We start from the raw sequence: 72,089 nt of genomic DNA on the forward strand, positions 1-72,089 counted from the left end.
TATTGATTATTAATATAAAGTTAACAACATTCTGCCTTCAAGGACCTCGGAAGATAATATTGTATATGGCTGAAAATGTCTTTATAGATAAACGGGAATGTCATAATGATAAAATTTATGACAAAATTCAATTTTTGTAATTTATATATATTTGCAAATTGTATAATTTTCCCAATACGAATTTAATTTAACTTTAATTTATTTTAAACGTGGTCTGAACCGATCTCAGCTTTTTTTCCCCTAGATTGTAAATATTTTAAATAAAACCCTCATTCCCATACAGCACGGCAAACCCAGCTTCAACTTTTACAGAACGCGTTTTTGCATAATAAAATTAGTTTTAAGATACCAAACTTTCTTGCATATCAAATAAATTTTGAAAAACAATATAAAATTAAGAGAAATTTATAAATTATTATTTATAAAGAATGTTGATTTCAAATAAAAAATGGAAATTTTAAAAGCTAACTTTTAAGGTTGGGGTGCGCTTTGTCTTATTTTGCCCATTAGTCCTTCTAATATAAATTAAATTGAACTTACATTATAACATATAATATTCTAAAGTATTTTTAAATATCTTTTCCCTCTACTTCCAATTTTTCTGTCATTAGTTTTTATGCAAAATTTGCAATTAATTTTATTGCTTAATTGAAAACAAAAAGGATTGTTTTGATTTTATTAAATTTTATTAGTTATTATTAACATGACTCCTTCTTTTATACATTACTTTCCAAAACGTTTACTCAAAATTTTAACCAGAAAATTCTAACGCAAGTCTGAAGATTTTGCTCAAGGATGTTACGAAGTTTGGACAATCAAATTTCTAAATCTCGAGGCTTATAATTTTCTGGCTAAAGTATTGATTCACCCGTTTCTATAAATCGGTCAAATCTAGCCATAATAACACTAAAAAAATATTGGATAGCCTCTTAATTCATCTTCATACACAAAATGTAATATGTTTAGCGCATTGGCTTAGTCAGTGAGTGCATATATCACTTACGCTGGGTTCGAATACAACGACACCGGGGATAATATATTTAAAACCTAAATAATTAGATTCAAAATTTAATAATAACATAGACTCAGAGAAACTATAATAACCTAATACTTAATGGCAATTTTTTGGCTAACACCAGATTAGAACCCGGGATAATCCGTATCAAAGGTTTTTGTGGTTGAATTTCTAGACATAATGTAATTATGCATAAAAATTTTATATCAAAATTTGCTCTACTCTTCGCACAATTTTAAACTATTATTATTTATCTCAAAAGCATTTAATGCGAAAATATAATATTATTAAATCTTTTCATATAGATATTTATAAATTTTTAAAATATACCCGGGCCGGGCTGGGCCGGGCCTGAAAATTTTTTTTTAAAAATACCTGGGCAGGGTCGGGCCGTATTTTTTTAAAAAATTTATACAACATGAATTATTATATTCGTCAATTAGATATGGTTATAATGATTATATATAGTTACGATTAATATAATGTTTTGTGAAAGTTAACACTAGCTAACACTCATAGTATCTATTAAATAATAAAATTATAGTTTTCCTGCCATGGAATAAATACGCAAAGGATTAAATACATTATTATATAATATATAATATATAAGTTATATTTTTTATTAAAAATATCATTTTTATTTTTTTTATAAATACATAGTATTTGTAATATACTAAATATCTGTTTAAAATAATAAAAAAAAAATATTTAGTGTTGTTATACGGCTCGTTGCCGATTTTTAAAAACGGCTAACTAAGTTTTTTATCCAGAAGAATATTATGCAAGCCTGAAAATTCTGCTCATAGAAGGAGCAAAGGTCTAGACATATAGTATCGAAATTTCGAGGCTTAGTCAATATATTTCTGGCAAAAATATTGAGTTAGCCGTTTTAAAAAATCGGCTCAAAACGAGCCGTTTAACAACATTAGCTAATATACTTGCTTATTGAATGATAATACTCGCCGAGAAATATGATAAAATACGAAATAATGAATTATTTGAATATACCAGGTCGAATATAATTTTTAAAAATTCCGAGCCGGGCCTAAAAAAAATTTTTTTTTAATCGAGGCCGGGCCGGGCCCCAAAATTTTTTTTTAATATTCGGGCCTGGCCGGGCCTTAAATTTTTAAACCCGGGCCGGGCAGTAAAAAATTTTTGGAAAAAAAATCCGGGTCGGGCCGAAAATTTTTGGAAAATCCGGGCCGGGCCGAAAATTTTTCAATCTGGGCCGGGCCGTACAAATGGTACCTCTGCAGGTCTCTGATTTAAATTAAGAGTTTTTCAATTCAACTATTTTAACCACAGTTAATTTTGTTCAGCAATATGGAAAGCTGGATAGAGTAAACATTTTTCAACCTCAAAGAATTATTTTTAAAAAATATCTTTGTAAAAATATGATAGCCCCTTATGTGCTGCCGGTGGAAAGTAAAGTACATATTTATTACTTATATGTAAATCTTATAAAATAAAACATTTTTTTTATTAAAATAAAATATGTTAAGAGTATATATTTAGTACATTCAAATATGCAGCAGGGGCGTCACTAGCCTTTACATTCTCAAGGGGCTCAAATAAAACAATTTTTATGGGATGCGTTTTGCGGGACTTCGGCCCGTTTTTACCCGGTGCTTTCAAATAATGAAAGTAAAACAATGCAAGACATTTCTAAGGATAATATTTTTTTTTCTAAATATTTATCCATTTATTACAAAATACTTATCCATTTATTACAATATTAAATATTTTCGATTGCATACATAATTTTGAGTCTAAAGATTTGCAAGTGATAAAAAAGTTTAATTAATTTTTACATTGCCTCATTGATATAGGTTTTTAAAACACCCAATGCAATATAGTTCTTAGAATCCTACATTGACAAAAGGTCAGACCAGGGTTGGCAAGTCGGTTCTAAAAAATTTAAAGGAAAAATAAATTAAAAATATGTTTAAAAAAGGGAAAAAAGATGTAAATACATGTGATCACAATGTTTGCTTATTTTTCGGGTCCACAATATCAAGAGGAAAACTCACTGGTAGTGAAATTAATGAAGTATGTGATATAATTCAAGAATTAGCTATTTTACAAGGTAGTGATGACCAAAATATTTTAAGTGATATAATTAATTTCAGAAGCAAAAACAGCATGTTTAATATAGCAAAATATGTGGAAAGTAGTAATTTCCAGAAACAATCAATTCCGACCTCAAGTTAATAGATTAAACTTTGTCTACCCTGCCCATTAAGAGACTAACAATTCCTAGTTCTACTTCTTCTTTATAAAGAAATAGGTCGATTTGGGTTAATATTCTTATGAAAATAGAAATCGATTTAAGATCTAAGATATCAGGAAAATTGTTTAAAAAATATTAAAGAAAATGATAATATTGAATATGAATCAGAACCAAGACTCTGATACAGATAGCTACACGTTAGTTATTGAATGAATTTAAAAAATTAATATTACAGATTCATTTTACTATTATATTCAAAATAAAGTTAATATTAACTTAAAAAAAATATATTTGAATTTGACCACATTTGACCATATTTGGCCTGTCAAATATCGGTCAATTGACCAAAACGTATTTGACCGGTCAAATGCACAACCCTGGGTCAGACTAATATAACATGTAGTTACCATTTTAGACAATGTTTTATAGAATGGATTAATAAGGAAAGATTTGTATTCTTAACTAAATCAATAATTCTTGAAGCAGAAAATATAAACGACTAGTCCAAATCATAAACCTATATGGTGGATTGAGCTTCGAAAGTTGATCATTATTGCTCATCTAAAATCAAATGCTCTCAGCAGCAGGAGTAGTAATCTTAAATTACATAGACATAAATAAAAGATGCTGGTTAATTTGCAGTCAGAGCCATGACACTCACGATTAAACTCATATCCGAATTTATTATGTTAGATAAATTGATAAAACAAAAACACTAAAAATATTTAGAAGAAATATTACAAATATATTGAAGCTTTGTTATATATATGGTAAGGATGCCATATTAGAAATGAATCATTTAGTAATAGAAAATAAAGAGAAGAGTGATATGATGAAAGCAATTAAGATTATTATTGTCGCACCATCTCTAGTTGGTATATTATGTAATAAAATAATAGTAGTTTGTAATATTATCAAAAATATACTCGTAATGAAAATTTAACTCAAAACTGTAAAAAATATGCTAAAAACACATAAAAAGAAAAGGAAAAAAAGAAATCTAACGAGGATTACATTCATGGTTGGATGAAAAATATGATGAATAATTTTTAATAATATTTTTTATTCAAAATAAATTATAAAATAATTTAAATAATAAAAATCAATTAAGCCTCAACTGTCAATGTTAAATTTATATTTCAATATTATGAGTGTTGTTGATATTCCATTTTTAAAGCAGAATTTGATTGCAAGCTGACATAGTGAAAATATAATTTTTATATATTAATCTAATCTAATAATTAAATATGTACTCATTTAATAAAAATTTAAATAGTCTTAATTTTTAAATAATAAAATCACAAATATATATATATTACTTAATAGAATTATAAAAGAAATCGTTCAGGGGGCTATCAAAAAAATATACTTTTAGTTCAGAGGGGTTATTAGGAAGCCATTTTAAAAAAATATATCTTGCTTCAGGGGGCTATTTAAATTTTTAAGGGGTCTCAAGCCCCGGTGTACCTTCCACTAGTGACGCTAATGCTATGCAGTTGTTTATTTGGTTGTGTAGATAAATGATTGAAATAAACATGTTTAACATGTAAATTTAAGATATTAATATATCATTTTTTGTTGCATACATTATATGAAATTTTGCTCATTAATTGTTATTGTATTTATTTATCATAATATTTTATAAAAATAATATATAATGTATATAAGATTTGACATAATAAGTCAAAATTGATTATAGTGAAAAAATAATTTTTGTTAAAAACAAGACAATAATTCAACATTTGTTAAAAAATGTATAACATTTAAATATAATTTATATATTTTTTTTATTATAAACTATGTTTATATATTAAAAAAATAGTATATATAACTATATTTGTAGGATTTTTTACTAAATTAATAATTAGCATTTTATTTTGTAATTATAAATAAAACGAGTGAATATATATATATATAATTATCTCTATATCCAAATGTAACTTTAAACGTTATATATCAAGAAAATTAATTATATATATCAAATATATCCCCTGAACAGTAAAATAAACATCTATATAACATAGCTAATCTTCTTTAATAGGTATATATAACTTTTGTTGTTAATTAAATAAACATAAATAACATGTAAAAAAATTAGACAAAACATAATATGAGAGATGGGGGAGCACAAAGATGCTCTCATTGAGATCCTAGGAAACTAAAATAATTGCATAAGATCACTATGATTATGGTTGATTATAACATTTTAAAAGAGGATTATCACCATTATTTTGAATATTTTTTTTACATAATATCTTAAAATAATGATAGCCTATGTATCAACTTATTAAATAGTGAAAATCAAAAATGTAATGGTACTTTCTAATTTTTGTCCTAAGTATATTTAGTTAAATAACTTTATATGAGTTTTGTTATATAACGATAACTATGGATTTGGTACAAAAAATTCATTATATTAATAAAATGTATTTTTTATTATATTATCTAACTAATAAAAAACTAACTAACAATGAGGTATATATATATGTTACAAAAACAATTTAAACAAAAACAAGGTTACAGGCTATATAATCATAACATATTAAATAGATTATGTTCAAATAATACCAATTAAAGTTATGTAAAATATCAATACAATTTTAAATATATATTAAAAAAAATCAATCTCAATTAACAAGTTTATATTAGTGAATGGTTAAAATTTTAATTTTAAAAGATATTTTTTAAGATATCTTTGTATACCTTTAGTTTTTCGATGACCAGGGTTCTGTAATTGGAATTGAATAAAAAGTTTGAATAAAAGGTGCAGCCAACTTAAATATATTTTAACGCTATACAGATGATATAAATATTAGCTAGAACTTTCCTAGAATATTTCGTGACTAAAATATCTACTACCATTTGAACGATTGATATTGGCAACCAAAGAAAAATAAATTGAAATGTTAAAATGGTTAAAGTTTTTATGTTTTGCTTATTTTCGGATAATTTTTTGGAGTGCCATCTTAGCAATAAATTTCAATTAATCTCTATTTTTAAAGCATTTCTTACAATTGATCAAATTTGTTTTGGATTTTTGATGAAAAAATATCTAAGGTATTTTTCGCCTTGAATAAAGTTTCACAATTAGAAAATGTATTTAGTGATATATTATTACGATATTTGTGTTCATTTGCCCGCCAGTAAGTACAAAGATTTAATTGTCAGGTTAATGTAAATATTGATGATATAATTTGTGATAGTGAGGAATCTAATAAACATTAATTGATAGATAATAGTAACCCCAACCTAGTAATCAATGCTTTATATGCATCCATGATATTCCTCGATGCTACGATATGTACACAACAGAGTTGGGTATGTTACATAATAAAAATTTATCGTTATGAAATGTAACATATAAACCATCATCACTTCAAAAAAAAGCTAACTGTTATGTTATCTTAATTTAGAAACATGTAACAATTATAAAAAAAAAATGTTAGCTACATAATTAATAATAAGAATAAATGAAAATAGACAAATGTGATAAAGAATTCTTCCAATTCATTTTTCTCTAAAGTCTAAAATAAGAAGCAGCATAATAAAAAAACGTAAACTAATTTAATAATATTTAATTGTCTAACTTAATTAAAACCGAAGTTTATCAATTTATACGTATTCATTCAAAAAAGGACTAATTTTTCAAATAAAATCATTTTTGCCTCCTGTTTGGTATTTCAAATTTGCAATTCAAAATAAGCACTGTGCGGGATTGGGTAATAAATAAATATTTATATTATTGGATATTTATGCTGAATATTTATTTGAAATGATAGATTAAGATATAGGTTTCTTTCAATTAATCTTTGTACTACAAACTATAGAAATTAAAAAAAATAAATCATTTCTATCAGTTCTGTCTTGTAAATTAATAGAATTTATCATTAAAAAGTGTTATTTTTAAAACTAATATAATTTATATTAAATTTTCCATATATTTTTTCTATAAATTATAAATGATTAAAAGGTTTATAGCAAAATTGTCTACGATTCATAAGATAGGTATTCCAAACATGATAGAATATATTTTCCGGTAAAATCAGATTTATAAATTTTTAAAAACGCGCTCAATGATTTAAAGTTGCAAAAATAACACATTGCCGTAAAAACACATTGACGCTGACATACAAAATTCGTAATTACAAAAATACTATCATCGTTTTTCTACACTAAAATAATCATTTTATGTCATTATTTAAGAAAATAAAAAACGATATATAACTAAATCTCATAATGAAAAGATTCGAAATTTAGAAAAATTCTATTCGCAGTTCTATCGGATTCTCTTTTCTGTAAACCTATACAATCAGACATTCTTTTTTAGCGTCGAATATATTTTTATATAAAAAAAATCGTAAAAAATAATTTTAAAGTAACGTTAATTTTAAGTTAAATAAACAAATATAATGGTTACAGAACATCTTTGTTATATTTTTAAAATGGAAGATATGTTATGTAACTTAACTCTATTACAGTTTTCTGCCCACCTCTGCACACAATTGCATACATTAATCTATTTTTTGCCAACATAATAGTAAATTATGAAAGAACATCTAGTAAATGAATTAAAATAATATGCTGAGGACAAAATATATTTTTATATGTGCAATTATTAAAATAAAATATTTGATTATCATTTCATATGAGTCTTTTTTTTAATATAAATTTGATATCTGTAATATTATGTGTAACCCATATCTTTAGACATTTTCGTCCAAAAATATAAGAAATAATAAAAACATGTATAATATGAACAAGCCATAAAAAATCAGAGAAAACATTTGCCCACGAGGCCACAAAATCTCCAGTCCTCTCCTGTAGACCATAATCAATAAAATGTGATACCTTTATATACATTTAGAGCAAACTTAATATACTCTTAGAACTTTTAAGCTTTAAGCTTATTTTCTTTGAATTCACATTAAATTTAGTTAACCCTATGACATTAAACTTGTACTATTTCTGATGTTATATCTAACAATGCTTGGTATAAAATAATTTTTCCTTTCACGTAATTTTTTAAATATCACTTTAGATTTTTTTTTTAAAATCATTTTTGTTTAAAATATAATAAATGTTTACTTTTCATTCCATAACCTTATATAAATATGGTAGGTCTTATATTTTTATTAAAGATTGTTCAAAAACTAGATATGACCAAATATAAAGTAATATATATTTTAAAAAAATTTTTAAAGATATTAAATTTTTATTTTCTCACTTAAAAAATGTTATTGCTCATACCCCCTATTCACAGTTAACACAAATTCATGAAGGAGTATACAAAATTTATCAGGAAGCAAAATACACAATATTTTGTATATTTCGCCTCGAATTTTTACTAACTAATGCATAGTTAGGCAACTTCCTACTAATGATTACATATAAAACCGGTACTGTATCGAATAGATAAATCGATTGTAGGTCACATATTCCTTTCTAACAACCATCCGCTTTCCCTAGATTAAAAATATTGACAAAGACACAAACCTACTCTAAATTCTAATCACCCTGGTAGCAAGTAGGTCTTCTTAGTAACAGCAAGAGAACAGATGGTATCCACTAAGAAAGCAGAACCTAATTATATAAGCAAAATAAAACTATAATGTCCCATATTACGCTAGAGATTTGCTAAGCATTTGGAGGCGTTTATCAAGAAAACTAATAATAATGTTATTGGAGATTGGTATTAGCAAAGTAAAAATAAAAATTATTAAAATGTGAATCTTGTAAGAAGGGGAAAAATATAGTAGCTAGTTTCGTTAGTATACATACACTTATTAATACACCTCTCACAGCCGGAGAGTATAAAGCAAAATATAAAATAAATGAAATGAATATGAAAGATAAAAAAGATAAAATATTTTTAAAAAAAATTTTTTTTAATAAATACCTCCTGGGAAGAGGAGTGTATCTGTAATTGAAGTAATTTAAAAAGTAAGTGCATCTATAATTTAATGACGCATTTGCGCCCCACCCCTGTTGTACTTAATCAAATTTAGAAATTTTTTCTACTTATAAAAATCAGTTTAATTTTATAATAAATCAAAACTAAATGCGTTTTTCTTAGGCTACCTGTTTAAATTTGTTGAACTTCAGAGAGAGAAAAAAATGATCAACGAGACTCGATAACTTACTAAACTAAAATATTGGGCAAGTAAAATATTTTACAAATTATTATTTTTTAAAAAATAAGAAACGATTTTATTATAAATAACATATTTATAATATACTTATACTCAGAATACAAAACAAATAATTTTAGAAATATAAATAATTTTTAAAAAGACTGCATTTTAGTTTAAAAAAACTGCGCAATTTGATCTATTCATGGGATTATGAATTTTATTATCAATATTTTTAAACAAAATTATATATTTTTATATTAGAGAATAAACGTATTATATTATAAATAAATTATATCTAGGAAAGAAATATAAAGTAAATTTTAATATTTCTGAATTTCATTAATGGAGGGGAGGGGGAGATAATTATATTTTTTTAAATAATTATTATACGACTTAGTTAAGAACAACATAAGTTTCAGAAATTTATTTGGTCGAGTGACTCCAAAACATTGCCAATTTATAATACACAAATTCAAATAATTCATATTGCGCCCTTAGGAATCTCATTCGTGGCTTACCCTAAAATCGGTATTGGCTAAGAAATGAATCGATTGTAGCCTACATATTTCTTTCTACTGACTATCATGTGCTACGCTACCCAGGAAATAAAAAAAAGCTTTAAACCTACTCTAAATCTTTTAATAATGGGAAATGCAACTTCTTAACTACGATGGATATAGTACTCCTTAGTTAGGAACAGGAGGTATTCACCCTATGAAAACCCAAATTAAATAAGCCAATTAAACAAAAAGTCACAAAGTGCGAGATTGCCAAACATTTCATAGCATTAATTCCGAATACATATAACTATGTTATAGAAAATGAAGAGATGAGCAAAAAAATAAATGATTTTAAATATCTGACAGATAAATAAAAAAGGGTAGTTCATTGTAAATAAAATAAATCTCAGTAATATAAACATAGCTTTCTACCTTGCATATTCCATTGCCATTATTGTTTGGATTAAATACGATTAAAACTATCAGGCATACATAATATAGTCATATATATACTTGATAAAATAAATAGATCATAATATATTAAATTGACACCTCAAAATGGAAATATTTAAGTATGTAAAGTCAAATAAAATAAATTGAACAAAATATAATATGAAAATTAACGCCTTAACATATATCAGTTGAAAATAACATAACATGCATCAATTAAAATAAAAAATAATTCCTAAAAAATTTTTTTAACATCCACTACCATTCATCTATATAACATATGAAAGTGGTAAAATAATTTATAATGGGAATGTAACTGAAAATTATGGTTAAATAAATAAATGTATTAGGGGAGGGAGATAATATAATTAGAGAGAAAATAAATGCATCTTTAAAATATTGTAGTTTCCTTATTTTGAAATCTAACTAATAATTGGATTACAATGGAGATAGGACTAAATAAAAATTTGCATTCTTCTATTGGATGCTAGCTGCCCTTTCACCATATCGATGATTAAAGCCTTCCACCACTATATATATCCCTCAGAACATCAGCTTTTCTATCCTCACTCACCAAATTTATTTTATCTCTTGCCGAATTTATTAATATCGAAATGTCCACAGCAGTTCTTATCCTATTCCTACAAAAAAAGATTGGAATTTGCTTATGATACGATATTCCGTCAAATATTTATACTAAGCTGTTTGAAATCTCCATTTCTTTTCTGCACTTTAATTTAACCCTTATTCAGCAGAATGGTAACAATAGCACCCATCTACCAAGCCAAATAATTATACTCTCATCTAGATGCTACCCAGTTTATGAATGGTTAGAATGCCTAGTTCTAATCTAGGTTTCCAACAAAAAGCTTAGAATCGCTATTGGTATTTGATTAGGCTCGAATTTAACACCAACGACTTGTGCACATATAAAACCATATAGGTAGCCTAGGCCACCATTCTCGATATTTTCACATTTAAAAAGGGATGTAGACACTATGCCATCAATTGATCATAAATAATACGTTGAGAGGTATAAACATTTCTTTTTCACTGGAGCCCTCTGGCTCCAGCCCCGACAACAAACCAGATCTGATGGGATAACCTAATTTATTCGAACCAACGACCCGTTTCTTGAAGTTATACTATAATATCCATTAAAACAACTTAGTATTTAGTTCAATGATTTGAAGCATCTGTGGTTCATTCAGCCCCAAACCTTAAAATAATAGGAGAAAAACAACGTGTATTTGCAGGCAATCGTAAGGAATGTATTTAATTTTTTTTATAGAGTATATATATTTTTTAGAAGGTATATATATTAATTATTAATGTTATTATATAAATTTGAAAATAGATAAATAAAATCATAAAATTAATATTAGGAAATTTAGCCTTTTACTTACAAACAGTGCAAATAATTTAAAGGGTTGTTAAAAAAATAACTTAAAAATAGACTGTGTCAAATAAATAAAAGTGCAATTCGTTTGTTTCGAAATAAAATTGATGGGGCTTTGTAATTATTAATATTTTAAAACAAAACATATATTATATTAAAAATTTTTATATTTAGTTGATATTATAACAAAAAATTTTTAAAAAATTTGAAAATTTAAAATTAATTAATTAACGGATAAATATGTTAAAACTACGTAAATTGAATTATTTATAAATAAAAATATTTATCTTATATTTTTCCATTTTAATTCGAAATTTATGGTGGGCATATTGTAAATAATCAATATACGTCAAATCCTATTTTGTTCACATTTATTGGGAGAACTGCAACTTTGTACTAAATATTCCTCACTAATAATTCTTGACAATTACAAAATAAACTGGTTTAACAAAATTTCTTGTATATTTATTTTGATTTTGGGTGTCATCGGAAATCTATTTGGCGTGATTTTGACATATGACCCATCCGCAATCATTAATTTCTCTGCTAATCTAAAGGTTTTCATTAAATGTATGAAGAGTTTGTTAATAAAAATTATAACCTTGAATTCATAGTGGCGCGATTGCGATCGCGATTTAACAGCTGATTGATTTTTAAAATCTGTTTATGAGATCATACATTCTTTATTAAAATCATTATTTCTTAGATTATTATTAAAATTTGAATTAAAGATAAAATTAATATTAATAAATAAAAATTGATCTCATAAACAGATTTTAAAAATCAATCGGCTGCCAATAAATACAAGGTGTGAAAATAATATTTCGTTCTCCTACAACAGAATAAAGCGCAAGGTAAATGTTAATCAATATTTGTTAAAGTGGTTTTTCTTAGTAAATAACATGAATGTTTTAAGCTTGATCATTTCACCCGTGCTCAAAATATACGGGCGTGAACATCATGAAAACTCATTTTGGAGGTCTAAAGGTTGGATATCATATTTGGTACATTATCATTATCCCATATCCAAATCTAAATTTTGGTTTCTTATTTGTTCTTTTTCGCTAATCAACTGACTGCAGTTGTAATCCCATTCAGGTACAAATTGTTAGTTGATATTAAAAGAGTCAGAATTGCTATGCTCTTTAGTCTCACAGACTCCATATGGTATTTTCCTATGTACAAATGGTTTACAATACATAAGACAAAATTATGTACAATGCCAGTAAACGGGGAAAATAAATCATACACAGAGGATTATACCTATTATTATCAACTCTGAAATTTTTATCCCCAGGACAATAGTTCTTGGTATCTTTGGATTACTTATCAAATTTGTAGAGAAGTTTTTACTGTTTTAATACCCTTTTCTCTGATGATTATATGCAAAATTATACTTATCCAAAGGGGAATAAAGTTGGTGATAATATTTATAGATCATTCAATAGTAAGCATGTTATAGGCGTATCTGACAATGAAACTAAGGAAGTTTGTCATGGTAATAAAAGCAGTTTTGTCAATTTTAAAAAACCTAATTTCCATTTTATTGATTCAATAGAAAATAAATCCAAACTTACTCAAAATTATAATTTAGGGAATAGATTGAACTTAACTGAATCTCTCAATAAAATAGTTAACAATGAATCTTATAACATTTCTTCCTCTAATAAATGGAGCTCAAAAAAGTTATCCGGAAATAAGCAACACATAAAAACTTTAATCATCTAACATTTCAATTTATATTTCTTTTAAATAAAATTCTAATTTATTAATATAATAAAAATTTCATGCACATTATAAACGAATATTTTCAATAAGGTATTACATAATTGTATAGGAATAAAGTAAAATAACACAAATAACAATGGCGAATAACAATGAATAAATTTACAAAATAATATATTATATAGAAAATATAATGGTAAAAAAGATTCGCTTTAATTATAGGGTTCATGTTGAAGTTTATCGAAATATCGGATAGCCATCCGCTAGCTCCTGGAGAAAATTAACGACGGTGTTGTTGGTTTTGGGAATAGCGGTTGATTCAGCGCTTTGGTTTAGAAGGGTTAGTGAGACATCAAAGAAAATTATTGGATGACATAGGATTGTCCTGGTTCATAAAAAGTAGGTCATGTTATGGTCTATCACATATCCTAGAGGGCCCATCGGCTGAATTATCTTTTGTTGGGACCTAGGGAATAGAAATAAATCGCGGAAAAGTTATAAACCCTTTATTACAACCATGACCAACCCGATATAATAGGTTAAACAGTTCAAACCGGTTTAACCCAAGTAATATAAATAATTTTAGATTTTTTTCCTTGTGATATTACATATATATCCGTGTCGTTTTAAGATATCAATCTGTTTTATAATTATTAAATTATCAAAATATTTGTTTAATATCCATGAAGTATGAATTAATTTTTTTCACTATGACTTATTGATTCACAATCTTATAACTGCCTCTTATAGTATTAGAGCGATATTCCTATTTTGATATGCAAAATATCTGATTTCTATTAAAAGGGCTTTTTCGGAGTTAAAATTTGTGTTATCATTCTAACAAACAAATATAAATTCACTTATCTTAGAAAATATATTGCTTATACGTTCAAATAATATGTTTAAAAATGAGATACGATACTTATGTATTTGTTATATATTATTCATAGATACTTATAATAAAAATAAATTTATTTTATCTATATTTTATAAATGTAAACAATATAATAAATAAATAATAATTATGATTATATACGTTGGTGTTGCTTCAAATTTAACATTTATAATAACAGCAATGAACCTTTATAAACCTTTACAATTAGTTGAACCAAACCTGTATAAAATTTTTCTTAAGAACCATAACCAAACGTAACCATTATGAATCCTTATATATTGAATCGAAACCAAACTCAACCGTTATAAATAAAGGTTCGGGTCTATGTGGCACAATGATCTGTGCAATAGCGATGAAGCTGGTAAAGCCGATGGTCACAATGAGTTATTTTTTTTTGATGGAGGGTGATCTAGATCTATCCTCTTTAACGACATAATAGACGATGGTAGTGTTAAAAAATGTTCAGAGGCACCCTTTTCTTGGACATAACCATTATTTCGCCAACTCAAACGGCAAAATTTTTCTTGACATTGAGTTTTATGGCAATGCATGTTCTGGTATTGAAAATAAAAGCGTTGCTTCTTTTCACGAAGTAAAATATACTAAAAATTCCAGAAAGATATCCAATGTGAGTGCCTTATTCGTTATTGTAGCTGACATATTTAGGTACTCATAAGAGGTGGCAAAGATTTCTCAATTAATCGATCATAGCCTTTGCTCTAAATACTTGATGGGTAACGACTGAAGCCAACGAAGTGCCCTACATGGTTATCTAATATGGCGAGAATAACGTAGATATTACGGTTATCCTATAGGTTAAAGGATACATCACTTTATTATTCTGGCTACTAAGATTTGTCTATTCTTTGATCTAGGTACGAGTGAGATCTAATAGTTTTTAATTACACATTTGGACAGTGGATTCTGTCAGATGGGATTGTTTTTAAGCTCTAATCTATGGGTACCCCTAAGTATTAATGCAAGAAGTCGATTTTCAGAAAAATTTATGCCATGAGATCTGGTTTTCCCATTCTTGGCTTCACAATTTCAAGCGCTTCGTTTAAATGTATTCAAAAAATACAATAAATGGTTACGTACATAAATTGACCGAAGGGTTGTGAATTTTATCATCGTCAGTCTTAACATAAAAAATAAACCACATAAAAATCCCATGTTTTATGTTTTTTTAATGCTATTTCCGGCCATGATAATCATATAATTTTGATATCATCAATTAATATAAGATACATATTATTAGTGATGTGGAATAGGTCCATTTGAGCTAATTTACAAAAAACGCAAACTTAACATTTTAGCCCGAAAAATATTAAGCAACCCTGAAGATTTTGTCTATAGATGATACAAAGGTTTGAACATCTATTCGCGAAATCTCGAAGCTTATGTAATATTCGCCTGAATAAAGTATCGAGTTAGCTCTTTTCAAAAATCGGCTCAAATAGAGTGATTTTGCATCTCTACGCATTTTATTTAAAGATTTTCCTTTTTTAAAAACCGCCTTTTTATCATATATAATACCTCTATCTCATTCGGTTCTCGCGCTGAAAGGTTATTTTAACGAAGGATGCTTTTGTGGGAAATAGAATGTTCTTTGCTCGAAAAGCCTTTGAGAATCTAATCAATTTATTTAAGTTTAATATTTTATTTTGAGTTGAATTGATATTTTAAATTTGAATAAAACATTTCCTTAACGATTATTTAAAAAATATATATATATAATAGTGATTGAAATATTTTATCAGCTCTTAAGAAAATAAATATTTCGGCATTATTTTTAAAATACTGGATGCTAAAAAGTATAAAGTTATTAGGATAAATTAAGAATAAGAATCAGAAACGTCTATATTAAGAAACTCCGAAATAAGAACTGTTTTAATATACTTAATTTAATAAATTTATATCTTCTAGATGGCCTTAGGGATTTAAATTTATAGAAATATTATTTCATATAAATTAGATTAAAAATAAGCATGTTTCGAAATAATTTTTATTATATACAATACATGTTAAAAGGTTATAAATATTTTCTTTTATGTTTGGTTTCTTAGACGTTATTCCCTAAGTGAAAGGAAAATTTAAAAAAAAGGTATATTGCTAGTTTTCTTCTAAATTTCTTTTGAGAATATATTTTATAGGAAATACCAATTGTAGAATTGATTACTAGGAAATATGAAATATTTCATATTTGACTCGTCAACTAACAGAAAAATAAGGAGAGGGAATTATAAAAAAAAAATCTTACAATATAATTAATGATAGATTCGGATCCTAGAACAGAAAAAAAATACTCACATCTGATGTTAGATAACGAAAATTATTATGGGGTAGATTACTTGAGAGTTTTTCTTCTAAAATTCTTTTTCTTCAAGTCTTAAATTGATGCCCTAGATGAATTAAAAAAATAGGAATATTAATATTTGATCTGTCAGTGAATTCACTCCCTTAAAAATTCGAAGAGGCAGATTGATAAAGTTTCATATTTTTAGATTTAATTGTGGTATTCGAGCTTTTAGTATTTAAATTTGTATCCAGATGTTTAATGGCAACTTGAAATCAGGAATATTTTTATTTAAATTTGTAATCAATTTTATAGCTTTATTTCGAATGGAGGTGAGTGTTATAAAAGATGGAAGAGTTGGTACCAAGTTGATAAATCTTCAATTTTTTAGTTTAAAGATATAATTAGAGCTGCCCCATTGTTTGTTTCGAAAAAATCAAAGCCGATTTAACCTTTTAAATTTGCTCAGATTCTAATATATACCCCAAATCCTTGAACTTCCATTTTAAAATTTCCTGATTTACAAAATCATTCTAAATTTCCCTAAAATATCAATCAGAAATATCAAATCTCCGATTTTATCCTTACTCCATGTAAACTTTGTAGCATCGATATAGATAACCTCTAATTATCAGTAGGTTTATCGCCTCCCAATCTTACATTCGCACGCTTTCCTATTTCACTGACCTCTTGTTAGTTAAGGCCTATATAATATGACATAATTTCAGTCCCAAAACTAAACAACATTTCTCATATTCTTGGGGGATAGAATTCTCTATCCAATGAAGGCTCGGTCTCATAGTTAAAATCGGGTCTTATGAGGGCGACCTTACCGTTTTTTCAGGAAAAAGTGCAAAATTGTCTTGTCCTTGCCTTACTAATGAAAACACTGAAGAACCAGTGTTGACAAAGGCATCTTTTACTGCCGAAAGCGTTTGCCATGGCGTACCAAATATGAAGACTTAATTTGCGAGCACTTAAATAGGTGGGCATGGTCTTGAAACCATTTAACAACTTTAGGACCGAAATTCCATGGTGGAGAGTACAGTTTTTATTTTTGTAATTCATCTGGCATAAATGCCCCCTGCAACCAAAACGTTGACGCCCTCGCACTTGCCGAATTTCAAAAAATAACTAAATATAGTCCCATCGATCTTTCTTAACATTCATACCCATTGCTTGCTCTACTCTTCAACCTCTTTTAATAGCCAAGCTCCATTTTTTTAGAGAATTAAGTAGACTATTAGCAAAAAGCCCAAAGAACTAAAATAATCTCTCTTATTGCAACAAAAGCTCGCTACAGCAATCGTTTGACTCTAACCACCTAAGCTTTGTATCTTCTATCAAATAATCTCCTATACTTTTTCTAATATTATCATATTCACTTCCCTAGATTATCTTTGTTAAAATTCCTTGATATCTTCTTAAACTTCTGCTATTTATTTTTTCCCCCCTTAAGCATATAAATAATTAAGGTCATGTTTATATATTAAAAAATAGTAAATAATATATTCACCTAAATAAATAAATAAAAAATGTCGGGGGAAAAAAATACTGGTCATCAAGAACAAAATACTTTTTTTTATATCTATATTATAATTCTCCGATGTCATCGCTATGTCACATATCATCGTGACTGTAAATAAAAAAAATTTTTATCAGGCGTGCGATTTTTGATTTTTTCTTAAATACTATAGAAAATAATTATCTCCATTTTAGATTTATTTTTAAAAATATTTTTATTAACATAGAAAGACTATTCTTCTTATAGTATCAAATATTTTACTCAGAGAGTTATATAAGTATAAAAAATTGGTAGGAAAGGAAGTAAAATAAAAAAGGAAACTGTCCATATTTATGTCATTTATTTTAAGAATAATGATGCCGGTTATTTTGGAGTATTTATTAAAATTGATATATTCAATAATACTAGATATTTTATGATTGTATGTAATAGGGGTAGACGGGGCCCCCTTCAGATATTTATCAATTTTTGTGAATATCATTTCAAGCTAATAAAAATATTAGTCCTCTCCCCACCCCCTGTCCCCCAAAAATGTATGCATTTCCCATAAACAATAATTCGAAGGAAAGAATGTAAAAGTTAATATATTTTTTAAACTAAAACTATTGATTACGATTTATACTTTATTGGAAAAAAAGCAATTTATATATAAAAAGTGAAACCAAAAATGTGTTTTTAGGAAATGAAATATAAGCCAAAGATAAGTCTTAAGACAAAAGTGAAATGTGATACAATTACTATAAATAGATCCATAAAATTACTAAATAATATAATATCTCAAATATTATTTTTTTATAAAGTGAGTAACTTTAACTTAAAGTATAATTATAAAATTATTGATAAAATTAAGTAAACATTAACTCATAAAATAAATAGCGGAATATTATGTGTCTTAGATTTACATTATATCTAATTTTATCTAATAACGTATGACAATCAAATAATTTTACCAATAGAAAATTATATACAGAAGACTATAGAATGTTGATAAGGACATCAGAAAATATCTTTAAGAATATGGGTATATATAAACTAAGAAAACCCGGCCGAAGACCGGGCAAAAGCGGGCCAGCCTGCCCAAATGGGGTCTGGGGGCGAAGCTCCCAGAAATTTTTAATTCCCCCCCCCCCTTAGCTTATTTTATAAGTACATGGAAGGTGATATCACGTGTAAATTATAATTAATTTTCTTTATAAATGTATGAAATTTTGTATTAAATTGTATGTTTTAATGTATAAAAATTTAATATAATATATTTATATTATTGATAGGAATAGTTTATAACTATTGGTGTACTGATAGAACATTTAAGACGCATTATTACTATTTTTTAGCTGATTCATATAAATAATTAGAAAAATTATATTTATAAAAAAAACACATTTGTATATATAATATAAATAAAAAAAAATTAAACCTGCTACAGATTATCTTTTTTTAGCCTTGTTCTTGTAAAATACAAAACAAAAATTAACCATTGTGAAAAAAAAAATAGTAATAAAATATCAGAAAATTAGAGGATTTTATATAAGTCTATAAGGACTTTTATAATGACGTTAAAATATTAATTCTAAAAGATTTTATTTAGTTTCTGGTATTTCTTTAATCTTTCGATGACCCAGGTTCTGTAATTGGAATTGAATAACAAATTAACATAAAAAGTACAACTTATGTACACATATTCTAACGTTATAAAAAAAATATAAACATTAACTAGAACTTCCTTAGAATATTTTGTGTACAAAATATCTACTATCATTTGAAGGACTGATACTGGTAGCAATAGAAACACAAATTGAAATGTTAAGATGATCAACGTTTTCTTGAGTTGTTTATTTTCGGATAACTTTTTGGAATGCCAACTATTAGGGGAATTTAAGCCAGAAGGTTCAATATTTAGTGATACACTATTTTTAGTCATTGTAGGCAGATTTTCGTACGATTGAATGATATATAAATATTATCAGCTACTTTTACACTTCTTTTGATAAGTATAATTTTGCATAAAATCATCATGGAAAATGGTAGTAACACAGCAAAAATTTCTCTGAAAACTTCGTAAGTTATCAAAAGATGCATATGGCTAGTGTCAGGTCCAAATTCTTGTAATCGGTAATAATAGACATAATCCTCTGTGTATAATTTTTTTCCCCGTTTACTAGCGTTGCATATAATTTTGCCTTATACAAAGTAAACCATTTGTAAGTAGGAAAATACCATATGATCGAGTATGTGAGACTCAAGAGCATAGCAATTTTGTCTTTTTTAATATTATCTAATAAGTTGTACTTGAATGGGAATACAACTACAATCAGTTGATTCGTGAAGAAGAGTACATAAATGAAGAAACCAAAATTTAACGATTTCGAAATGGGATATGATAATGCGCCAAATATATAATCCAACCTTAGAACCTCCAGATATGGTTTTCTGGATGTTCTCGTCCATAAATTTTGAGAAAGGGTGAAATGATCAGGCCCAAGACATTAATTAAATTCACCAAAAAAAACACTTTAACAAATATTCGTTAACATTAACAGTACGCTTCATCCCGATGGAAGAGAACGTACCACCATTTCCACACCTTGTATTTAGCAGCAACAAATTTTGAGGGTCTGAAGATGAGGTAATGGGCGAATTTTTCCTAAACCATTTTCTAGCTGATCGCTGCACAGTTTTAAATATCGTATTCTTTACACATTTAGTAAAAAGTTTGAGATTTGCGCACACATCATTGATCACAGATGGATTATATGTGAAAATTGCTCCGAATATATTCCCGATGACTCCCGAAATCAAAATAAATATTACAGCAAATTTTGATAAACCAGTTTATTTTGGAATTGTCAAGGATTTCTAGCGAGGAATATTCGGAACAAATTTGCTGTTCTTCCATAAATTGAGAGCAGTGGCCCCTACAACGGGGGGGGGGGGGAGTCGAAGCAACTGCTTGTAAATTTGAGTGGGGTTACTTTATATATAAAAAATTTTAATTTTGAGTGGGGGGATCTACAATTCCTAATATAGGTATATTCTAAACATGCTGGATTACATTTTCGGTAAAATTATATTTCTAAATTATAAAAAAAGCTCTCAAAAAATGATTTAAAGTTTAAAAAATAATACATTGGAAAAATCATATTGCCGCTAACATACATTATCCATCACCAGAGCTTTGATAAGTTATAGTTACTAGGTAAATTGTTTATAACATAGTGTTTCTACCTATATGCATATTTGTATATATATTTTATAGCGCCAATATTTTTCTTCCAATAAAATATTATTTTTATATTTAATATCAATTTACTCAGTGCATTTTTTAAAAAATTTTAAAAAAATCTGATTTTACTGGAAAATTCAGGGATTTGTAGTATACCTACCCTATTTCAAACAATTATACCATGTATCTTTGAGCAGTTTTTAATTAATAATGATAAAAAATCTACGGAAAAATTAGCATAAATTAAAAGGTAATTAAATTTTTCACCATTTTATGGATTGTAATGTTTAGGTTAGTAAGTATTCTACCCAATACTGGAATTAAATTGGCAAAGTTATTTTTTTTAAACCTAAAAATAAGGCGTTTAATTTGGTTTAAAGTTGAAAAAATAACACATTACAGGAAAAAGCACATTGAAATTAAAATAAATATTGCATATTACATATATAAAACTTGGTTAAATATTTTTATAAATCAACATATTTAAATATTTGATAAAAATAAATGGTGAATGTAAAGTTGCTAATTATCCAACCCATCAATAGCGTAAACCAGGAGTTTGAAAAAAAAAATCCTTGAAGATTTATTTAATAATTCTTGATTTCATTTTGAAAGAGTTACTTATAAAAGATTTTATCTTGACATTTTTAGGTAAAATTTGATTTAAAATCTCTGTTCTTCAAATATAATCATTAAGTAAATTTTGATTTTTTACTTTTAATTGGTATTAAAAAAAATAGGTAGATATTGGGAATAATATTAATATATACACACAATGAAAATGTTATAATTTTAGGTGGCCAACATATAAACTATAAAACAAACATCTTTAAAATAAAAATATATGGTTTTCTGTAAAAACAAATATTAATTAATTTACCATCATTTATATGTAACATCATATCATCTTAATCTTAAATATTAAATATAATTCTTCATTCGCTAGCCATTCATCATCATAAATAGAAGAATTACAACGGAAAAAAATAAATAAATAGAAGAATAAAAGCAGAAAAATAGAAAAAAAATATATATATATAAAATTTCAATGAGGAAAAAAAAAGGCATGTGATTTGAAATTTAACAAATCATTATCTTCCTTTTTTTTATTTAAATATAATAAGAAAGAATTTTTTTTTGATTTTATCTCATTCAAAGAATGAATTTATTAGATTCTTTAGATAAAATATGCCAAGGTATTCCAGTGGATCCACTTCCTCAGTTTAGACCGATAGATGATTCCGTAATCCATGCACCTTTTAAAAACAACGATCTGAACGAACAAGACAGAAAGGTAATAAAATAAAAATTTATTTTTAAAACAAACATTGTTGGTAACTTAGATTAACCTTAGAAAGCCTATTATGTTAAGGTTGAGTACTACCCCCAAAAAGAATTTTAAAATGTATAATTACTTTAAACTCTCTAGGTATTTCCTATTGTAGATTGTTTTTAATAGCTAATTTTTTGGTTTCTTGTGAGTTTAACTGTTATTATTTTTTTTGGAACTTAGAGCTGGGGGTATCCCTGCATGAGACACCAACCTTCAAATTATTTATCATAATTTTGAAAATGCTTTTATTTTGTATATCATTATTTATCGTTTGAAAATTCTATTATATGATTATTTGTACCTTGAAGTAACTAACTCAATATTTCATCCAGAAAAATAATAGGCAAGTCCGAGAATTTAAATCATAAATGGTGTAAAGGTTTGGACATCTATTAGCGAAAACTCGAAATTTTAGGCAATTATTTTTCTAACTAAAAAATATTGAGTTTGCCGGTTTTAAAAATCGGCTCAAATCGAGCCGTTTGACAACAATTTTATTATGAGATTATGGTATGGGGTTCGTATAAATCCCATAGTGTTTTTCACGTTATTTTTAATATAACTATAATTAGAGCCTTGTAATCATGTCCAGTCTCCGGGTTGGACGTTGATTTCTAAGTATTTTATTAGTTAGAAAATTATTCCATTTTTCCTTTAAGACTTTTATACACATGTTTTTTTTACATATTTTTTTCCCCGATTTCCTTAAAAAAAAAACTCTTTTATTCCAGTTCAATAATTTTTAACTCGGATTGGATCAGGATAACCATACATCTTGCCGGCTCGCATTGCTAGCGCACAATTCCGATGTAGAGCTCTACTTTCAATTATTTCTCTTCCAATTTAAAAAAAAATAAAAAAAAGTTACACCATGATTCGTCTCATAAAGTTTTCTCGATTTCATAGTTTAGACTTAGGGTCCCAAAAATCTTAAATTTTACAAAATATTTTTAGGCTAGGTTATATAATTTATTAATCTTTGTCTAAGTATCTCTATTCAGGCAGCTATTTAGATTTTTTTTTAAAAAGAAAAATTCAAAGTTTAAGTTGGGTATCTACATTTGTCAGCCCTAATTAGCTCTTATCATTTAGGCTTTTTTTTCTGAACAATAAAAAGGGATACGTTTTTCTCAAACAGAAACTATATTTAGTCGCAGGGGCACTGGACCTGTGTTGTTAAACAGCTCGATTTGAGCCGATTTTTATAAACTGTTAACTCAATATTTTTTCCAGAATAAAAGTTATGCAAGTCTTAAGATTTTGCTCATAGACATCTATTAACTAAATTTCGAATCTTATGCCAAGTTTTTTGGGTAATTTAATAACACTAGCACTGGGCCTAAACTAACAGGGACTTCTTGAACCAAATCTAGAATTCTTTCTTTTAAAACTGGTACCCAACCTAAACACCCCCCCCCCTTCCCAAAAAAAATAAACTTATTTAGGCGAATAGAAACTTGTGGGTTCTAATTTAATACTAGTTCAATTTTATACCAAATGTTAGAATTATAAATTGAGGAATATTAAAAATTTTAAATTATACTAAATCATTAATATTCACTCATATTTTAAATCACAATTTCAATCTCCATTATCTTCTTTGCATCCAGCGAAATGTCATATAAAATAATTCTACAAAAAAAAATCTTAGCAAGCGGTTTCTAATGCATTGCGATACTTCCCTCCTATAACGCATTCTATATTGGGTCCGGAATTTAAAGAAGAACTCATTTCGTATGGTCATATATACATGTATAGATTTAGGCCACACTTGGGAATGAAGTAAAATAAATCTCTTGTTATATCTAAATTTAACATATATAATTTTTTTTAAATGAAAAACTGATCCCCAATCTTAGAAAATCGAATGGAATCTAATCCTGTTCTATTTTCTAAATGATTCATCCGACTTTGTTTTAGTTCAGATTATGGGGTAGTCTAAACCGGTTCCAGTTAATCTACATTATTTTAAACCTTTGCAAAGTATCATTTCTATCCTGTAAAATAAATATCATTTCGAAGGATGTAAAAATCACAGCTGAGCTCAAATCTTTAGAAATCAAATGGAATCTAGTCCAGTTCTATTTTCTAAATGATGCATCCAATTTTGTTCTTTTTCAAATTTTGGGGCAGTCTAAACCAATCCCAGTTGATCTACATTATTTTAAAGCTTTGTAAAGTATCATTTTTTAAGGATGTTAAAAATAAGCCTTTTAAAATGATCTTATTTACATGAAATTACAGTTATGAGATAAAAATTACATATTTTATAGGGCCTATCCAATCAATGAATATCCCGGAAATTTGATCGATTGTAAAGCTATCATGTTGATGATTATGAATAATTTGGACCCGAATATCGCTCAATATCCCCACGAACTCGTGACTTACGGCTCAAACGGTCAAGTTTTTTCGAATTGGGCTCAAGTTTATACAAAACTTTAATTTATTTTATTACATATTTTATTACAGATAATATATTATATTATTACTCAATAATCAGTTTTTACTCACCATGAAATATCTGGCGGAAATGGTGGATAATCAAACTCTAATCATGTATTCCGGGCATCCATTAGGCCTGTTTCCAAATCGACCTATTTATGATTCGTACATGAATGGCTCTGGTGATGCTGGCAGGGAGTTACATCGAAACTCCGAATACCATCCCCGAATGATAATATCGAACGGGATGATGGTGCCTAATTATTCGAACCCTGACACTTACGATAAATTATTCGCCTTGGGTGTAACCATGTATGGACAAATGACAGCTGGAAGCTTTTGCTATATCGGTCCACAAGGTATCATTCACGGGACGGTTATCACTCTTCGTAATGTGGCTAGAAAATATTTTAATACATCGGAATTGGCCGGGAAAGTAAAAACGATATTTTTTTTAAATGGATAATTTAAAAATGAGAACAAATTATTTGCCTAATTTTTAATCGAAATGCGCAATTTTTGTATCAGGTTTTGCATACTTGTAAAATTTAAATTAAATAGTTTAGTTAGTTTTATAGTTAGGGTTCAATCAAATTACTAGCATGAAGCAAATGTTTTATCCTAAATACTTGGGCGGATAGCTTAGATAAGGGTGAAGTAGGGAGATAGGTTGTTAGAAACGGCTCAGAGCGAGCCGTTTACAAATTAGGTTGGAATAAACTCAAATATAGGTCGTAGATTCTATTCGAAAAAAAAACTAAGCTGAATTTTTTCTTAATTCCAAATTCTTATTGAAAAAGAACTAGAGTCTTGCAGGCTCGACCCGGATGCACGGACCGAGCCCGTATTTTAAATTTTTTAACTATACCTGGGCCGGGCCGAATATTTTAAAACCAAATAGTTTAAATCGCCATTTAACTATAAAAATTAAAAATAAATATAATATATTTTCAAAAAATCCGGGCCAGGCCGTGCAAATGGCACCTTTGCAGGTCTCAGGGAAAATCAAATAATTTATATATGAAACTAATTATTTTAAAACTGTGCATTATCTAGATAACATAAATTTAAATATTTTTTTAGATCTAAATTGTCTTTTAAATAGTCCTAAAAGCAAAAAAAAAATAGTTCATTTAGCAAATTAAATTTTTAAAAGTGAAGGAAATAATGTGTAAATTAAGAAGTCGGTAACTATTATTTTTCTCTTCGTAGGTTTTCGTATCATCCGGTTTAGGTGGAATGAGTGGCGCTCAAGCGAAAGCGACAAAAATAGTAGGATGCATTGGAGTTATAGCGGAAGTAAATTTTAAGGATATATATATACACACATTTCAATTTTAAATTTTTCATTCGCCAATTTAGATCTGCTCAAAAACAATTGATAAGAGGCTCCAACAGGGGTGGGTCGACGAAGTGATTGAAGACTTGGGAATATGCATAGAAAGGATAAGGAAAGCTAGGTCTCATAAGGAATGTGTTAGTATAGCGTACCAGGGAAATATAGTGGATTTATGGTATAATTCAAATTTAATTCAAATTAATTCACCCAATTTCTTAGGAAAGCTATTGAATGTGATTACGAAAAGACTAAAGAGAAGTTGGTAGATTTAGGATCCGATCAAACCTCTCTTCATAATCCATATAATGGGGGATACTACCCATGTGGGTATAGCATATCTGAATCAAAGGAAATGATGATGCGCCATCCTGATACGTTTAAGATGGCTGTTAAAGAAAGCTTATGCCTACAAGTTTGCTCTATAAACAGTATTGTTAAGAGAACTGGTATGGTATTTTGGGATTACGGAAACGCTTTCCTCATCGAGGCTTCGAAACTAGGAGCCGATATATATAGTCCTAGCGATAAATCTAAATTTCGTTATCCTTCTTATGTACAAGATATAATGGGAGAAGTCTTTGCCTTAGGATTCGGTCCTTTTCGCTGGATTTGTACTAGTGGCTTGGATTCAGATTTAATCGAAACTGATAGGATCGCTATATTTATATTGGAAAATCTTTTAAACATATACTCCTTAGAAGAGAATCACGTGTCTGCATTCAATGACTTGTCCACAAAGTTATTGACGAGGGCAAAAATTTTACAACTATATGAGGATAACTTAAATTGGATCAAGCATGCGGCCTCTCATCCTTGTTCTTATTTGACCGTCGGAACTAAAGCAAGAATATTATACTCCGATAGTAGAGGTCGGACTGATTTGGCCTGTGCATTTAACGATGCCGTCAAATCGGGTATCCTTAAAGGTCCAGTGGTAGTCAGTAGGGATCATCATGATGTATCAGGAGCCGATAGTCCATTTAGAGAAACATCTGATATTTATGATGGCTCATCTTTTTGCAGTGACATGTCGGTTCAAAATGCTTTGGGGAACGTCTCAAGAGGGGCCACCTGGGTAGCTATACACAACGGAGGAGGAGTAGGTTGGGGAAGGTCTATTAACAATGGATTCGGTTTAGTATTGGATGGCAGTGATGGGGCCAGGCAGAGAGCGGTCTCTTTGTTAAGTTGGGACGTTCTACATGGAATGGCGAGACGATGCTGGGCTAAATCAAGTCTGAAGGAATGTTTCTGCGGTAAGGGTCTTACTCAAGAAGAAAATAAGAATATTCTTTGTCATGAAACAAAATATTTATTAGATAATATGATGCAGCAGGACCCGCTTTTAAAAATAACATTGCCTTACCAAAATAATTATATTCTATGACCACTTTCTGATCATTTCAAATATTTGATTATTAACATTATTAACATTATTATAGTGGGTAGATAAATTTTCGGTAGTGATATACCTAATATTTATACAGTTAATGTGCTAGCAAATCAAATGTTATATTACATGTACACAACATTTATTTATTAATAAATACCTGATTTCGTCACTCAAATAAATATAGATATTACTGTTATAATAATACATTTATATACATTGGTAAATAATATAAATTAGCTAATTATACAATGTATAAATTAAGATAACACTAAATATATTTTTGCCCATATTTATATCTTATTGGTTATGGCGCAATTTTCATATTTTGTATTTTGACGGGTAACGTATTTATCGAATTGTAATTTCCAATCCACAATGTATTTGGTTTTCCAATCATTAAACTGCGATTTCCATTGAATTTCGGTGTCGCTCAGGTCCTCTGCACGTTGTGTTATGAGTTTAAAAGAAAAAATAATGTTATAAGATGAGATAAAATATGGTGATCACTATTAATAGTATATTTTTCCTAATGAGGTAGCCAGATACTAAATGAGTGAGGTGAAGAGGGGGGGGGGGGGGGTAGGAACAGATTGCTTCCATTTTTTGAGTAAGGGTAGGGGATAGACATTTAATGGGTAAAAATTAGATTGCAAATCTTATATTGCTGATAGGATTCAGCAGATGAAACTTTCATGCTAGGGGTAGGATAAATTTATTCCGGGGGTTATCAAATTTTTAGTTGAATTAGGACAAAATGAGTCGGTGTAAAAATTAATACTTTTATAGACCTATTATTAAAATGATGTTGCTAAACATCGACCAAACCTATATATTACATATAAATCATAGACATTATTTTCAAAATAAAACTTTCTACTAAATTTAAAAGGGTTAGACATTCTCAGCAAACTCATTCATCCATATAATACATTTAATAATGCATTCATTGTAAATGAGGTAATTTTTTTAAATTGAATTCATGTTTTAAAAAATTACTCTTTTACATTTTCATTATAATTTTAAAAAGTATAGTTAATAATGTGAAAATATCGCCGCGGAAGGATAAGAAATTTTTTTAGGGTAGTAGATATAGGTTATAGAGGGAGGGTTTGCATCCAGGGAAAATCCTGTCATGTAGACACTGGACGTAGCTAGTATCTGAGAAAAATTATTTTGATACAACACCCCTAAATTTATCTCCATCTCCCACTATCGACTCATAACCCCTCCCAAAGAGCCACATCTTATCTCCTTTAAATTATATTATATGGAGGCATCCCCGTTTAACTAGACAGGGGGGCTATCTATAAAGAAAAAAATTATTTTGCATTTGAATAAAAAGTTTTTTTTAATACGGCTGAATGCTGAGAGCTTAGCAACTCCATTATAATAATAAAGCATTATTAAAACATCCTCTGTTATTATATAGATGAAATATTTCATTTAAGTAATAAACCTGTTGCCGTCATAAGATCCGGAATAAATTCTTGCCAAAAGGCGCATTGTTTAGTTCTAGGACCCTTGCCTATATCATGGGAATCGACTGATAGTCTTAAGAATTCTCTGTTTTGTGTAGTGTGAAGAGGCCATTGAATTTCGGACCATTTCCCATCTTCATTAATATTTGGATTACTAGATTATAATTTTTAAAAAGAAAAATGCTATATTTACTTGTTAAATTTTTTTTTTAAATAAGAGATTGGAGTAATTTGTAAATACATTTCGAAAATAACCAGTTACGATATCATTTTTAAAAGATATACTAAGTTACATAACAATGAATGTAACTAATTAAAAAAAATTATGTATCTTATTTTTAAAAATCCCATTAGATAATTAAAATAAAGGTCTAGGGCCAGACTGAGCCTTTTCAGAATGTCTTGGTGCGCCTACGGGCCCATTCAAGGCCTCTCATTAATATAGCTGCCTTTCCACTACTGCCAGAATTTTCGTAAGAAAGAGTGAGGAATTTTTTTTAGGCGATTTTTTTTATCAACATAATTTTAAGGGATATATTAAGGTTCCCTCTTTGAAGAACTAGAATTTTGGCTGGATTACATTTTTTGGTGTTTTTTGAAAAAAAAAAGCAAATCATTATTTTATATATATTTTTTAATATGGTTAATAATGGCACATTTATAGTTGGGTAATTACTGTATTTTTAACTGTTTGAGCCTATTTTAGCGGGCTAAAATAGGATAATCAGAGTTTCTAATAAAAAATAATCAGTTTGGCCTCGGGGTTTTTCTTACAAATATATCAGCTCAAGTAACTAATAAAAATTAAAACGCCTTAATGTTAAAGAACTTTCTCCGGCACGCGCCACTAGATTTAGCCAAATTAGCCTGCTAACTATAGACACATTGTATTCAATTTTGAGGTAGAAGGGAAGGGGGATAGTTGGGGAAAATTAGTTTAAAATGATATTTACGAAAGTTGACAAATTTGCGAAAGTATGTTATTAAAATAACTAAATTATATCATAAAAATGTATACTACTACAAATTAATTTTTTATAAACTTTTTCATTAAATTGAGATTCATTAAATTTGTATAAATCTTTCTATTTTATACCCAGTTTTCGCGAAATTGGTCCAAAATTTCATCATATTACGACTGAGTTCGATTTCCTCTGGCTTGTAACCTTTGCCAGGAACCAAGGGTTCCCCAAAAATGTAATTAATCTCATCGGCATGCATGACTCCCATCCAGGTTGGCCACGGGTTTTGAGAAGATCGGTGCGAAAAGTAATATTTGAAAACGTTTATCCCAGTTTTGGCGTAGGCGTACGCCATTTGGTTGACACCGCACGTGAAATAAAAATCCCCGACGCTTTTATCGAAAGCGTCAAGTACATTCAGATTATTGTTCGCGTCTTCCCAATTCGTGTACTCGTACAGAATAGCCTTGTGGCCTATTTGGTTGAATTGAGGGAACAAGTCCGTGAGCGATTTGGCGAATTGAGATTTTTCCAAGATGACTTTCTTATCCAGAGGTAAAAATAAGTTCGGTAACTGATAAATATTGAAGTAAGTGCCTTCTTCGCCATTCGTGCCGATCAGTACGCTAGTTTTTTTGAATTTTTTCTTTTGTAACAACGCCTGAGGGCTCTCCTCGAACCAAACACCGTCCACGACGGGCACGAACGGAAATTTCATATACTCCGTTGTGACCCAATCGTGCGTGACAATGTCCCAGGGATCTGCCGATCTCAGACACTCGATGGTAGCTTGAAGGGTGTCTGTCTTAAAAGGGCAATCAAGTCCTTCGGCTAATCTTAGACCTGCATAATAATTTTTTTTAAAAAACTATATTTTATTTTTTATCTTCAACTTTGTAATGATCCCTTTTTGTTCATAAATTGCTAGAAATTAAAACATTAATGACACCATTTCCTGGTTAAATACAATTAGAGTTTAGCACGATCTGTTAAGAGTTTTATGTCGGTTTTCCGGCCCAGTCCATTAAGTTATTTTGTACGACCTGTCAAGTAAAAAAAATTTTAAATTAGGTACCCGAGTTTAAAAAAAAAACTTTCATATAAGAAAAAATTCTTAAATAAATTTTTTTTTTGATAAGGCATCAGCTAAAAAAAAAATGAAATTGATATATTTTAATCCTTACTTAATTAATTTTCTCTTTTTGTGGGAAGATCATGTCCCTTAAAATATTTGACTTTTACACAAATTCCTCCGCCCAAATTTTTTTTTACCCACCCTGGCTGGCCAGACCTGCGTATTATTAGCATTAATAAAATATATATGAGCAAAGATATACATCATTGAATCTTTTTAGAAATAAAACCTCTTTTAACGGCCTCTTGTGGTGTCACTGTAGCCCAATAGTTTGTAGATGTCCCGCTTTCTAGTATAGCTCTCTCGAAGTATCTCCAACTTCCGGGTGAAATCATGTGCATATCTACGCTCGAGGCCCCGGCGCTTTCGCCGAATAGGGTTATCCTATGAGGATCTCCCCCAAACTCAGCTATATTATCGTGAATCCATTGCATGGCCAATCTCTGGTCGAAAAGCCCGGCGTTTCCTGCAACTTCTGGACGTCCAAGGTATAGATATCCCAAGGAACCAACCCTATAATTAAAGTTGGCCACAATTACATCATTGGAAGATGCCAAAATTCTACCATCATATACGTCTAAGGACGAGGTCCCGCTGTAAAATCCGCCCCCAAATATCCATACCATCACTGCCATTGGTTTACTGGGCCTGGATAGAGCATCGCTGCCATAAGGTACCCATAAGTTGAGGTAGAGACAATCTTCGCTCAAGGGGGTGTTTGGGTTCCACATTTGTGAGCCGCTGAAGTTACCGAATAGTGTGTCGAATATTTGATAGCACGAATTGGGATATTTTGTGGCATTCAGGGTGCCAACCCAGGGTGATATGGGTAAGGGATGTCTAAATCTTAGATCTCCCAGGGGAGGTGTAGCGTAAGGCACGCCTAAGTATGCTATAACTGGATTGAGCGTTGAGGTCAGTTGTTTAACACCTTGCACTTTGCCTTTCGTTGTTTTAACTATGTAATCATCTTCTATGACGGAATTTACGATTAAAGAAAAGGGGTCCTTGATTAAAAATATCAAGGTCAAAAGTACTAAGTACCGTATGGCGAACGAAGCATGATTGTAGGCGATATGATATGTACGCGTTAATTTTGGTTTGTAGACAAATTTGGAAATAATATACAATAAGGGAAATAATAGGTTGTATGACATCTCTTTTAAACGCTTATTAAGATTTTTTTGTTGTTAATATTATTTCATACATTAAATAATATAGACCTTTTAATTAGAAGTAATTTGATTTGGATCATATAATGTCCATAGACCCGGAATATAATTATTATTTTTTTAAAAAATAATCAATGAGTAATGATTAGGAAATAATTTAATACGAATCTCCATTAAGAAATATAACCTGATTTTGTTTTTAATTTTATTTATTTTTTTGCAAAAAAAAAATGATAATTTAATAATTTTCCATTTCATAAAAAGAAATATATTTTTCAAATGGAAAAAAAAAAAATTAAAAATTATATTTAAATTTATCTTTCAAATATTTTTCGCTTCAAAATTTATTTTAACCTATCTCAACAAATTCAATACATTCTTACATGATACCTTTTACTATATTTTTTTTTAAATAATTTAACTTTCTTAATTAACAAAAAAAATTCTTATATTATAAATCAATATAATATATTGTCAAATTAAATCTCTTTTAACCTTTAAGCATAGGTAAATATTATAAATATTGTAAATTTTTTTATTTATAAATGGAGAACTTTATAAATGAACTAGACATTACTCAACAAAATTTTCAGAAAATATTATTAAGGTGAAGCTAGCCACATTATTTTATCATACCAAAAAAATGTATGTGCTGAAATTTTGTCACCTTTCTATCACACGAAAAAGGGATATGATTTATTGTTTGTTTTTTTTTGCTATCTATAGTGATATATGGGTTTAATTAGTCATATTATATTCATAAAAGATAAAGCGAATTTATTCTTATTTTTTTTAAAGAAAATTGGCCTATCAAAAATTGTTTCGTCTAATTTTTTGAATAATCTATCTTCATTATAATTCCTCGTTCTACTTACTTTCACCTCTCTTTCAATTTTTAAAGGGTAAAAGTTGAAAGTTTTATCTCTTAAAGCGTTAAAGAAGTAAACTAATACAAGTCTTAATATACTTCGAACTGATTTTTCGTTAAAAGTGTTGCAAATGTTGAATTAAAGAGAAAAATAAAAATGTTTATTTATTATTTTTTTTTAAATAAACTTTAAAAAAAAAATTTTTGTTGAGTTAAATCGTCGTGAAAAGGTTTATTTTCCTTACTATTAATAGAATTATAAAATTAATCGGATTATCTTATCAATTTCAATTCCGCCTTAACTTTCAGTTTCGCGTGTAACTATCCCCCCGATATATTATTTTACTGTAAATAAAATCAAGGCTAGAATAATCCTTTATAATTAGCAACCGGGGCATATCCGGACCATGACTATTCTAACTTTTTTGGGGAGGCCCGGATCGTAACAGAGCCATAACCGCTATAAATTCAAAGTAAACGAAACTTCACCAAACCGTAACTATAAATAACAAGCTAACTATTAATAGACTCTATTAAAATTTTTAAGGCGTTTTTATTTTAGAATTTTTTTTTTCTTTTTATCCTAGTTATTTATAATTAAAAGGGCCGGGCCGTATATTTTATAACCAAATTTTTGAAATCGCCATTATTAGCTAAAAAAAAAAAAAAAATACAAAATAATATAATATATTTTGAAAAAATCCGAGCCGGGCCTGGAAATTTTGTCTATAAAAAAAGCCGGGCCGGACCGTGCAAATTGTACCTCTGCAGGTCTCTGATAGTTACAATTCTATATAATATCAGTTAACAAAAATTCTTTCAAAATTAAAATCTTAATTTACGTTATGTTTTTAAATTAAGATGGCTCGTAAAAAAAAAATTTTTTGATATTATTTTATAATTAAATTTTTTTTTCTTTTTTTTCTTCCCAAGGATAAAATTTACGCAAGTTTTTTTTTTATTTAAATAAAAAAAAAAGAAATTTTTTAAAAAAAAAAATTATTTTTTTGAGGAAAAACTCATTCCAGTTTTTAAAATCAATAAATATTATGTGGAATTTCTAATAGTAATTTTATTATATATAATTTCAAAGAATATTTTTTTTAAAAAAAAAGGTTGCTTCAGTTTAGACTTTGCCCATCTCTATTGTGGCTAAGTCAAGCATTTAACTTAAAATATTGAATTAAGCTTTGAGTCTCAACTTGAAGATTGATTTTGAATATTTTTGGTTAAATACATAGCTACGTTGTTTTTACAGTTGACTAAAGTATAGTAGTTTAACCACACTACTTCACTTTTGTATTTCGTAAAAATATTAAGGTTCATCTATTTTGTATATTAGTATATATAACCTGATAGTGTTTGTTAAAAAGGCCGATTGAGGTCGATTTTAAATTACCAAATTAAACATTATGTAAGCAAAAAAAAAAGATTTTATACATAGCCGCAGAAATGCTTGGACATCTATTTGCCAAATCACGATGCTTACAGAATATTATTTTAGCTAAAAATCCTGATCGAACCGTTTTAAAAAATCAACCCAATGTAGGGCTTTTTAACAACACTGATACCTGGGTCACATTTAATTTTTATAAAAATATCATTCATTGTGGCGGATACTAAAAAAAAAAAATTAACCATGTTGAGAACTCTTTGCCTGATTCGAGATTCATAAAGCAATTCAGATATATATTTTTAAAAAACAGAAATAGATTCTAGGTGTTCCATTGAGATTTGAAAAAATTGTAATATATTTATAGTGTATTTGAACTGATTAATATCTTAAGGGTAGTATTGTTAAACAACTCTATTTTTAAAAAAAACGGCTAACGCAAGGTTTTAGTCAAAAAAATTATTACGCAAATCTGGATATTTTGCTCACGGACGGCAGAAAGGTTTTAATATCTATTAACGAAATCTCATAAAATCTGAAATTCGCTAAATCGAGCAGTTTAACAACATTAATTCTTAGGTAATCCATGTAAATTGCCAGAATTTAATTGAAAAATTAAAGAGATTGCTAAAAAAAAAAAATTAAGATAAACAATCTAATAATATATATTATATATAGATTAACATTTATACTAAATATGAACTTTAATATGGCGAGTTTTTTAAATGTTAGAGACAGAGAAAATAATTTAATTTATATAGGAGATAATCTATCTAAAAAAAATTGCATTCACTTTTCACTCTATTTTAAAAAGATTAAAATAGTTATAATTGTAGGGTAAAAAAATAAATACAAGACAGAAACTGTGTTAACAAGGTTTTTCTAGATAAGTTTATATTTTATGTTTGATTTGTATATGAGAATAAACCTAACGCGTGCAAATTCATATTGCGAAACTCTGGGATTATTACTTTCCAAGAAGGGGGTATTTCCGTAACATATCGCAAGCGGATATAATATACTAAAGAATAGAGAATAAAAAGAATTCTAGGAACTTTGAAATATATACGGGAAATCTAAAAAAATCTAAAAATATAAAGATAAAATCAGTATTATGATGCTAAATATTGTAGTTATTAACAATTCGTTTTTTTTTAAATAAAAATGCATTTTGAATTTGTCAAGGTTAATAAATAAAAATAACCGTAAAAATAAAAGACAATCATTCTTCTTATTTCTTTAACATTGCCTGAAATTATATTTATATATACCAACCATAAAATTGGCAATTTGTCAACTTTCAAGTAATACTTTGATATTACAAGTCCTTTATTTTTTCCTATAAATTAATATTCTAAAACAATTCCTTTGTGATGTGGCAAGACAAATTAGATAATATTTTTGAAATCTAATAAAATTATTATTATATTTTCTTATTTGACGATTTATTTTCTAATATTTAAAAGCGGCATGTATTTTACAATATCGTAACTTTAATTTTTACTCTAAAAATGTAGTTTTATACTTAATTTTTTTTTATACAAAAATATATCGGGAAAAAGAAAAATATTAAAATTTAATGAAAGGGAGTTTTAAAAAAAAAAATTGTATATTACTATTATTTATATATTTTTTTAAAATTCAAAACTAATTTTCCTTAAGAAGTGTTTATAGTCCCTTCTTTGTACATCTTTTTGATTGCTCAATATTAGTTCATGTTTTTGAAGTCCTTCGATATAAATATGCTTCTTCCTCATAATATGAAAGAATGAATATGATCAAAAATGAGTGTCAGATCTCTTGTTGCCGTAAACCTCCCGATTTTGCCAAAATATACCGTATATTGATTTTACGCTTTTTCCATATGTTTTTATAAAAACTTACACTGTCATTTTTTATTTTAATTCATTTAAACATTTAAAAGGGTATCTTATTTATGGTTATTTTATTCTTTTCCTTTTTTGGAAAAGTTTTTTTTTAGTCTGATCCCAAATTCGGGTTCAGAAGGCATTTTGAAACCTCAGAAATGAAAGGAGATCTATTTATAGACAACCAATCGAACCCGGGGTATGTTCGGGCCCCTTAAAAAAAATTAAGTATCTGTTATCAAAATTTCTAAATAGAGTTTAAAGTTCCTGGACCCTAAGTTCGGGTTCGTAACTTTGGTTTCCATCATTCCATTAACTCTTCTCAATTTGGACACGCGGCTTCCATTCTTACGTATTTATTCCATAAAAAGTACCTTAAACACAATAATTACGATATATTTTAAAGTATTAGGATTGTTAACCAATATATTATTTTTGCTCTTTCTCAATGCCTTTATCTATATTCTTATTTTTATTTATTTTATTATTTCTGTATTCATTTTTATTCTTGTATAATTTTACATTTGTTTTCGGTTTTTAAAAAAATTTTTTTACTCTCTCAACTATACCTATATAAGAATCAAATAAAATCGGTTTAGATTTCAAAGATTTTCAAAATAATAATTTGATATTGGTTAGGTGAGAAAAAATTGTAGCCTTCCAAAAAGAAACATTAAATATGTCAAAATAAGAATGACAGTTTTATTTTTTTAAATGTTCTGTTAGGTTTTAGGTCATGCCCTGGTTCGACTTAATGCTAAGCAGCTGGCTGTTTAGCCGGCTATCTTTAACTAAACAGCCTAAAACGTAGAAGATATTTTTTTTTAAAATAAAGAAAAAAAACAAAATAATAATGATAATGATAAAAACACACAAATAAGAAAAATAACAACGCCCCCAAACACTCAAAACAAACCAAAATAGGGGGCCCTAGCTTCAACTATAATTCTAACTAGGACATTGCCTTAGACCTGAAAGAAGGAAGTGTGGCAAGTTATTACGATTCTCGGGGTTGAGGTTTTTTTTATACTGAAACCAACTTGCTCTTTGTCAGATATGGTCTAGGGTAAGTTTATATTTTTTTTAAATATATGTTATAAGGTAGATTCCTGGCAAGGCCGTTGAGCCCTGGACCGGCGGTACCCGGGGTACTCGGTCCGGCTTATAGCCCAAAAAATATTTTATTTCCTTCTAATTCTTACTTTTTTCTTTTGAGAAGGGGATGGGCGTGGGAGAGAAAATAGCATATACATAAAATATAAATAGACTGAATAAAGATGGAGATCTCCTAGGTCGTCTTTTCCTCATCAGGATCACTTTTTAGGGTAGATCCCCAGTACAATTCTAACAATGAGAGCAGATAAATCTAAATCTCGACCCAATTATTAAGTGATCAAACTTGTTTGAGACTTCACTCTATATATTATTTTATTAATTTTTTTTATCCTAAATAATTTTCTTGCGTTATTTTAAATATTTTTATAATAAATTTTATAATACCTAATCTAATACAAGCCAAAAATCATTCCAAATCCATTATTTTGTAGAAGAAAAAAAATTCACAAAAATAATCGTATAAAACGTGTATTTCCACAGTTGTTCCATGGGAAAATATCATAATATCATAATATTATAAATATAACTATTATAATACCACGTAATTAACTCACTCTTTTTAAATAGTAATATATTTTCTATTTTTGTAAAGATAAGTATTAATTTTTTTATTATTATTATTAATCTTTCAAATAGCAACTATAAAAGTCCAAACTTAATAAAATTTTGTTCATTATAATAATTTTCAAAGAGGTATAAATATATAATATAAAATTTTATTATATAGTTATTATATAATATAAATAAATTATAAGGTAATTTTCTTAAACAATTAAAAGGTGAGAAAAAATATTTTTGGCAAAATAAATATATTAAATAAATTTATTTTTTTTACTTTTTAATGTAGTTTTTGGAATTTTAACAAAAATTATTTTTCCTGCACAATTTTAGCTTGTATAAAATGTCCAAATAAAGTTTTATACATTTATTTATAATATTTATAATTAAATAATTGCATAAATTTATAAGTGCGCCATTAAAAATAATTAATTATAAATAATACGTGATGTAAGAAAATGTTATGAATTTCAATTATTAACAAAAATCATTTATTATTTCGATATTAAAGTAAAATTTTAATCTTAACCAGTTATCCAATCCAAAACGAATATTAAAATAAAAATTTATTTTATGATAATACATAATAATATTGACATGACCCTTTCTTTCCACCCTTATAAATACAATTATATAATTTTAATTTTAATTTAATTTAATCAATTAAAATAAGAATTAAATGTATACATTTTTTTATTATTATTAATTTTATTTTATTTATATATAATTTTTCAATTTTAATTATTCATCACATTTTTTTTAAATAAATTGAGTAATGTCGTCTAACAAATATTTATTACAAACTAGCCAAAATGTTTAAAACAATCATACTCTTATAACATATAGACATAGAGTTGATACCATTATAAATTTGATAAAAAATGAAGAAGTTTACATTGGCTCCTATGACGATTACATCATAAATGATCGGACAATATAACTAAATAGCGTCCACTTGTAATTAATTTTATTATGAGTATCTTTTACATATAAATTGAACAATAAAAATATTGGAAGTCAATAAATTATGTTAAATTATTATAGTATATATACTTCATTTGCTATTGTCATTTTTACAAATGTGTTTGAAAAGTTAGTTATAATATTTATGACTTTTATTGTTTTTCGTCAAGATTTTTTTTTGCAGTATAATTTTCGATCCTCTAGGTGTTAAAAATTTTTTTTAAATGCCCATATTTTGTTAGTAAATTTATGGATATTCATTAGTTATACTTAATATATTAAGTGGTTAGAACTAATCATAATGGGAAAATACAAAATAAACCAATACATATTCAAAAAAAAAACTCCCCTTGACCATCAGGAGAGATCGAATTAATAAAGGAAACATAATTAGCCCTAGTGTTGTTAAAAACTCGATTCGGGTAGATTTAAAAAAACTACTCAATTAAGAATATAATCAAAATAACATAATATAAGCTTAAAGATTTTGCACATAACTGGCTGAAATGCTAGGAGACATTGCCATTAGCAGCCCTTGGCTATTGCGATCCTCTTCCTAAAGTAAAAGCATTCACGAGACTCCCCAGAATTTGTTATTATTAGGCGGCCGACGTCTTCGAAAAAAACTTTTTAGCCAAATATGAAATTATTATCGATATTTCAAATACGATTATATTTTTTAAAAAAAAATTCATGCTTTTTGTAATTATAGTACATTTTTAATTTAAAAAAAAAAATTTCAATAATAAATCATTTGAAGCAATACAGCAATAATCCGCTTATAATATTCTTTCGGAGTAAATTCAAGAATTATGGTAAGTAGTGGTGTTGTTAAACGGCTCAATTTTTTAAAAACAACTAACCCGATATTTTAGCCAAAAATATTATCGCAAGCTTGGAAATTTTTTGCTCATAGGTGGCAGAAAGGTATGGATATCTATTAACGAAATCCGAAGGCATCCGGAATTTTATTTGGCTAATATATTGGATTAGCCTTTTAGCAACACTACTAAGTGGAAGCATATGTGACCAGAACTTAACTGGATTCATTTTTATATTGATTTTTATAAATAGATTTAATAAAACCAAATTTAATGGCAACAATGGTTCCCAAATTCGTAGAATAGTTATTAGAAATATGCTGGAATACGTTTCATGCCAAATCAAACTTTTGAAATCGTCCTTATAAAAATGATAGATCCCCATTGAAAAAAGAATTTTTAGATTTAAATTAAAGTAATCTGTAACCGGGTCCAAAAAAAGGTTTCTAAATTATCGTGCAAAAAGATGATCGATTTATTTTATAAAAATGTAAAAATGCTTTAAACCTTTTAAATGCTTTCCTTGTGGATAAATTTTAATAAAAAATTATTTTAAATATTTTTATTATCATTATTACATAATAATAATATGAATGGTATAACTTGAGGAGATATTGAGATTCAAATTTTAATAATTTTTTGATTTTTGGGATTATAATTCTGTTGCAATATAATTTGAAGAAACTTATAATGGTCTATAATATAATAGTGTTAAAATGATAAGTGATAATTTCTATTTTAAAAAAATAGATAATTCAAGGACATATGTAGTTGGAATAATAATTTTTTCATTCAATATATAATTAGTTTGACTAAATTTTAAATATCACAATATTATATTAATATAATATATAATCCAATTAGACTAAAGTAAGGGGAGATTAAAATAAGCATTATAAATTTCAAAATTTAAATCTATTTTCCTTTCTTTTTTTTCAAAAATAATATATATTTATAAAATTATCGTTTTTGAATATTAATTAATTAATGGCTGGTTAGAAAATATTATAAACTATGTATTTTTTTTCTAAATCATTGTTGAAAAAATCATAAATTCCTTAATTTTTTTATGATCCTTTCCTTTTTAATGTAATAATCTTCATCGAAACAAAAAAGGGGGCTCTTGTGTTATGGGGTAAAAAGTATTTGAAAAAATAGAGTGTTATCTGATTTTTCATTTTTGCTAAATCAAGGACAAAAATACGCTTCCACAAAATCGGGAAAAAAGTGGACCTGAAATTTTTTAGGCATTAACATATATAGATACGAGTTTATTGTTGATTTTTGATGACTATCGACAATTATTAAAGATGTTCATTATTTTTTTATTATTACTCTACTCATTGTATGACCCCCTATTGGGGATCTGCTATTATGTACGAAAGATGTATCGGAGGCATACTCTATGTTAACTCAGCGTCATTTTAATTTCTACCCTTTTTTCTTATCTTTACAAACTGCCTCATAGGAATTTATTCTTCCCTAAAACTTATTTTGACATTTAAAAATAAACAAGTCATTTAAACTAATTTTTTTTAAATGCCCATGTCCAAGTAAATTAAAAAAGATATAAATTGTCAACTTGTAATTATTTTACTATCAAAATAGAAAACTAGGTCAGACATAATTTGTTTTAACAAAAATTCCTTATAATAGATATTGTAAAATATCCATTAATAAAAAAAAAAATCTGAAATAATTTTGTTTTATATAAACCTCACTTTTTTGGGTTTACTATGATGTTTATTCCAAAATAGTTAATTTTCTCGCCATTAGAACTATGTTAATCGGGGTTCAGAAATCGTATACTTTACACATTTTCTGGAGGGGTTTAACGTTCTTAATAATTTCCTCGTCTATGGTCCTGCGAAACACTTATTAGGGACTCGTAAATATATAAAAAAAATTTTATCATCTCTATAAAAGAAATCAATTAGTCAAGGTTCAGGCTTTTTTTGTTCCGTAACCAAATTTCTTTTTCTTTACACTAATCTAATTTACATGTTTGTAACTTTATATTTTAATATACTTTATTTTAGAATGTTTAAGGCGATCATTCTTTAGTAACGATATAATATATTGTAATAATATATTATATGTTGTAAATTGGATAACGTGATTTTATGTGTTATACAATTTTAGATAATTGATTCGTTGTATATAAAAAAAAGAAGATATATTATTTTTAATCAGTTAACTTTTTTATAAAAAAGAATCGTTTTAAAATCTTAAATTTAAATTCTTTATATTGAGCTAAATCCCGAATAATTCCTACAAATTCTAACGTACAAGTCAAGCTAACATCCCCGCTTGTCAACACTAATAATTACAGGAAAAAATTATTTTCGATAGAAATGTTTCATGATCCTAGCGAAGATGGATTAAACACCAACTTATATAAATAATTAGAAAGAAAATCCCAAAAAAAATTATTATTTTTGGGATATGTCTGATAAAACTAAATACGAGTTGATTATATTATATTTATATCATAAGTATTTATATTTCAGAGTTGAAGGATCGAGATCAAATGATCAACAATCCTAGATTCGATGCGATTCCAGCATAGATTTTTCGAGATCTTGGTCGAGATCTTTTTATTCTTTTTAACTATCAATAAACTTAACTTTTAATCACCCACGCCCCCTCCCCTCCCTTTATTTAACTAAAAAAAAATTTAAATGCCATTGGTGGTTTTATATTGTTCATTTTAAGTTAATCAAACAGGAACTTCGTTTTCAGTTTTTCCGGGACAAACTAAAAAAAAGAAAAAGTAATTCTATTAACCGATGCTATTTTGTGGAGGGGGGAAAAGGCGAAACCCGAGGCCCTACTCTCCCTAGTAAACTATTTGCAAACTAAACTGTTTAAGGTTTCTACTTTTGTAGAATAATGTAATATGTAAAAGGGTAAATCTCTTTTTGTGCTAAAGATTACTATATTCTGTTGAATATACTGAGTGGCACGAGAAACACCGCACTTCGATACAATGCCGTGTCGAGACTTTTGGCAGCCCAGGACAAAAAATTAATTGACGGCCCCTTAAAAAAAACACAATTTGCCTAAGCTTATTTGATAACTTTTAGCAATCAAGAATTAGAAGCATATAAACTTATTTTAATCATAAATAAATATTTCATTTGCGCCGATTTTTTAAAAACGGCTTACTCAATATTTTAGCCAGAAAAATGTTGCATAAGCTTCGAGATTTCGCTAATAGATGTCTAAACCATTGAACCCTCTATGAGCAAATTCTTCAAGCTTGCGTAATAATTCTGGATAAAAAACTGAGATAACCGTTTTAAAAAAATCATTTTGCGTCACTAATGATGAATAAAGTACATCATAAAAAAACGAATATAATCATAGAATAAAATATCGCAATTTATCCTCCTCGCCATTTTATTTGCGAAAAAGGATATTATGTCAGCATAATCTAGTGATGAGGCTATATCATTTTCTATTGAAATTAGAGAAACAAGTCGGTCCTGTGCCATACAGGATCTGAGAGGCTGTGTTCTGCGGATGCCACGGCAATTGGAATGATTATAGTGATCCTTAATCCAATGGATATATTTGGTAAACCTTCACTTAATCTAGTATAATTAATATCGCGAAAAATTTCGAATGGAGTTTTTAATACAATTAGTAGATCTTGCGGATTAATATCGCATTCTAACTTTCCTAATCTGTTAAATATTTGATTGACAACCTTCTTTTAGCTTTTATCGGGCACATTTATCAATTCTGGTATATTTAATATCGATCCAAAATGATCTTTAAAGAGCTTTAACAGCTGGAAATGTTTCTACAACGAATTTCTCGCTATATCTTGTAATCATTTAAAAATTCAATTATGTCTACTAATTAATGTTATTGAAGAAAAACACTGCTCTTCTAGACTCATTATCAATTCCTGTGCAATCTCTTTTGCTGAGTCAAGGGAATCCTTTTGTGCAGCATTTGGGATCAAAGGGTCTGCTAGCATATTATCAAATTAAACATTAAAAGTGGAATCTAAAATCAAAATACTCAATCAAGATTAAAGTAATTTAAAGTTTGCCCACCTGAAAGGTATATGCATAAAACGAAGACTTAAGTGCAAACTTTTTTTTACTTTTATATTTACTAATCAGAATATCCAAAAGTGCCTCTTAGCTTTTACAGCTATGAAAACAAGACCTTTAAGAGAAAATAGACCAAATATTTATCAAAATTTGTTAATAGAAATCGTTCTTTTAAAAAAAATTAATTTATTATATTTATTTACTACCGATTATCTTGTTTCCTTTGCCAATAGAAAATTTAATTAAAATGTTTTTAAAGATTATTTATAAATAGAGAAGAAAAAAAAGGAAAATAAATAAAATAATCAAATTTACTAAAATATATTAAAAATAAGAAAATTGCCAAACCTTTTTTCGAATATTTGGATTTTTTCAATGACATAATGTTTAGTCGGATATAACATAGGAAAAATTGGATATTGTGGTGATGAAAATGTGAAACAAACAACTGTATTAACATTATTTTTTTTAAAAATGTTGTTAAATTTTAATGATTCTAGAGAATTATTATATAGGTAATGGTAACTTGCTTCCTTATTATCTAGATGATAAGGCAATTCTTTAATAAAGTTTCGTTTAAAATTTTAATGGTATAGGCAACCAATATGGCGTCCCCAGCTGATTTGCATTGAGGTACACTTTTAATGAATGAATCGTCAGTCTAGGTACTATATGTCATTGGATTTTTTATAAAATATAAATATTAATAAAATATCTTGTATGTAGTATATATTTTAGCTTCAATGTGTTTTTCCAGGCAATGTAATATTTTTTTCAACATCATTTTTTGAGCGCGTTTTTTTTTTTAATTTTAAAATCTGATCTTACCGGAAATGTTATTCTATCATTTTTGGAATACCTACCCTATAACAGACAATTTCGCCATGAACTTTTGAACTTTAATAAAAATTTTATTCGTTTTTCCGTAGATTATTATATAAATTATAAATGACTCAAAGGTTAAAGGCAAAATTATCTTACAATTCATAAAACATGTGTTCTATAAACATGCTGGAATACATTTCGGTAAAATCCGATTTTAAATTGTTAAAAAAGGTGCTCAACAAATGATTTAAAGTTTAAAAAGTAACATATTTCCGGAAATAACACATTTGACGCTAACATACACAAAAAAAAAATTTTCCCGGGAGGCTAAAAATAATTGAGTAAAATTATAAAAAATGGCGGCCCCTAAAATCGCGCCCCGCTCGCCCGCTCCCCTATTTGCACGGCCCTTTTATGAAATTTCGAATATTGTTAAAAAAAAGTATACAAGTCCTCAAAATTTTCTAAGATTTGATTGAGACTATTTTTTTTTAGAAAAATAAATTTTTGCAAAATATAACCCCAAGGGCCATTTTCAAACAAAACATTTATTTGAAGATTTTTCTAAATATATTTTTACTTCCAAAACAAATGATTTTTAGTATACAGCTGATCATTTTAAAATTACAAAATTTAAATCGCAATTTTAAATAAAGTTGTATAATTTGTGTAAAAAAAATGATGTCCATAGAAAAGAGAACCAATGTTACCTAAAGCTAATATTCTAGCAAATAAAATCCACAATTCATCTAATACTTTATTTGAGTAATTATGTTTCCCCTGGTTAATCGTGTCAGGCTTAATCTTTATTAAATATCAAAATAGTTTGATAGTTAAAAAAACACAAAATCGTCTGCATTAAATGAACTGACAAAAATGCCCTGGACAAAATGACCATAAGTACCCAGGACAAAAAGGCACTGGAGAAAAAATCCCACGGACAAAATACCTCAATTTTTGAAAAAATTTTGAACGCTTAAAAAGAGAAAAAAATTTTAAATTACCCTTTTAAAAAACATTTTTAAACTGAAGTATTTCTGTCCATTTTCGATAAATATTTTTGTCCGGGTTCTTTTGTTAAGAACATTCAGTGATTTACTGATGTCGTATTTGGAAGGATACATCTATTACGTTGCATTTGCTTTTTTCTCGCTTTGAAAAAAGTTTTGTTTGGAAATGGCCCAAGACCCTGAAATTTTTGGTTCCAATGATACAAGTTTACAATAAAATGAGAGAAATTTTAGAGGTATAAGATTTCAAAATGGTGACGTTTTCCCCCAGAAATATTTCGTAATTTTTTAAAAATAAAATCACTCAGCCCAAAAAATTCGGGACTGTCCTGGTCATAATGGGAACACCTGATCAACTTTGGCAAGCTTCCAATCCTGATTAGCCAAGCTACAAAAAAAATTAATAAAATCACCAAGTTGCAAGGTGAAGATTGAGACTACATTTCTTTTTTTTAGGAACTTGACTGAGCCGTTTTGGAGTTTACCAAAGTCAAGTGATTTAACAACCACCATTTTAAAATAAATAAATAAGAGGCAATAAATAAATATTTATTAAAAATCAAAGATATAAAAACATATCATTATATAAAATAAATAAATAATAACATTCTTTATTTTTTTTGTATAAAATATAAATAATTCATGATCAATCAATTTTTTAATTTGACATTTTGATAGGCGTTACCATTAGGGTTAGAAAATATTTTGGAGGAGGCGGAAGAGGTATTCTTGAGTTTTTCTAAAAATAATTTTGATTTTTTGGATAATTTGATGTTCCGAGGAATCGAAGAGGAGGGCAATATTTTTTGCTTTCGCATGGATGATTTTATACTTTTCGCGAGTTGAACGTGATCTTAAATATATTTTGTTTTTTTTAAAGTTGAATTATGTAAGTTAGTTTGATAATAATTTTGCAAAGAATAGTAATATATAATGGTCTAAGATTTAAGCGAGACAATCGAGTTAATGACGGGCTCTAGTTAGTGTTGTTACGGCTCGTTTTGAGCCGATTTTTTAAAACGGCTAACTCAATATTTTAGCCATAAAAATATTGCCTAAGCCTCGAGTGTTCCTTCTACGAGCAAAATCTTCAAGTTTGAGTAGTATTTTTCTGCATGAAATATTGAGTTAGCCGTTTATAAAAATCGGCTCAGAACGAGCCGTTTAACAACACTAGCTCTAGCGATAATGCATGTCAAGCCTTTTGCTAAGCAACGACCAAATTTTGTCAAGATATAAGAATTGTTTTTATTTTGTTTAATATATTAACGAAATCACGTGGTCGAGTCCGATCTACTAATTATCACCCCCCCCCCTACCATTCTCAAGTATGGTCACCAAGTTGGCTTCAGGAGAAAAACATGGCCCTTGTTAAATTCGAACTCAGATTTATCGGATTTGCGATCAACCCAATCACCGACTAGCCCACAGATATATGAAGACAACCATTTTTTTTCATATATAATAATATTATGTTATAACCCTTAAGTAAAGGCCTTAAAATTATTCCTTAAAGCTAGGGTTCGGATGGGGTTTAATATTTTTTTAACAAAAATACATTTAGATAATTTGCGGTTAAAATTTTGCTCTTCGGATGTGGGCCTAAAAATAATCAGTTTGGGACAGGCTCCATCTTTAAATAAAAATTTAGGTCGGGCTTGACAGGCCTGAAAATTGATTTTGCAGAGCTCCAACGTCAATTGTTGATGTTCTCTAGAAAAGTATCATCATATTTGTGTGTTGAAAAGTGTGTATATTATCGCTGGGGGAAAAATGACCTTTCAAAATTAATATGGCTGGATAGAGTACATGTATACAATATCGATGATTTGCTTTAAGAGCCCAATCGATCCAACCAAACTCGTGTAGATCGGATTGGGATAGACATTTCCGGGGGCTTGGTAAATAAAAAAATTTGAATTTTTTCTCGGATCAGACCAATAAATAAATAGAGCCCAATCAAGGGTTCTAATAACACGCTAATTCTTTTAATGTTTATTGCAATTGATTGAATATAACGTGATTAATAAAACATGAAAATTTGGTCATTGCTTAAATACAATTGTTTTTCATAAAAATTTTAACTGTTTTTAAATACATCCCCCCCCCCTTAATAACGCTGTTTCCCTATAAACGCTCCTTTTCATGTCACCAGTTACTTGGTACATTTTGTTTATTAATTATTGAGTCATTCATCTAGCCAATTGCTACTAAAAAATATTGAAACATTCCTGAAAAAAGGGAAGTTGATTGTATAGTAAAAGAAATTCTATCTTTTACCAATTCCTTTTCCCTAATCTCTTAATTCCGCAGACGAAAATTTAGTGAATAGATTAATGGGGAACATATCCAATATACATATCCATAACCGAGTAGTGGTGTTAAACGGCTCGATTTTTAAAAAAATGGCTAATCCAATATTTCCGCCAAAAAATGTTATGCGAGCCTGGTGATTTTGCTCACAGATAGCAAAAGGGTTTGTGGACATCCTATAAACAAAATTTCGCGGCTCTAATATTATTCCGGACTAAAATCTTAATTTAAAATTGGAGAAATAGAGCCGTTTAACAGCAGCACTAATCACAATATAATCCCTATTTATATCTTAAGATTCCCCTTCCCCATAAAGGCATTCAATTTCGAATTCTTGGGCAAGTATATAATTTTATACCTTTTTTAGCATTATGCAGTATAAGTTTGGCTAAGTATTTGTCCTTGTCCGATTTATCTAAAATTGGAATATTGAGGCTGTATTTAGATTTCACTGAATTTTCCTCCTCGGTTTTGATCTTTTCCATTTTTTTCTCTTTCTAAATTTTTAATAAGATAAATATATGATACCATAAATTTTAATCTATAAAATAACGTTTAGATAGCAAAACCAAAGTTTCACAGAGTTATAGCCACCTGGACTAAATGAAAAAGAGTTATGAATTGCAAAATATTTTCAAAGTGGTTCTGATGCCAAAAATTTTGAAAAAAAACTTTTTACTATCTTTTTAAACGCCCATAAGCGCTTAAACATAAAGCTAATCTTCATGCACGCAAAGGTAATTTAATGCCTGCCCAAAAATTGGCGGATTCTTGTCATTTTAAATTAACCCCCTCCCCATCTATCTTTTTTTTAAAACCTAGTTTGATGGGCGTGAGAAGAATAGCTCTGTTATTTTTACAACATAAAAGAGAACGATGCACTTAAAGAATCACGAAATTTAACGCAGTTCTGGGGGTTGCCATTCTAACTCTGATTGAAAGCGATCAAAAAAAACACTTTCAAACACAAATAAATAAACCCATCTAAAATGAATCACGCATTTTAAAAAATTTAAATATATAAATCGCCGCCGGATTATTATAAGGGTTTTTACGTCCCATTCAGATCATTTTTTTTTTAAATTTATAAGATACTTAAACTATAAAAAATCCTCTTTTTTTGTTAGAATTTTATTATAATAAAACTAATAAAAATTTTTGAAAACGGCAAAAAAAAAAGTGATTTATTGCCCTTTATTGAATAATGTGTATCTCATTCCATATACCCATCTTTTAAGAAATTTAGAATTTTTTTTTAAAAAAAGTGAGCCATGAGATTATTAATGGTATCGAGAGGAAGAAAAAATCTAGTTTGGCAAAAAAAAAGTATTCAACATAGTGCATATAATACAGGGTTAGAAACGAGGAAGTAGAACCTTAATTCGTATGATAAAGTGTGAGAAGATGACTGTTTTAGGTTCTATCTCCATAAGTAAAACTATGAATATATTTTTTTTTATATTATTACCTTAGATTTCAATAAAAATAAATAAAACAAATTTTGTTTGTCGATGGATGTTGGAATACCTTATGCAAAAGGGTCAAACCCTAAAAAAAAATATATTGTCACCTATTGGGTATCATTAATCCTAAAAAACGCCATTTTTAGTTAAAAATCTATGACTTTATGTTTGACACTTCTGGACCAAATAATCGCCAATAACTCTATAATTTTTTTGACAAATTATCGTGTTTGGGAGGTAATTCTATCGGTTATTCAGTATTCCAATTTTATTTGTTTATTTGCAATTTTTTAACTATAATTTATTTTTTTTTAAATATAAATAAAATAAAAAACATGAAACCCGCAATTGATCTCGGAGCCTCTTATTTTGGGAGAAATCGTCATCCCAAAGCGTATCTTGTATTTGAACTAAACGTTCCATAGTTGGTATAAGGGACATCTTTTTGCCTTCGTCTTCTACCCCTCTCTCCAATTTGTACATAGAATCTTTTTCCATCTTGTGGTGCTCCTTTTTTTCTGTTATAATAATAATAATAATAAAATAATGAATAATAATAATGTTAAAGCATGTAAAATAAATATACATACATATGTTAGCGTCAGTGTGTTATATTTTCAACTTTAAATTATTTTTTGTGCGCGTTTTTTTTTAAATTTAATTTTATCAGAAGTGTATTCTATCATGTTTGGAATACCTACCCTATAAATATCAGACAATTTCGTCATGAAATTTTGAACTTAATATAATTTATATTAGTTTTTCCATATCAAAGGTTGACGGCAAAATTATTTATAATTCATAAGATAGGTATTCTAAACATGCTGGAATACATTTTAGTAAAATCCGATTTTAAATTGTTAAAAAAGGTGCTCAAAAAATGATTTAAAGTTGAAAGAATAATATATTGAAGCTAATATATATTTGCTTTAACACAGAACATAATAGTGTTTTATTTGTTCTCAAACAGTGACAAACATACTGACATTTATAAATTTTTCAAAAATATTACGTCTACTTTAATAAGAATCAAAAAAAATATATATAATACCCTCCGTTTGAATTTGTTCATTCGCAATAGCATCCCATCTTCTCTCTTGCCTTCGAGCTCCAGATATTATTATGTAGTCCAAATTCTTATTTACATAATTTATTATATTAAATATTTATAAAATGGTGGAAAAATAAATTTACTCCTGTATATATTATATATATATCATCAAAATCAATAGCTTTATAAATTATTCTAATTAAAGGGAAATAATTTAAAAGGGTAAAGGATAATTTCGAAGACCCCGCAAGGTAGGTAAATTTTAAACCTGGACCGAACCCAAAAATAAAAAGATTTACTGCTTGTATTATCAATTTTTCCCTTTGAAAAAATATTTGCGATAAAAATTATTCAAAAGAACAAAATTTTAAAAATTCCAGGACAGGCTAGGCCCTATTTTTCTTTAAATATTCCCATAAGACAGTTTCTTTTCCATAATGATGCAAGTAACAAGAATCCATTCCAATATTGAGAGTTAATTAATATTTATGAATATTAAATTTGACAAATTATATACTCCTACTCTTTCGTTTATCAGCTATGATGAAAATCATAAGATAAAAGCTCTCTTGACACCAGACAGTAGAATAAAATATCCATAAAGTTAAGGAAATTTTTAAATTTTTCATTGATGAATTGTTAAAGTATATCATATAAAAAGATAAATGTGTGAACTAGATGTCCAAAGCCTAACCCAAACCTCGAAGCAAGTTGGGTCACAAAATTGTGATTATTTATTTTGGCTTTGATTAGGAAAATTTTTTCAGGTAGTAAAGTTAGGGGGTTCGACAGTATTTTTATTAAAATTTTGAATTTGATATATCAATAAATAATGGTTTCATAATAAAATATTTACAATTTTATTCATCTTAGATTTTTTATTATAACATGTACTAAAAAATAAATTAATTTCCTTTATATTCTGATTTATGAGTTGGATTGAGAATTAAAAGTAATTTTATATTACAATTTCTTTTGCAGGTCTCTTGTGGACATTACAAAATGCATATTTGTGAAAAATATCAAGCTAATTGCTGAATAAATTGCATAAAAAAACTTTTATGAATATTTTAGAACAAAAATCTAAAAAAATATATATTATCTGTAAATCAATTCAAACAAAGGTTTCTTTTATTTCATAAATGATTTATATAAAAACTTTAATAACCATAATTAATTATTTTTCACCCATATAATTATTAATTATAACAGAGTTGATCTTTAAAGTTATTAATCATATTTTTGTGATAGTTTGATATTAATAAAAATTTTTGATTAACAAATACCTGTGGATCAGTCTTCATTTCAAAATGATTAGGACAAAGGTGACATTTCATTCTGAATTTATAAATTGGTGTGGTATAATACATCCCAATCTTTGATTTTTGAGCATTAAATCTAACACTCATTCCAACATGATTTTCACATCCATTACACCATATATTATATGGCATTTCAAATCTAAAAAAAAATTAATATAATAATATATTTTTTTCATATATTTACCTGATAATAAGAATGCCCTGATCCAGTTTTCTGGCCCGTTCTCGTAAGGCATGGGTTCCATGATATTTATTTAAGCTGAAATGCTTGCTTGGATCGAAATCAGGAGGATAATATTTGTTCACTTGCTTTCTCTCTGCCTAATATAATATTATACATCAATTAATATAGTAAAATATTTACCATTTACGAAATTAAAATATTATGAATGTATGTTTAAAATATTTTTAGCTTATTTTAATCTAGTACTAAATATTACCTGTTAGGTTATAATAAAGGCCGATGATGCGTAGTATGCATTGCTGGACTATATCCGATTTATATCATCGGTATATTTTTGCAACACCCTATTAACTAGTTGTTAGTTAGAAGTGAACCAATTGGTGCTTATTATTTTAAATCAATCGAACATAATAAAATCCTATATTCATATGTATACAAGATAAAAACATGACTATATTCTCCACGATGAAACATGTTTGGAAATCTTATTCTTTATAATACATTCATTTTCAAAAATTTAAAAATATCCATGAATAGGAATAGCTTTGCGTTTTTACTACCTTTATAATATTACGCAAAAATTGAACGTTGCAACGCAGTGTTTCAAAACGCAAACAATGCATTTTAAATGCAATGTTTCAAATTGAACACATCTCCGTTTTTATTTTTAATTATTTTTTGTAAGACAAACTTGCTTCCATTTTTTTATAACTTTTTAAATTTTGAAGTGATAAAATTCTTCTAAATTGTAAGAATAATATATTAAAGGATATTATAATATTTTTAGGACATGGAACGATAAAAATACCAAAAGGTTTGCAGAAATTCTGGAACTCTTTATCTCAAGAAGAGATTGATAAACTTTTAGGATCATCTGAATAAGGATAAAATAGGAAAACCTACTTAATTAAATATTCATGTTATTTATTTTAAGTTGATAATAGCCAGTGGCGTCACTAGGGAGGGCGCGCAGGGGCTCGAGCCCCCTAAAAATTTTGAATAGATACTGAAGCAAAAAAAAATTTGTATTTTAATGACTCCTTAATATCCTTTGAGCTAAAAATAAATTATTTTGATTGCCCCCATAATGATTTCATTTATAATTCTATTACGTAATATATAGATTTAATTCTTGTACAAATTAAAAGGACTAACTAAATATTTATTAAATGAATACTATTTTAATTATTATATTAGATTAATACATATAAATTATATTTTCAGTTATTGCAATCAAAGTTAACAGTAGAAAATCCACTTACTAAATATTAATTTAGCATTAACAGTTGAAGCTTAATAGACTTTTATTATTTAAATTGTTATATAACCCTAATTAAATAAATATAACCATTTATTAATTGTAAATTAACAAATTAAATAATATAATTAGTCGCGTTCGAAATCACTAATCAACTATATTATTCATTTTCTCTTCCTAAAAATATTTCCAAGGTCCAAATAAGCATAAGATATTTCCTAATAAAAAGCAAGTAGATATAGAGTTTATAATCCTCTATTATATATAATTGTTTATAAAATATTAGGTAAAATGCCACTTTTACAGACGAATTTGACAGTTATACATATGTTATATTACAGTTAATATTTTAATAAATTTTACTAATAAATGCGGTAATAAATATAAATAACAATTTGCATTGAATTCTTTAACTCCATCTATAAACATCTTATTATCATCCCACATTGGATGTAATAAATTAGATATCTTTTCTTCTCTTTTTTTACATGTTTTTAGGAAAGCCATTTTTTTCTTATTTGAAAAACAGTTTTAAGTTAAATTTTTAATACGAGTATATTTGATATTATTACTAACTACTATTATTTTAATATATAATATACCAACTAGAGGTGGTGCGACAATAATATGTAAATCTTAATTATTTTCATCATATCACTCTGGTTCTTATTTTATAATTACAAAATGTTTCATTTCTAATATGGCATCCTTGCCTTGTAAATAACATAAGGCTTCAATATATTTGCTTAATTTCTTATAAAGATTTTTAGTGATTTTTGTATTATCAATTTATCTAACATAATAAATTTTGATATGAGTTAACATCGTGAGTGTCATGGTTATGACGGCAAATTTTCCAGAATCTATTATTTGTGTATCTATGTGAGTTTAGATTATTACTACAGCTGCTGAAAGATTTTAGATAAGCAATAATGGTCAACTGTGTAGCCGTTTATATATTATTAAAAATGGAAGATAATCTTATAGAAATTTAATATCTCACAATAATTTTCTCGATTACAATCTAGCTTCAATCATGTCATCTAAGAGGAAGCTTTAACCCATCATATAGTTTTATGATTTGGATTGGTCGTTTATATTCTCTTCTTAAAGAATTGTTGATTTGGTTAGGCGTATAAATTTTTCCTTATTAATCCATTCTATAAAACATTGTTTAAAATGGTAACAGTTGGTAAGAATTATATTATATTATGTGGTTTTTAAAATCCATTATAAATTGAGGCATATGTATGAAATAATTAACCTTTGTTATCACTTGTAATTCTTTAGAGCTCAAAAATTTTTTATATCAGCAATCGAAAATATTTTATACTCTAATAAATAGATTTTGTATTAAAAAATATTATTTTTAGAAATGTCTTGTATTGTTTTAATTATTTAAACGAGGAATGAGATTATTATTCATTTTTTTACGATAGAAGTCATGCCAGATCCAAGCTCACAATATTAGGAAGCATATAATTATTAAAAAGTTTATCCAGCCCACAACCCTTAATAATTTGTTAAAGATAATATCATGTCAGGTGCAAGCTAATATAAATTTTGAGGTTCCAAGCCCAGTCGTATCCAATATAATTTTGAAAATTTTTTCCCACCTCGGAGATAGTTAAGTTTTTAATTGATTTATCATTACACGAAGGGGAATTATCTAATTTACCAAAAAAAACATAAATAATATTAGGGCACACCTCATTTTGTCATGATTCTCTAATAATTGCTTTGTTCAGGCTTTCTCAGTTTCCCTTATTACCAATTCACATGATTTTTTTAAAATTAGTGCAACTGTAGGAGGCCATATTAAAACCAATTGTCAAAGTATTACATTATTTACTAATATATTACACAATTATTATTATTTTATATAGAAATTCATAACTGAGTTAATTCAATAAATTTAATATCTCTAGGCTTGAGAAAATTTTTTCAAAATTATTATGGGTTGGACTGGGTTTAAAAAATATTTCTCAAAATTAATATTGGCTTGGTTTTCAAAAATTATTAGGGATTGAAATGGGCTTGAGAAAATCTTTTTAAATTATTAAGATCTTGGATGCTTGGAAATTTATCCCAAATATTGTAGGCTTGAACCTATATTGGGATTTTTTAATGTTAAATGTTAGTCTTATATTATTATTTTTATAAAGTAATATATTTTACCCGTAGACTAATTGGTAAATAGAAATTTCCCCTTCATTAATTATAAATTTAATATCTCTGGGCTGGGTTTCAAAATTATTAGGGATTGAGGTGGGCTTGAGAAAATCTTTTTAAATTATTAAGAGTTGAGCTGGGCTTGATATACTTTTTTATAATATATATCTTTAATTATATGCTTCCTAATATTATGCCTCCTACAGTTGCAGTAATTTTGTAAAAAATTTTCCAAGCCTAGAGATATAAAATATTAATAATTTGTAATATATAGTAAATAATGTATTACTTTTTGGTTTTAATATGGCCTCCTACAGTTGCATAGAAAATTTAAGTTATAGGATCATCTGTTTGTATAAAATAAATAAATAAAATCAAATAGTAAATAATGTATTACTATTTGGTTTTAATATGGACTCCTAAAGTTGCATTAAGTTATAGGATCATCTGTTTGTATAAAAAAATAAATAAAATCAACAATAGTAAATAATGTATTACTTTTTGGTTTTAATATAGCCTCCAACAGTTGCATAGAAAATTTAAGTTATAGGATCATCTGTTTGTATAAGATAAATAAATAAAATAAACAAATAAACAAATAAACAAATAAACAAATAAACAAATAAACAAATAAACAAATAAAAAATAAAAAATAAAAATAAATAAATACGTACCGATGACATGACGTAACGATTACATGACGTAGCGATGACATGACGTCTCGATGACATAGTGAGGACATCGGAAAATTATAATATAGATGCTAGTTTATTTTGTATGCATAATATAATTAATGACACAATATGAAATTCAGAATAATTGTTCAGAGTTTGCAAATTTTAAAAAAATATAATATATTAATATAAAATTCGGCAGAAGGCTAGGCAAAGCGGACCGAAGGCTCGCAAATTAGGGGTAATGGGGGGCGGAACCCTCATAAATTTTTTTTAGTTGAGCCCCAGAGATTGCAAAGGCTAGCGACGCCCCTGATAATAACTTACTTGGAAAATAAAGAATAGGGTTGTGCCAATCCTTAAATTCTGTTCTTATATTGCTAGAAAGCCTATCCCATACTGTTCCAAAATTTATATTGATTTTATTTATCATATATATTTGAATAAATCCCACAAAATATTTTACTATTCATAAAAAATTACAAGTGTATTTTGTTTTCTTTATTCTCAAAAAGTTAATTACCTCTTTTAAAATATTTGAAATGTTATTTTCCATGTGGAACTCTCAGCAACAAAAAACTTAAAGAACTGAATGAATTTAATAGGTTATTAAATGTTTTGGATGAAAAGCCATCGGATGCAGGGTTGCCATGTCTCCCCTCATCAGCGGGAGACTCCCGCAGTTTTTTAATTTACACTCAGACATTTCTCTCCCGCAAAACTACCACAATAATAAATCTCCCGCTAAAATCTACCGCAATTTTTTAATTTCTCCCGCAATTTTTTTTTAGTATTTTAACATTTTTAATATATAAATAATAATTTTGAGAGACATTAATTGATTATTTTTATATTTTTAAAATAATTTTAAATATTTATTCGAAAAACATGTCTAGTTTGTAAATTTCTTTCTATCCTGTTTTATTATTATCCAATAATAAATCAACATCATTTCATTCATATAAGTCAGTACAGGGGAGTATATCAACATCGATTGCAATACAAAAATATTCTCAAAAATAATAAATAATACAGATGCAACTACATTTGCGGAAATCGTATACATCTATCATGTAGTTCAACATTCACAGAGCTATATCATCACAATGTGGGTCAAATATTTTTCTCATGATATTTAACGACTCCAATATAAGTGCAAACCTTACTTGTTGCAGAACAAAAATGAGCAAGGTTATCACAAGTGTTTTAGTACCTGAATCCTAGAGGTCAATTCTAGACGATTTGAAAGATGGGCATCCATATGCAATTCTAACAGATGCATCTAATAAGGGAAATATTAAAACATTTCCCTCGATCCTTCCCTATTTCAACAAGATTAAGAACATTTCAATAAAACTGTTAAAATTTTTTCCTCGAATAGTGAAAAATCCAACGATGTAGCTAACCACATAATGGTAAATATAGCTGATTCAGAGTTATCAATGATTTGCATGTCAGCTTTCTGCGCTGATAATGCCTCTGTAAATTTTAGCAAAAACCAAAGTTACCGAATTGAGACAGCACAATAATGAATTAATACCAATTGGCTGTATATGCCATATACTATATAATTCTTGCAAGAAGGCAATAAATGTACTATCTGGGGATGTCGAAATAATTGTATTGAAATGTATTAACGAATTTAGTTCATCAACTAAAAGAGTTATTGAATTAAAAGAGTTGGTGAAATCATGACAAATAAAATTAAAATAACCGACTCTTATACTTTTTTGTAAAATGATCAATTAAAACTATATCTAAAAAATAAATTGTTGTTTATTATATAGGGTTATTGTTGTTTTTCAGATAAATTTAATGTATGTCTTGCAAATCCGAAATTATTTGTCAAAAAATTTGATAAGGGATATATATATTTTGATGTTAAGTAAAAAAAAATGCTATCTATTTAATTTACAAAAATGCCATTAAACACTAATGAAACTTATATGCATTATTTATATATTTTTTAAGATATTTTTTTTATTGACATTAGGATAATATTTTTTTAAAATAATGAGGATTAATTATTATGTATTTGATAAAATTAAGAGCAAATCATTGTATTTTAATTTTTGATGGAAAAAGCGACAAAATAAATCTGGGCGGTCGTCTGGAGGGGAAATAATTAATGTATAATTTTATATCATTTAGGGTTGTAGATGAAAGTAATGACGGATAAACAAAGCAGTGTACAAAACACATTATGTCCTGATAAAGATGATATGCCTATGCCTTGGGATACTGGTAAAAGAAGAACGCAAAACGATATTTCTGTCAATGTCAGCATTGGTATCCCAACGGTCGTAAGTATTATTATAAAGGCCACGACAGAACTACTCCATATTTTTCCATTAATAAAGTTGATGAAATTGGCCGTACTGTACATTCAAGTTTGAACATTCCTCTAGATATTCATGGTTTCTCAGAGAATTAATAAAAACTTGGGTTTTTTTTAAATTAGAATTGGTAAAGTCCGAAGTTTCTATACGATAGGTTAATGATGATATGATGTAAGTTTTGAAAATTTGAATTTTAAATTTATTTGATTATTGGTATGCCATAATTTGTTAAGAGAAAAAATTTTTGAATTGGCTTTAGTAAGTTTAGAAGATATGTCCGTTGAGCATAGTCAATATAAATGCCTAAATAATTAAGGGATTTAGTAAAAATAATATTATTGTTATTAAATTTAATATTAAGATCTAGGGGGGATGTAAAGAGTATTTTAGTTTTATTAAAATTAATTTTAAGATTCATTTGAAGGAGAACTAAGGAGATTTTCGTAAAAATATTATTAATATAATTAAAATCTTCGGTAATAATATAGATTCCGCGTAACAGAACCAATCGACATTGTGAAAATTGCAAGAATAAATGAGATCACTAATTAATAAATTAAAAAAGGAAGGAGAAAGGGGGCATCCTTGGTTAATGCCGCATTTGATTTTAAAGTAAGGTGAGGATAAGTTATTATGTTTAATATTAACAAAACTATTTTCATAAATATACATTATAATTTTAATAAGATGAATTTTAATATTATATTACAGAGGATATTCCAAAGATATTGATGTTTTATGGAATCGAAGGCTTTTGAAATATCAATAAAAATAATATATGTATCGGTTTTATAAATATGTGTTTTCTCCAATCTTATTTAAAGTGAAGTAATTAGTTCAATAGTATTTCGTCATGGTCTGAAGGACGCAATGGAATTATGAATATTTTTGTTGATATCTTTAGAAATAAGATTAAAGATAAATGTAGTAAATATTTTGTAAAAAGTGGAAGAAAGAGTGATGCTTCTATAATCATGGATTGAGGAAGGGTTTGATGATTTGAGTAAATTAATGATAGTCGATTTACACCAATTGATGGGAAGAATTGCTGTGCTCCATATTTTATTTAAGGTAGGAAAAAGTAAATTAGTAATAGTTTTGGGGAATATTTTTAATATTTCATTGTGTATGTTACCAGCAGGGGATTTATGGTTTTTGAGATTTTTTATAATATTGATAAAATCATTTTTGTTGAGAGGGAAGAGAGGGGTAGTAATAAGTTGAGATGAAGAGAAGGAAGAGGGACAGGGAAGTTTACTATTAAAGAGTGATCTATAGTGATCCACGAAAATGTTTAATTGGTCTATAGGATTTTTTTATAGTAAAATGACCAATTTTGAAGTTGTTAATTTTTTTGTCATTAGAAGATGTGATAAATTTTAGTGTTTTAAACGCATTATAAAGGTCGTTTTTGCATTTGAATTCAGAGATATTATTGATTCTATTTTTGAGAAAATTTCTTTTATCTTTTCTAATTGATTTTTTAATAATGTTAAGTTTAGTTTTAATGTGTTGTTTTTCTCTAGTTTGTTTTTTTATATTTTTATTGGGGAGAGAATTGATTAGATTAGAAGTATGAGAACTTAACCAATCAGGATAGATTGTTTTGATATTTAAATGAAGATTTGCTGAATTGATAATGGAATTTTGAATATTGCTCCAAGAGTTATTAATATTGACTGATTTGAGAGATAGGGATATTTAAATTGTTGATATTATATTTTTTTGATGTAGAAGATATCGAATTTTTTGATTGGAATTATTAAGAAAACTTAATAATGAAGGTTTAATAGAAAGTTGTAGGCCAATAGGGCGATGATCCGATAAGAAATCGATATCATTAAGAATTAAAATATTTTGTATAAAAAAGTTCATTTTAATACTTGTAAGGAAAAAATCAAGTTGACTTTTATATAAAGAGTTAGGTTTAAAATAGGTAAAATAATTATTATTATTTTTTTTTTAAAAAAGTGTTAATTATTCTAAGATTAAATTTTTTACAAGTTTCAATAATATTTTTACCATTTTGATTTGTTTTTTGATCAAGGGCAGCAAAACCGATAGTTTTATTTATATATTCGTTACCAATTTTAATGTTAAAGTTGCCACCTATGATAATAAAATGATTTGTATTAATTTGTTTAAGGTGGTTATTTAGAGATGTAATGAATTTGGGATATTCTGAGTGATTAGCGGGAGCATAAATATTAATAAGATGGGTTATTTTTCCTTTAGTTTTAAGTGTAATTGAAGCAATGCGATCACTGATTGGAGTGAAATTGGATGTATATTTTAGAATAGAATCTTTAATAATAAATGATACACCATTATGATAGTTAGAAGAATTAGAATTGAAGATTGTATAACCTCTTAATTTTTTAATTATGTTATTATTGATTAAAGCTTCTTGTGTCATTAATATATAGATATCCTTTAATTTTCTTAGTATAGTAACTTTATTTAATAAACCAGGTATATTATAAGAGTAAATAATTAATTTTATTTAAAGACATAATTTTAAGAAAAAGATAAGTATTAAATATTAAAATTTGGTTTTTGTTAGATAAATTAAAAATGAAAGCAGACGATTTTATTTTATTTAGAAATGAAGAAAAACAGACGATTTAATTTAAGGTTAAAAAATAACATGTTGAGTGTAGTGTTATTGAAAAAATAAAGTTAATAAAGAAGTATTAGATTAAAAAAAATTATGTAAAAAAATAGATTATTTTATTATAAAAAAAGATAAGAAAGTTAAATTAAATAAATTTATAATGTTATGAAAGAATTCTTATTAATAGGTAAAAAGTAACAATAATGAAAAAGTTGATTGATAAATGGATGAGATCTTTGAGAAAGGGGAAATAAAGAAAAAGTTATATATAGGAATTGGAGATTAGAAATAGTTTAGGATAAGAATATATTGAATATACTTGTATTTCTTCTTAAATTGGTTTATGAAAGATAATATATATATATGTATGAAGATTTGTGATATATGTATTGAGAAGATTTTGATTATAATAAAGATTATTAAATGAGTTGAATATTTTGTAGAGTACAAGTTTAATTAATGTGTGAGTGGTAGTAATGGGTGAGAATTGATGAGAGAATCTATAAAATAAAAAGATTAAATGAAATAAAAATTAGCCTGAATCTTGAGGAAGAAGAAATATTAATTTTTTGAATTATGTTTTATTCATATTGTTTATTTCATTCATATTTTGGATATTAAGGAAAATTGATTAAAACGATTTAACATCAGCCATTTTTCCGCAGACGATTTGCAATAATTATTTTATCGATTACTTTAATGAAAAGGAATTAATTTTTCAACTATTTTACACTAAAAGCATTATCATCTGTTTGTATAAAAAATAAATTAAATTAACAAATAAAAATAAATATGTAGCGATGACATAACATAGCGATGACATAACATAGCGATGACATAACATAGCGATGACATGACATAGCGATGACATGACATAGCGATGACATGACATAGCGATGACTTGACGTCACGATGACGTAGTGAGGACATCGGAAAATTATAATATAGATGATCGGATAGATATGAAAATATTTTGATTATTTTTTGTTGCGCTTTAAAATATTTACACGAGTTTTCCCAGGTTCTTTATAGAATTTGATTGTGCCACTTGTTGTGAATGTTAGAATTAATTTGCATAAAGATTTCTTTTGGATTTTGTAGTACTTTATATGTAATTTGCATAAAGAATTCTTTATTGTTATAACGCGTGATAAAAAGATTATATTTGAATAGTTTAGATTAGTTATAAGAAGATTGAAAAGATAAAAAGGAAAATTTTTACGATACAAGGAATCTTTGATTTTTTTAAAATTATTAACCTTTTTAAATATATTATATTATATTTTATTATATTTTATTTTATTTATTTATTTTTTTGTATTAGAATACAGTTTGACACCTCTCCTTGTTGTCCCACCTGTCACAATGCGTGATTTGTATTAAGACTGAAGGTTATAAAGGGCCGGTCTCCTCCCCTCTCCAACACTATTGTCACAACGACAAGTCTGGTTTGTCATTGTGCATCAAAACCTAAATATAAAAATAGAAAACAAATATATATATAAAAAGGAAATTAATAATAATTAGGAATCACTAAATCATAAAATCAACTTTAATTCTTTATTCAACATTATAATAGTAAAAATCATAAAAAAATAAAATAAAATAAAATAAAATATAATAAAATATAATTAAAAAGGTTAATAATTTTAAAAAAATCAAAGATTCCTTGTATCGTAAAAATTTTCCTTTTTATCTTTTCAATCTTCTTATAACTAATCTGAACTATTCAAATATAATCTTTTTATCACGCGTTATAACAATAAAGAATTCTTTATGCAAATTACATATAAAGTACAACAAAATCCAAAAGAAATCTTTATGCAAATTAATTCTAACATTCACAACACCACTAATATGTCTTTTCAATTGTTATTCTACTAAATGTAACCAAATTTATTACATATTCATACTTTAAATTTTCTTCAATCTATATTTATATTTTTAATTTCACATAATAATCAAAAAATTCTTAAAATTATAACAGAATATGTCTCTATTTAAAATTTATCATATATTTATACTATTTTATAATAATGATAATAAATATTTAGCGAAAAACACAAAAAATATATTCGAAAAAATGATAATCGTATATAAAATATTTAAAATGTCTTAAAAATCAATAATAATAAGTGTAATACAATTACAATTCAAATGATATGAATATGAAAAAATATATTTATTTTATAATCTTGCCAAAAAATTTTGCATGGGAAGGATTCCCCTCCTCCGCTGGCTACACGCCTGACTTAGGATTGTTGGATAAACGTTGAATAGAGCTAAGACATAGGCGTAGCCAAGGGAGGAGGGCAGGGGGAAATCCCCCCTCTTCAGAAATTTATTACTTTTTGTGAATATCATCTTAAGCTAATAAAAAATATCCCCCTTAGTCCTCCCCCAACTCCCTGACCCCCCAAAATATATGCATATATCTTAAACAATAATTTGAAAGAAAGATTTTTATAAAACTATTCATCATAATTTATAATTTTTGGAAAAAAACATTTATATTTAAAAAATTGAACCAAAAATGTTTTTTAAGAAATGGAATATAAGCCAAAGATAAGTCTTATGACAAAAGTGAAATGTATAATAATTATTAATAATAGATCCATAAAATTAATAAATAATATAATATAACAAATATAATTTTTTATAAAGTGAGTAATTTTAATTTATTCATTTTTAATAAAAGAAAAATATAATTATAAAACTATTGATAAAATTAAATCATAAAACTATTGATAAAATTAAATCATAAATAAATAAAAAAATTAAAGCACAATACAAACAGTGGTATATTATATGTCGTAGATATATAGTATATCTAATTTATCATCATATGACAATCAAATATTTTTTACCAATGCGAATTATTTATTTTACAGAAAACTATAAAATATTGATAAGGACATAAGAAAATATCTTTTAAAGACATTGTGGGGATGAATAATATGAAGATTATTTTTTAATATCATTTTTTATTTAAAATAAATAAATGGCGTTAAATAATTTATTATCCAAGAGCATTGATTAGTAAATTTTGTTAAAATATTAACTGTAATATTAACTATCAAATATGTATGTAAAAGTGGAATTTTACCTAGTATTTTGTAACCAATTCTATATAATAGAGGAATATCAACTATATGTCTACTTATTTTTTATAAATAAATTTCCTATACTTGTTTGGAATAAATTATTACCATGCTTTTGTATTAATGTAAATACAACTAATTTATTATATTTTATATAAACTAATAAAAATATATATCATATTTGTTCCAGGCTTATTTTTTTTATTAAAAATAACCTCCTCTCTTGTACAAATATTTTATGACTATATATAGACTAAAAAAAAATTTAATTCCCCCCCCCCCCTTTAGGAAAATCTTGGCTACGCCTATGAGCTAAGGAATAGTTAAAATTAAAAAACAGTTCTAGACGTGAGTTATAGTGTATAGGATATTTATTATTTACTTTGTGGTGAATTATTCATTCTGTTTACTACTAGTAAAGAATTCAGTCGAAGTATACTTTCTCTTAAATTGGCGTTTGCCGTTATACATTTATCTTACTTACCAGGTAATCAATCACTATATTTTCTGATAATTCTAATTATTCAGATGAGCACCTTAAATTTGAATATTTTAATAATTGGAAATGGGGCTAGGGAACAGGCAATAACTTGGAAAATATCTCAAAGCCCTTTAATAAATCATATTTTTATATATTCAGGAAATTCTGGTACACATCTACTTTCAAATGCATCTAATATAAGTAAATAAAATAAAAATATATACTTTAAATTTAATAATTAGATGAAATATTTGTATCTTATGATGATTTAGCAACTTTTTGTATTAATAATAATATAAGTTACATTATAATCGGGCCTGAAAAACCTTTAGCCGATGGGTTTGTTGACTTATTACAAACAAAGTATAATATTAAGTGCTTTGGACCATGTAAAGTGGCTGCACGTCTAGAATTTGAGAAATCATTTGCCAAAGAGTTCATGATAAAATATAAAATACCAACTGCAGATTTTAAGGTGTTTGTTGATGATAATACTGCCATTGATTATATTAAATCTTTACAGGAGAAGTATTTTACTTACACAAAACAATAATATAATAAATATTTTATATAAGTTGCCCACTTGTGATTAAGGCTGATGGATTAGCTGGAGGTAAGGGCGTTATTATTACTGAAAACAAGGATGATGCAATTCAATCAATTTCACAAATTTTGATAGTAAACATTCACTTTGATTTTTCTTAAAATGGGGAAAATAGTAATATACATTAGTTATATATCACTTATAATTTTTATGTTTACTTAAAAATAAAATGAAGGAGGTTACAATTTTTAAAATATTTATTATGTATTATCTTTTAATCAGTTAAAACAAAAACATTTTAATTAATATTAATCAATAAATCTATGTAAATTAGGAATAAAAATCATAACCAAATATCTTCTTATCATCATTGGCTACAAGACATTTTTTCTCATTGCAAATTTGAAATTTTCATGGCATCAAATGTTCTATTTCAAATTAGTTGGTTCCAACTCTTTTTTTCTATAACATGTCCCGGCTTTGTTAAAGTCTTCCCTTAAGCTTCTATTCTGTCTTTTTAACACATGATTTTTTCTAACTTAGTCATGTCTGCTGTATTATACCTGCTTGCCTCAGTCTTATATAATAATAGGGTGGTGATTGGCACAATACCAATGTTCCTTTTTAATTTTCTTATAAAAACTTTTTAACCCATTATTTATTTAATTTATAATATGTTTGCATGCATCTTATTTGTATTTCCTTCATTCATTAACATGATGGGTATAAATTTCATTTTATTTAAACATAATTTATAAAAATAATAATTAAGTAAAATTTCTTAGAATTTAGATAAATAATAATCATGTTTTTTCTTATTATCTAAAATTATTGTCAATTTCATATAAAATATAATGAAACTAAACCTAAACAATTTTTTAAAGGAGAAGAAATTTGGATCAGCTGGTGATAAAATCGTGATTGAAGAAAGACTTACTGGGCCAGAGATATCAGTTTATAATTTTTTAATTTTACATCATTTTTTTTAAAATTCATTAATATTCTTAGTTGTTTTTTTTGAATCTAGCTTATTAAGGGTTATTTATAAAATTATATATATATGTCATAGGGTTAGATTAGAATTCAATGTATACTAGAAATGGAATCCTTAATATTTAGATCATCCCAATAAATTTATATATATTTTTTAATTTGAATCCAAAATTTCATGTCATGTCTGAAATTCATAGGTAAGAACTATACACATGTGAAATTCAATTCTGGCTTAAATCAACTTTTTAAAAATTAAATAATATGCACTGTAAATAATTTTAGCATTTAAAAAATCATTAATTTAATCAAATAAATTGATTTAAAAAAAATTTTCATAGCATAAATTTAACCAATCCTAACTGTAAATGATTTGTTAAATATTCCAGTATACTCTGATCTGAATTCTAGTATACATATACCTTACAACATATTTACATGCATGAAAAACTTTGTTAATGGGTTTTCAGGTGAGATCGGTTATGTTTATATATAATCACAATGTAAACATTATTTACATGAACCATGATTTAAGAATATAACCTTAAAAAATATATTTCTCAACCCAAAAATATATTTTCCTGGTAGAATCCCAAAAGGGTTTATTTTTAATTATTAGACCAAGTTCTGCACCTCTGACCACAATCTTGCGCTTACCATAAGTGGACCAGTTACAAAATCAGGTGATGGATCATTTAACATTCCATTCCTCTTATTTTTCTAATCTCTTTCTACAAAATTATTTTTTTAAAACCTGGGCTGGGCCAGACCTAAAAATAAAAAAAAAACTCCCGTATCATAACGAATATTAAACGAGCTGGAAAATGGAGACATAAAATGTTTACAACCAGGCTGAGCCCTAAAAATTAGATCTTTTGCTAGTGTCTGTATCTAATTTGACCTGGCTTTTTTCCATACAATAATAATTTTTTTTACCATCAAGTTCTATAAATTTTGAGAGATTTAAAATAATATTCATATTTTTATCATTGTGTGAATACAAAAGTCTTTGGCATTCGTAGACGGAAACACATATGCTATGATGCCCCCTAGTCAAGATCACAAAAGAGCCTACGATAACGATCTCGGTCCAAACACGGGAGGAATGGGGGCCTACGCCCCTTGCCCTTTGGTATGACATTTTTTTATTTACACTGTATATTCTTTGAACAGGCGATTGATGCCTGTCCATTTTGATTCAATTTTTGTGAACTCTTATTATTATTTACCTCAATAGTTTCTCTGAAATAAGCCTTAAAATAAATATTTTCTATAATATTAATATTAACCTAGGTCTAATCTAATTTTAATAATATTAAATAATATGATTAATATTTAGGAAATGGGTCTTTCTACGAAATTTTTCGCCAATTCTATATTCTCTATTTACATTCACACATAATTGTTTCGATATTCACCGTTCTATCTGCTACACTAGTGTTGTTAAACGGCCCAATTTGGCACGATTTTTTAAAAAAGGCCCGATTAAGATGTTAGCCACAATTAATATAACGTGAGCCTGATTTTACTCATAGGTGACAGAAAGCCTCTATTCGCCAAATCTCGAGGCCTATACTTAATATTATTCAGGCTAAAATCTTACCTTGAATTCATAGTGGCGTATCAATCTGTTTGTGAGATCGATTTTTCTTTATTAACTCATTATTTCTTAGATTATTAATATGAATTGAATTATAGATAATAAATAATAATTGATCAAATAAACAGGTTTTAAAAATCGATCAGCTGTTAAATCGCAATCGCGCCAGTATGAATACAAGACTAATCAGGTCTTTTTTAAAAATTGACCCAAACCGGGCCGTTTAACAACACTATCCGCAACATTCAATTTTATATATTAAAAAAAATTAACCAACTGTAAACTTATAGGCATAAATATTTCGAATTTTTTTTTAAAAAAAAGGGCATTTACAAATAAATTAAATTTTTGTACGTAAAATAAGACTAGGTAACAAATCATAGAATAACAAATAACCTCGATAATATTGGATCGATATTTTGATATCAATCCATTTTTATTTATTTTCCAAGAATTAATTGGATTGGCTCCCTGAATTCAAAGCACAAATTTATGGCGCGAATTCATTCTAACTGTGAATTCAGGGTAACTCTTGATATTTTTTTTGCCTCTTGCAACAGTTTTATAATCTTATTGCTCTTCCCGACGCACACATCTGTTGGTGTTAACAACTCAACTCAACACTCATTAATTAATTGAAGGGCGTTGTAATTTCACTATACTAGCATTGAACCAGATGGTGGTGTTTTTGGGGACGAGAATAATTTTCTTCCACAAAGAACAGAATAAATTGAGAAATGGCCCCCAAAATATGCGCTTTTTCAAAAAAAAAATTTATAGTATAGCCAATATAAAACACAAATTAATGCAGTTCTAAATTATTTTGCCCACATATTTTTTTTGTTGAAAATTGAAAACTGTCATATATGAATGTGGTGTTGAATAGAAAGAAGAAAGAGGAGATGGAGAGCATTCATTCATTATGATCATGCGAGATTTTTTTTATGATAATTTTATAATGATGTTAAAAAATTTGAATATATCAATTTTGGACTTACAATTTCTTTTTATTTTTTTTGGATTATAATTATATAGGGATGTACCGATATTTTATATCGATCGATCGGGTCGATATTTCACCCATTTTAAAATACCGGTTATCGGCCAATATTATAAAATTTTCGATCGATCCGATCCTGTCTTTAACAAAAATAAAATGTTATAAAATTTTTAAAAAAGTTATATTTAAAATCATTTATTTTTATAAATAAATTCGAAATCCATTTTTATGTATATTTTTTTAATAATAATAATTAATTAATAAACATTCTTCCATATTGTTATTTTTTTGCGCATTCTGTTTATAAAAGTGTGCGACAATCTTTTCAGAATCTCTTTTTAGTGAAGCTGGTGATATTGACAGGTACCATCGCCGCATGCTGACCTCTGATAAATTTGAAATTTTGGTATTTCTAAAGAAATCTTCGATATATTAATTTTAATTATTTATTTCAAATAATATATTTGTTTATTACTTATTATGTGTATAGATTAATGTTATATAAAAGTGATTTAACAATAAAAATATTTTATATACTTTTAGAATTGCAATTAAATTGAATATAAAATATAACTGATCATTATAATATATTCAAATGACATAAGTTATGGTTAGAGTTAAATTATAGATGTTATACTAATAAAAAGTATATAAAAAATTAAAACCATTGGTATCTTTACAGAATACAAAATTAGATATGATATCGGATTTAATATACTGTTCTTTATTTTCTTATATGTATATACACCAAATTGGTATATACTTATAATAAATTACTTAGGAGCAAATTTGGGTCGAAAAATCTTCAAAATAATCGCGTTTTATAGAATTTTGTCCAAAATATTTTTTTTGCTTTAATAGCCCGAGGTGGGCCAGCCTTTACAGTATTTTTTTTTTTAAATAAATTGAAAAAAAAATTTGAACCATAATTTTAATTTTTGTTTTGCGCCAAAAGGGTACACCTTCTATCATGCGATACATCAAAGCAAACGTTTTCGATAAATTTATGATCGGGCTCAAAGCCGAAAATATTCATTACGTTGGTAATAAAAAAGAAATTTAAAAAAGAATATATATTTATTATTTACAAGAGTTCGAGACCGGAACTAAATTAGGGTTTCCGGTTTTTAAATTTGTCGCGAGTCCGAGGGTAGCCATGTTTCTACGTAATTTATTCGACGAAAAAAACAATTTTAAAACAAAGAAATACACCATCTTTAAAACGAAATCGCGCAACATTTTTTTTTTGTAGAACAATTTTGTTTGCCATAAATTTTGAGAGAAGGATTTCTGGCTAGGTTTCCTAGAATTATTTATATTCCGAAGCCCCCCGTTTTAAACTTCTGATAGTATTGTCTTATTTAAGTAAAATAATATTTAGAAGGTTTGTAATTCCCCTCCCCCTTCATGCAATACATTGCGATGAATGAATTAATTTTAAAAAACATATTTACAGGTGTAATATACGCTGGAATCATGTTGACACCTCAAGGGCCCAAAGTTCTCGAATTCAACTGCAGGTTCGGTGATCCAGAAACCCAAGTTTGCCACTCATTCGTTACAATAATATATTATATACGGCAATAGGAACCCCCCCCCCCCAGAAAAAATTGAATTCAAATTTGTAAAAAAAAATCCAAATAAAAATTAGCAAAAAAGTAAAAATCTTTTTCACATTTATCTTGCTTTACCCAACTCCCATATATTAATATGATAAAGCATTCCTACTAATAATTCCCCACCATTCTTCGATTTTTGATTTGAAGAAGATCTCGTAGAAGAAATCCTATGTTATATGTTAGAATTTCAAAAAGTGTTATTTATAAGCGTCAAATTTGATTTAAAAAAAATACTGTTTTAATATGAAATTTTTAAGGTTTTATTTCCGGAGGTTTTCCATGGGGTTTTTTCCAGGATTCTTTATATACATTGAATTAGGTACGCATTGTCCCAAAAATTATTTTTTCTACTTGTTTACCCTTTAGATTTTTATTTCCGTTTTGAAAAATTAGGCGAATCTTAAATTTAAAAGCAAAAAAGACACGGCCATTGTTTATTGACCACTTAGTTTTCTTAATTATTATAAAGAGTAAAGACAAAAATATCTACTAGAGAGAAATAAAGAAAAACAAATACATATTGTCACTTTTAGAATTAGTGTGCCGGTATGATGAATTATTATTAAAAAATTGTTAAAATTCTTCGACCAATTATAATGTAATGAACAACTTTAAAAAGTGGTGCTTTCATAATTAAAATAAATTTTCAATGGAGTTTATGATATTTAATTTGTAGATAGAATAATACATCTTAACAGCTTTATGATCTTATCTTTTCTTTTCCCAGCCTTATCTTAAAGGTGGGTGTATCACTTTTACCTTGTAAATAAGTTTTAAAATAATATTTTGCAAGGTAAAATGTTATATATTAATGCATTATTGTTAAGTCATTTATGCATAAATGGAAAAACGAATTTAACAATTTTAGAAGCACCACTCCCCTGATATTCCAGAGTAAATGGCTTAACAGGATTTTTTTTTGCCAGAGGAGAGAGCACGATTTAATTTTTAAAATGTGTCTATACAAGCCATCTAGACAAATATGCTTCTTGGGAGAGGGGACATCAATTTATTTGGTATATAAAAAAAATTGCTTAACCCAAATCACTTACATTTTTGGCTTAAAATAGGGAAACTCATCATAAAAAAAATTAGGCGAAGATATCCTACCTTTCATATGGGTTTTAAAAAATTGTGAGATATCTTTAAAACAGATTTTTACCGCTTGGAAGTGTTTAAAATAAATTCGCACTACGCCAAAGTTAATATGAATATATATTTTTCAC

The 72,089-nt window shown here is 27.2% G+C and overlaps 4 protein-coding genes across 4 annotated transcripts in view; 2 read left to right on the top strand and 2 right to left on the bottom strand.

Moving 5' to 3' along the window:
* Nucleotides 1–22,492: 22,492 nt before the first annotated feature.
* Nucleotides 22,493–28,062, top strand: LOC135931143 (urocanate hydratase-like). The gene is made up of 7 exons (XM_065468044.1): nt 22,493–22,686; nt 24,377–24,507; nt 24,999–25,152; nt 25,229–25,606; nt 26,383–26,469; nt 26,533–26,684; nt 26,729–28,062. Exons 1-7 carry the CDS (start codon nt 22,552–22,554, stop codon nt 27,894–27,896), a joined length of 2,205 nt encoding a protein of 734 aa, XP_065324116.1. The 5' UTR covers nt 22,493–22,551; the 3' UTR covers nt 27,897–28,062.
* On the bottom strand, nt 28,053–32,698 carry LOC135931144 (acetylcholinesterase-like). Its single transcript, XM_065468046.1, has 4 exons — nt 31,707–32,698; nt 30,477–31,185; nt 29,359–29,534; nt 28,053–28,341 (listed from the first exon to the last, which is right to left on the bottom strand). Exons 1-4 carry the CDS (start codon nt 32,632–32,634, stop codon nt 28,193–28,195), a joined length of 1,962 nt encoding a protein of 653 aa, XP_065324118.1. The 5' UTR covers nt 32,635–32,698; the 3' UTR covers nt 28,053–28,192.
* Nucleotides 32,699–46,758: 14,060 nt separating this feature from the next.
* On the bottom strand, nt 46,759–52,696 carry LOC135931784 (probable splicing factor YJU2B). Its single transcript, XM_065469081.1, has 7 exons — nt 52,652–52,696; nt 52,472–52,608; nt 52,252–52,426; nt 50,966–51,050; nt 50,257–50,432; nt 48,810–48,948; nt 46,759–46,991 (listed from the first exon to the last, which is right to left on the bottom strand). The coding sequence occupies exons 1-7, from the start codon at nt 52,652–52,654 to the stop codon at nt 46,789–46,791; spliced, it is 918 nt and encodes a 305-aa protein (XP_065325153.1). The 5' UTR covers nt 52,655–52,696; the 3' UTR covers nt 46,759–46,788.
* Nucleotides 52,697–65,062: 12,366 nt separating this feature from the next.
* The window catches only part of LOC135924930 (trifunctional purine biosynthetic protein adenosine-3-like), a 17,681-nt gene continuing 10,654 nt past the window's right edge, over nt 65,063–72,089 (top strand). The window contains exons 1-8 of the mRNA XM_065460074.1: nt 65,063–65,116; nt 65,158–65,311; nt 65,353–65,638; nt 65,686–65,788; nt 66,539–66,607; nt 67,651–67,776; nt 70,200–70,287; nt 70,701–70,786. Coding sequence (XP_065316146.1) covers nt 65,158–65,311; nt 65,353–65,638; nt 65,686–65,788; nt 66,539–66,607; nt 67,651–67,776; nt 70,200–70,287; nt 70,701–70,786 — 912 coding nt within the window. The 5' untranslated portion in view covers nt 65,063–65,116. The remainder of the gene's footprint in view (nt 65,117–65,157; nt 65,312–65,352; nt 65,639–65,685; nt 65,789–66,538; nt 66,608–67,650; nt 67,777–70,199; nt 70,288–70,700; nt 70,787–72,089) is intronic.

The sequence above is a fragment of the Gordionus sp. m RMFG-2023 genome, chromosome 1 (genome assembly GCF_954871325.1).
Source record: "Gordionus sp. m RMFG-2023 chromosome 1, tfGorSpeb1-WG-v2, whole genome shotgun sequence".
Taxonomy (NCBI): Eukaryota; Metazoa; Nematomorpha; class Gordioida; order Chordodea; family Parachordodidae; genus Gordionus; species Gordionus sp. m RMFG-2023.

What these genes read in the sequence shown, in the direction of transcription:
- LOC135931144 (XM_065468046.1), bottom strand. Translation starts at nt 32,634, where the DNA reads ATGTCATACAACCTATTATTTCCCTTATTGTATATTATTTCCAAATTT. An exon ending in ACAAGAGGCCGTTAAAAGAG is followed by an intron (nt 31,186 to 31,706) that starts GTTTTATTTCTA and finishes ATTATTATGCAG; the next exon opens with GTCTAAGATTAGCCGAAGGA. An exon ending in ACCAATTTCGCGAAAACTGG is followed by an intron (nt 29,535 to 30,476) that starts GTATAAAATAGA and finishes ATTATAATCTAG; the next exon opens with TAATCCAAATATTAATGAAG.
- LOC135931143 (XM_065468044.1), top strand. Translation starts at nt 22,552, where the DNA reads ATGAATTTATTAGATTCTTTAGATAAAATATGCCAAGGTATTCCAGTG. An exon ending in CATCGGAATTGGCCGGGAAA is followed by an intron (nt 25,607 to 26,382) that starts GTAAAAACGATA and finishes TTCTCTTCGTAG; the next exon opens with GTTTTCGTATCATCCGGTTT. An exon ending in GGAAATATAGTGGATTTATG is followed by an intron (nt 26,685 to 26,728) that starts GTATAATTCAAA and finishes CCAATTTCTTAG; the next exon opens with GAAAGCTATTGAATGTGATT.
- LOC135931784 (XM_065469081.1), bottom strand. An exon ending in CAGGGCATTCTTATTATCAG is followed by an intron (nt 52,427 to 52,471) that starts GTAAATATATGA and finishes ATTTTTTTTTAG; the next exon opens with ATTTGAAATGCCATATAATA. An exon ending in ACTGCATAATGCTAAAAAAG is followed by an intron (nt 46,992 to 48,809) that starts GTATAAAATTAT and finishes AATATATTTAAG; the next exon opens with ATCACGTTCAACTCGCGAAA.